The sequence below is a fragment of the Danio rerio genome, chromosome 15 (genome assembly GCF_052040795.2).
Source record: "Danio rerio strain M-AB ecotype USA chromosome 15, GRCz13ab, whole genome shotgun sequence".
Lineage (NCBI taxonomy): Eukaryota > Metazoa > Chordata > Actinopteri > Cypriniformes > Danionidae > Danio > Danio rerio.
Genome location: NC_141035.1, coordinates 30,370,514 through 30,442,602, shown reverse-complemented (window position 1 = coordinate 30,442,602; position 72,089 = coordinate 30,370,514). Strand labels below are relative to the sequence as shown.

The 72,089-nt window shown below is 35.7% G+C and overlaps 1 protein-coding gene and 2 long non-coding RNA genes across 10 annotated transcripts in view; 2 read left to right on the top strand and 1 right to left on the bottom strand.

Annotated features, from left to right (window-relative positions):
* Positions 1–12,188, bottom strand: part of LOC141377857 (uncharacterized) — a 14,406-nt gene extending 2,218 nt beyond the window's left edge. The window contains exons 1-2 of the long non-coding RNA XR_015509583.1: positions 12,012–12,188; positions 1,990–2,115 (exon numbers count right to left, since the gene is read on the bottom strand). This is a non-coding gene — a long non-coding RNA (uncharacterized LOC141377857). The remainder of the gene's footprint in view (positions 1–1,989; positions 2,116–12,011) is intronic.
* lhx1a (LIM homeobox 1a) overlaps positions 1–20,362 on the top strand; it is a 74,985-nt gene extending 54,623 nt beyond the window's left edge. Inside the window, exons 1-6 of one of the 3 annotated variants that reach the window (XM_087282409.1) lie at positions 12,308–12,824; positions 12,930–13,169; positions 14,471–14,694; positions 15,286–15,563; positions 17,347–17,512; positions 18,543–20,362. In XM_087282409.1, the coding sequence (XP_087138535.1) occupies positions 13,000–13,169; positions 14,471–14,694; positions 15,286–15,563; positions 17,347–17,512; positions 18,543–18,922 (1,218 nt within the window). In that variant the 5' untranslated portion in view covers positions 12,308–12,824; positions 12,930–12,999 and the 3' untranslated portion in view covers positions 18,923–20,362. 3 annotated transcript variants of the gene reach the window in all.
* A 15,906-nt stretch (positions 20,363–36,268) lies between these two features.
* LOC141377856 (uncharacterized) lies at positions 36,269–64,163 on the top strand. Of its 6 annotated transcripts, XR_015509582.1 has the most exons (5): positions 45,991–46,036; positions 50,699–50,819; positions 51,878–52,162; positions 62,410–62,748; positions 62,893–64,163. It is a non-coding gene; the product is annotated as an uncharacterized LOC141377856 (long non-coding RNA). The 6 variants fall into 6 exon arrangements; XR_015509579.1 differs by lacking the exons at positions 45,991–46,036; positions 62,410–62,748; positions 62,893–64,163 and adding exons at positions 36,269–36,332; positions 54,801–56,581; XR_015509580.1 differs by lacking the exons at positions 45,991–46,036; positions 62,893–64,163 and adding an exon at positions 45,645–45,778 and having other exon boundaries at positions 62,410–62,875.
* Positions 64,164–72,089: the final 7,926 nt, after the last annotated feature.

Here is a 72,089-nt window from a genome sequence, read left to right as displayed (position 1 = left end):
CATGTATAGCTACCCAATCAGGCCATTAACACCCATACAATCAACAACAATCCCAATTGCAATAAAACTTTTATCCAAAAATAGCAATTAATTACTTTCCATACAGTAACATTTGTTTAAAAGTTCTCCATTTATTTACTGCTGAGGATACTAACCTGACCTATATTTTTAGATTAAATTATTATTATTATTATTATTATTATTATTATTATTATTATTATTATTAAATAATTTTTTTACATTTTTTTGATAGAGCAAGTAAAAATCTTTTCCAACTGGGATATTTGAATAAAGTCCTTTTGCATTTAGCCTTCTATAATCAAAAATTTCATTCTTAATGATATTAAGATTGTCTTAAAAAGTCAAGTTAACTTAGTGAAACCTGCAGAAACCCTGATTGATGTAACTCACATTTGTGCACATTTTGCAATCAATGACAGCTCTTGGTTTACAACATATTCAAGAACAAAGTGGCCCTTTTCTCATGAGAGATTAGTTCTCTTGGTCTTCCTCTGCTTTGTCCTCCACCACTCTTGTTTTTTATACCACTCTTTTTTTTCTTACCAACCTGTATTCTTTGATCCATATTTCCTAACAAAATCAGCTCCAAGCTATCCATTTTTTGCAACAAAAAACAATCGCAAAGTCACGAAAACAGGAATTCAGGCTTTCAATTGAAATTGCTATTAGCTTGGAATTACAGCATTTTCACACTATAAACAATTATATGATAAATTAGTCATGACCGCATATGTTTTAGGTCATTGTAACTTATTAAACTAAGTTAATTATGTTCTAAATGATGTTCTAGGTTATGCAGTCAGTTTAACATAATATAAGTTCAATGCACTTATTAGGTTAATTTGATTCAACTTAAAAATTTAAGGCAACCAGAATTTTTTACAGTGCAATGCTTGTTAGTTATTGAAAAAAAAAAACCTGTTTAAACATTTGATAATTAATGAATTCTAATACATTAAGGAATGTACTAATGAACATACATTCATTAATGCACTTTAAAAACAGAAAGTTATTGATCACTCAAAGAATACTCACCCTTGTCCCATCCAATTAGTAGGTGACTTTTCTTCTTGGTGGTTCATATAATGAACCAAGTCATAAAAGGATATATATATATATATATATATATATATATATATATATATATATATATATATATATATATATATATATATATATATATGAAAACCTCTGATGACACATTGAGATCTTAAGGACCAAAATTAGTTTCACAGACCAATCATTTTATAAGACTTCAGTGTACTGTGAGATACGGGTATCGATTTAGTTTTTTCCTGTATATATTTATTTTAGATCTATTTTTCTGACTTTTTCCTTTTTTTAATCACTTCATGTGTGATTCTACAGAACTACAGTGGCTGCAACATGTCTGTGTTTCCACAAGCCATGTTGCAAAGTCCACAAGTCCACAAGAACATAGGGTATACTATTCATCATTTTAGAAACATGCTTTAGAGCGCCCCCTTTGAGGCCCTTCTGACAAGGCCACATGAGTTAAGCTCCAAGCAGACTTCTACAACTGCCAAAGTGGCATTATATCACAAAAGTATATTGTGCCAATTAGGATTAAATTCGATTTTTAGAAATTTTAGGGCCACTTAACCTACAGAATAATAATCGCACACAGAAAATTAACAATATAATGTTTAAAAGTACTAAGCTACATTTGATTGAAACAAACCATTTTACAGTTTCACAACACAGATGCTGTTTTATGCATGAAAATCATTGTAAACCATAGCAGGACTATTGTTCCTGTATTTGCCCAGTAAACTGGATTGATTAAGTGAACCTCTGCCTTTTGTCTGTATCTATCTTCAACAGAAATATAGTTAACTAGAAATGTAGTGTGTAGGTGAGATTTATGTTCAGGCTAATGCATACACTTGCTGGTTGGTCTAATCGGCATTTTGTGAGGCTGGTCAGGAAGTCAGAGAGACACTGAACCTGTGATGCTCTGATAAAGGATTCCTTTATGCCTGATTAGATCTAGGGCGCGTTTGTCTTCCAGTAACAAATATTACATGAGGCCTGGCTTCCAGCAGCATTTGTGTATTAATTCCCACCCACAACCTGAGGAGAAAACATATACATATTAAAGACCTGGGACATTTTACACCACATGATCAGTCAATAAGACACCATGTATTCTGAGGATCTGAAGTATACATCTCTACAAGGCAATAGGAAAATGCTGAGCTAGGCTGAATTTTTTCGTCATATTTAAAAGTGCAATAAATTTATCTTGTTTTATCATGTTAGTTTAAAAGTGTGATTCTAAAAAATAATAATAATTCAATCATTTAATTAATTAAAATGGTCGTTTTATTAAATCTCATAAAAATGTTGAAAAAACTTTCTGTTAAAGACTTTAAAATTAAACACTAAATATGGGATTTGTGGTTATGAGGATGCAAATTTGTAGGTATTACCTAGGATTTTAAATGTAAATGTGGTTTATGAAGACATCTGAGTCCTCATAGTTCAAAACCATGCTTATTGGGCCTTTTCACATTCAAAACTGGCCACAGGATTCCTGTAAGCGTTAGGGTAAGTATTACATAATATAATAATCAGTGTAAGGTTTAAAGCATTTTAGAGAATAAAATACATTATGCTAATAGAGAGTTTTCAGACAAGTGTGTGCGTGTATGCGTGCCTGCTTGTGTGACTGATGCTCCACATCTATGAAGAATTATTTCTTATTCATGTGTATTAAAATTGGATAAAATGTAGAAACGGTTTCATCTATGAGGAGGCTTCCTCTGCAGTCTGTTCAGACACACTGTGATTAGGATGCCTTAAGGTGTGTGCTCTTTTAGATGGTATTTTCAAACCAAGGTCTGTTCCAGTGGTCCCTGCCATCTGGACCCGGCAGACCCGCAAACAGGTCAAGGTGGGTGCCATTCCCATGGCCCTGACTGCCTGTCACTTTGCCAGTGTGCTAATTTACAGCCAGCAACCCCCTCTATCCTGTCCTGCCTTGCCAGCCAGCAACTCAAGGGTGTGAAGATGCCAACAGCATGCTCCGCTGAAGACAAATCAGTCTCAGTCCCTCATAAAACACCCAGAGGTCATGACCTCTTCACCTTTTCAACCCATCGCTCCCCATCCTGCAGCCCTACCTCCCGCCATGCTTACCTGATGGCCCACTCAGGCACAAACACACGAATGGAAAAACAACTCAAACAAGGTAACAGTCTCATCTGAGCTCACCGTGCAGAGAAAACTATTTGCATGCCCACCCTCTGTTTCAACTCTCGAGACACAGCAGGGGGAATATGAAAGTCTGTAGTCTGTGAGTAAAGCAGCTGAGATATCTCAACACACGTGCAGTGAGGAACTGCTGGAGAACAGTGGAGCAGCACCTCATTCAACTAATGGCCCTGCAACAATAGGGGGTCCGGCAGCGAAAATAGGTTTGTCTGGCATTTGGCATTCTAACCAGTTTCTTCACCTTTTGTTGCCTGAAAATGGGCATATTTTTCTTTTTGGTGCAATATGCAATGTTTTTACCCACTTGTATGAGAAGTTTTCCCCCATGCAGGTATTTTTTTGGAACATCAAATGTGTACTGAACAATTTTTGAATCTTGAATCAACAGGGAATGGTTTAAATGTCCCCGTTCCCTTAATCAGTTAATCTGTCCACTTAATACTTTTTAGAACTGTTTGAATGTTTAATTCAGTGGGCTCCATTAAAAATAAAATGTATTATAGCATTATTGGTTTTGTGGAGATCCTTTAAAACTAAACCAGAGAATCTTTCAGTTTCATGGGTTCTTTTTGGTGGAAAAATATAGTTTTTAGATTTATAAAAGCTGTTAACATTAAACAATAAAAACAATCTGGGAACCAAAGTATTTTATTATATAGCATCACTACAAAACCCCTCATTTGAATCTTATGTGTTTATAAGTGTGCAAGCCATTTCTTGGTAATTGCAAAACTTACAAGCAGTTTCCAACAAAATCTCTTGGCAGTTCATGAGTAGGATCTGCTTATACCTCAATGATGTTTAGGTATGAGGTTAGAGGCAGGCCAAACATTTTTCAAATAAGATTATAATATGAATTACCAATTCACCAAAACCTAAAACAGTGTCATAAAACAGTTACTTTTCAGTTACCTGGAATCAGGTTGTCAATTTCTGAATAAGAATTGTTCATTCATTCATTTTCTTTTTGGCTTAGTCCCTTTATTAATCTGGGGTCGCCACTGCAGAATGAACGGCCAACTTATCCAGCATATGTTTTACGCAGTCGATGCCCTTCCAGCAGCAACCCATTATTGGGAAACACCTATTCTCATTCACACACATACACTACTGACAATTTAGCTTACCCAATTCACCTATAGCACATGTCTTTGGACTGTGAGGGAAACCGGAGCATCCGGAGCAAACCCACGCGAACACGGGAAGAACATGCAAACTCCACACAGAAACGCCAACTGATTCAGCCGGGGCTCGAATCAGCGACCGTCACGGCGCCAACGTGCAGCCCCTAATAAGAATTGTATTTGAATAATTTTTCATATGTTTTTTAATGATTTTTTTTTTGTCTGTGCTAGTTTGTTGTATACCAGTGGTTCTCAGCCTTTATGTAGTCCCTAAGAGTTTTTGGTCACTCTTTAGCATGCTCTTTAGAAAACAAATGCACTATCAATATGACTTTTGCCGCAATATAGTTGATATAGCAGATAGGTTAAGGTATGGTTAGGATAAGGATTAGATATAATGTAGTTTGTAAAGTAGTCAGAATGAGACATTAATAGGTGTTTTATGTAATAATAAACAGACAATATGTAAGCTGATAAGCAGTTAAAATGAGAATTGGTTTTCCTACTAGAAGTGTTACCCATCTTTTCCTATTTTGAATTATTAAAAAAGTATTAAAGATAAGGATTTTTATATTATTTTGTAAGCATACATTTTAAATAAAACTTTTATTTAGAACTTGGCATAACTAATAAAATGTATATGAAATACACCTATAGATTTATAAAAGTTTATTGATTTACATCACTTTAGAGGCACAAGTATGAAAATTACACTTTTTTTTAAATTGAGCTACCTTTAGAGGAAAGGTTGAGATTATTGTTGAGAGAGTGAATCTGCAGTAGAATATAAAATATATATATATATATTTTTTTTACTTGTTTTCCCCTGGTTGTGAAGCACTGCTTCATAAAGTATCAATGTTGGGATATCTAACAATCCAGAAAGCTGGATTTGGAGCTCCTTGTTGGGGTGAATATTTGTAGACTCACACACAGCGCATGTGTAGATGGACACAGAAATGATGGCGGATGTATCACGAGCTGAATGTTTGTGACTGATATAGCCACAGCCAATGAAGATAATCCACTCCCTGAAATAAACTGTCCCATTAAAATAAAATGTTGCCCATATAACGAATTGAAAACGCTTGTTTGCATCCTGCATAATTTGGAGGGGATCCCAAACAGGATAAGAGGTTCGTGCAAAATAAGATTATTGGCAGTGCATTTTATAATTTATTTCCCACCAAGCGTCCCGAACAAAACTCAAAACATACACATTATTTATATTCAGGTCCTAGTCATAAATTACTTTATATTTCTTCATAAAACCAGCCTTGCTGTGGCGGGAATGACTAAAAGTGAGGAGATTTGGGGTATGGCAAGGAATCCCTTTATAAATCTCCTTAACTACTATAACTATCAGTTGCCGTATGGGTTTAAAAATGGCACTGTAGGCACATGTATCTGCACTAGTCGAGAACATCACGTATTTATATGCTCGTGCTCAGTCGCGCGCACGGCTTTCACCAGCCTTAAATCCCGACAGCGCCTGCTGACGTGAGGCATGCTGGGGTGAGTGCGTTTTGCCTATGCATTAGCCATTCATTTCGTCTGTCTGACACCTCTCCAACATAAAACCGTACGGCGGAGGTAAAATATCTCTCTCCTGGCGAAAATAAAGCTTTGTCTCCCTCCTGATCTATAGGATATAAAATAAAGCCATGGCTTTGATGGTGGCTTTACCTTATGCAGGGCTTGCTTTTTGTGCACACAAAGGCAATGAAGATGAATGAGGAGGGATTGCCGAGGCCTTGTCTCCCGTGGTCCTTTAGGATCACCCCCCTTTTCGTGTGTTCACTCTAGACTCATGGAGAAGTTAGTCAGGCAGCTTTATTATTGATCCGAAGCAGTCGATTGCCATGAGAAGGGATGTGTCCGGTCTGTTCATATTTCTAAACTTGGGATTACATCGATTAACCTCGTTTACATTTTTTGTCATTGTGGAGGGCATGGTATTCATGATTATTGTGGTTTCAGGTTATTTTATATCCAAGTTCAGTTTTTTTATATACAAGTTCAGTTGCCATAAAGCGTTAGGGTTTTGACCGTTTCCCCAAAAACATCGTCATGGTTAGCACGTTAATCTGTGATTGGCGCTTCAGACAACGCGCTGATCCACACGTCTGTAATATGGATCTTTACATATTCTATCATTGTTGAATCCTATTATACCATATAAACTTGTTGGACGTTATTGTAAGTACTTCTGTGTGCATCTGTTGGGTGAAGAAAGGTATGAATTATCCACACCGGGTGTACTCACAATATATTTATTTTGGGTCAATTACTCTTTAACATTAACTTGAGTAGCGTATTCTATTTCTTATCAAAGCCTTTTAATTGATTTCTGGTATACTGGGAAATAATTATGGTTTATATTGAGCATATTTGCAGTCATTGTTAAGCCCATTTGGGTCTCCAAATGCGACAGTGCTCAGATGCTCCAATGATACAGGTTATAATAAAACGAGCGATTTAAGGGGCGGTAAGGTAGTTAGAGTGATCTTGAGTTTGTTTGAGGTTAGGAGCCAACTTATTTCATCATGCCACAATTGAGTAATCATCTTAATCCATCATTACAAAAAAAAATCAGTTTTTCCAAAGTGTATTAGCTGTGTATAGTGACTGTTTCATGACAAACTATATTTAACATATTACATTGGCTTTTTAAACGTAAAATACCAAACAAATTAAATTCGAATGTTTTAATCCAGCCCTTAGCTGTTGATATCAGCAGCAGACAGGAGGACTGTTCTCGTGCATGCTCTCGGAGCTTCAGTGCAGAAATCTGCTGCTGTTTAGTCGCTATCTGCTGGTTTTCAGCCCAGCAGCCCGTCCCCCGAGCATTGCCCACTGCGCGATAATATCTCAAAGGGAGTGGTTATCACCACACATTATATTATAATCATTAGTGATCCTGGCCCTTTCACCCGCACTGCAGAATAAGCGCTGGGAACCATTAATCTAAACTAGAGCGACCACTCTCAAAGACTGCTCGTTTCCATTCCTGCCCAGCGGGGAATAATATAATAATTTCTTGTTACTGCTCTGTGGTTGGCTGTCTCTAATGAGATAATGACGTAGGTTTTCTAATGGGTTTTGTTTGTTTAGCTTAACTGTATCAAGAATGGTTATTTTTACACAACATAATATAGATTTACTATTTTAGATTAATAGTAATTTTAATAGGCATAACACCATAGTCTGTAGGCTATATTAGCCTACTTTACTATATATATATATATATATATATATATATATATATATATATATATATATATATATATATATATATATATATATATATATATATATATATAATCACAACGGTTCTGTTATTGAATGGCTAGGACTTAGCGGTCTGGTTAGAATTGAAATAAAACAGACTTTTAATCCTAGGTCTTGAATGCAAGGCCTAAGCGGTCCTCGTGTCTGTGTTTGATTATCGGGTTTAGGGAGAAATAACAGCTGTTCCAGTGATGGGACTGCGAGATCTATAACCTCAATCGAATTTTCCCTTGCCTGTCTACGGCAGAGTTGGAAAGTCAGGAAAATGTTTATGTAGAGTTGTCGGTCAATAGTGAAGTTATTGGATCATGTTTGCTTTTTATGCTCACAGGAGCATCTCATTTTACGTGGTCACTGTTTATCTGATAGACTGATAATTATTCACTTTATTTACCCCTCAACAGTTCTAAAATCGCCGAGTTCGTGTGGAATTTAGAGTTAATATTTTTGGGTTGGAGACTGCTGTAAGGAATATAATTGCAGAGGTCTTGCTTCAGTCGTCCCTGACCACTAATCGGTTTGGACATGCTGTGGGTCCGGGTTTGGTTGCTGCACAGCTCCTCACTGCACTGCAGAGCCAAAAAGATTGACACAACGCGGTCCTGGAGCGCCACACGCCTATTTTACACACTGCGAAAATAAAGACATTCTCTTGAAAGAAAAGCAAGACACATGCTTCATTGCAGTCATATTTAAATTACCCCCCACCTTTACCACACACTCGTTGGGGTATGGATATGGCCCTGACTGCTTAGAATTGGGCAATGTAGTGTCATCTCAAGCCTTTTGATCTGTTATTTCACCGATTGGAATTCATCTAAACGGCTTTGCCCTATTTAAATTAAGAGAAAAAGTAGGGAAGGATTTGTTAAAATCAAATAATGCAACAACATTACATTATATATTTTTTCGGAGGGAAAGTAATGCCTGAAAAATGAACAGTTTAATTAGAGATACTGGATATCTTTATTATATCTTTAAGATGTTCATTTATCATACGTAGCATATATATATATATATATATATATATATATATATATATATATATATATATATATATATATATATATATATACACACATACATGCAAAACTTAACAAATAATATGTAATAAGATCATTATAATATACTTAAAAACATACCTGTAATTTCCCTATATCTAATGCCGTAATGTAAATGCCGGCACTTCATTTTGTTTTTTGGCAAACCAATGCAATACCCAACGAAAAACTATACTACTAAAAGGCATTCCAAATATCATGAATATAACGCGTAAACAAACAGGCAGCGGTGCAGAGCGATATGGAGAGTGGCCCGAGGCACAAAGCCCCCCTTTACTTGGGCTCCTGCTCGTCCCGGTGCACCAGCTGATCAAAGCCAGAGTAAGGGGTAATATTTCTCACTTTATTACCGGAGTCACAGCATGTCTGTACGGCCAGTCGATCACACACTGCTCTGCCCACACTAGCTCAGTTAATGTATCGTATAGGATGACTATAACGCGTAAAAATACACCAAAAGTGAAAATACGTACTCTTTTAATTATATAATAATACATTTACTTTAAGATGACACGTTTATGTTGAATTTAACCACGTTTTGTTCTGCCTACGAAAGTTTAGTTTTAAAACGATTTACTACTACTTAAAACTTCTGCACATCAACAGTTAAACGAATGGAAAAAAAAATTAAATCTAAAATTGAACAAATTATTAAATCTGCTTAATGATTTTTTCTATGTTATGTTTAAAAACAATTTTACTTTATGCATATTTTAGATATGTTTATATTTACGTTACATGCAGGTTATGGAATTATGGATGTGCTGAATTTATTCATTTTACGTGAACAACAGATGCAGGCTAAATACTGAAATACGCCAAATCTTTCGAATATGTTGCTATGTCTAGTTTACAAATTTATAACTTGTTTACATACCACCAGGGTATAAATTACAGCTTGATTCACCCTTGCATTTTTCGATTAGCTTTTTCGAAAAAGATTCCTCGCAAAGAGCATGCGTAATGCAGCGCGTGCAGTTTGACAGGCATTGCTCTTCCAGTGGTGAGAATTTTTCGATCGATAGCTCCCTCTAGCACTGCCCCATATCCAAACTCTTTTTTTTTTTTTTTTTTTGGTCAGTAGACTTTATAGCGATGCCACTAATTTATTCACATCTTAGATGAGTCAGCATGTTCGATTAACTATCTGCCAAAGAACATTTTTATTTAATCTTAACATTTTTTCCCGCATAAATGAAACCTCGGACAGACATGAAATATGGTGCTTCGGTTATTTCCGAAGCTCTGTCCTAAGTGGAGGCAGATGCAATCAAATATTACTGTTTCTGCGAAGGAGTGAAAACGAATTAATTAGTATTAATTTCAGGCTATTACACGAATAAAATACACGAATAATTTTAAGAATTTAAGAAGTACAACTTTTTGCTAATTTTTTGTAACTATTAACATATTATAAGCAATGTGTGAATATTAGCCTATCCTTAATCAAAATAAGAATAATATATTTTATTTTTAAAAGGTAAAATTAAATAGGCTACGTTTTCCACCATCTGTGATAGTGCACACTGAATTAAGGAACGGAAAGAAATAGATTGGTGTACAAAATTAACTATAAAAATACACGAAAATTTTAACCATTTAGCAAACGATTATTTCTGACTGTTTTCGGAAATATCTAGTCCAGTGGATTTCCAAACGAGAAGAAAAGAGAAGTTCAAAAGAGAAGAGGGAGGGGTAGTGGCCGCAAATATGCGACTGCAAAAGATTGAGTGTGTTCATCTTTTATCTGTTATTCTTCGTGAAATAACACATGTCATCCAAGGGTCCCACAGTCAAAAGAGGAGCACTCCCTAGACGCTCATCGGCAGCTGTTTCTGTGTGTTGTGTAAGGCCTTTTGCTGCCATGGCGTGGACCAGCCCCGATCATGCCGTTTTACATGAGAAGTGGCCCATATGCACAAAGTTCCATGGTATTGATTCCAGACTGGAACGTTTGCACAATTTAAGCTGACAGAATGTAAATATCTGAGATTGTGAGGTTGAGGGGTGTGTGTGTGTGTGTGTGTGTGTGTGTGTGTGTGTGTGTGTGTGTGTGTGTGTGTGTGTGTGTGTGTGTGTGTGTGAAAGAGAGAGAGAGAGAGAGAGAGAGAGAGAGAGAGAGAGAATTGGAATGACTGAGTCTGTATATGTCAGTGTCACATGAAGAAAATAATACCAGACTTTTCAAATAAAATTAGAATTTGATGTGTCTTTTAATGGTGTTAAATTGTTACAATGATACAGATAATTGCTGTAAAAAAATCGGAAAAGGTTAATGTGCACACAGTAAAACAAAAACAAAACATTCCATATTAATAAATAATTATTATACAGAAATAAATGAACAAAGTTAGAACATATATTGCACATTTCAATAAAATAAAACAGTCAAAAACACATAAATGCTATTAAGAAAATCAAAGAAAACAATTCACCTGGAATCTACACAATCTGAAATAGTTCTAAACCTTTTAGCACTGCTCCCGATTAATAATTTGTTATCAGATGTAAATATTAGCTACATATAGTTTAAGGACGCGACGTATATTGCTTAAAATCAGAAGAACGGACTTAACAGATCTACTAATAACACCACAAGGTGTTTGGGCCATTAGAGGCTGCTGAGGTGATCTAACATCCTGTAAAGTTTAGAGCCCTCCTGTCTTTCACTTTCTCTCTTTTAACAAAGGACCAAAGGAAGATGTAGTTCTTAAGTGTCTTATCGTTGATTGAATGACGTTGTTAAAAGGTTAAACCAATTGTCTGCTTAAAATTCTCTAAACGGAATAGCTTTAAAGGTTAGTTTTAGAGCCGTGTGAAACTACATTATTATACGTAAGTGTCTTGGAAAAGAGGTTATAAATTTCGTGTCAGCGAACTTTTTTTTCGCCATAGACACAAATGTATTATTCAAAATGCGTCTGACATAGCTCATGAAGTTTATACGATGCATTCTATCAGTTTCTTGATGGTTGCATCCCGAATACACTTAAAAACTATGATAAATTTTGCGACATAAAATTAATAGGATGAATATTCCAAAACAAATATCCGTAAGCATTCTTAATTTGTTAATTATATATATATATATATATATATATATATATATATATATATATATATATATATATATATATATATATATATATATATATATATATATATAAGCAATTAGTTCTAAAAAAAAAAAAACTGTTTGCACTACATGACTAATCTCATATATTCTAAAGCACCTGACACGTACCAATAAACAATGCGTAAATTATCAGACATGTACCTTATCAAATCCTTCTCTCGTTCCTCGGATCCACGAGAATTGAAGATTATTGGAAAATGACGAGGAAAAATAAATAAAACGCTCTGTTTTCTGGCTCTCCACATTAACTGAGATATGACAGTTTCTGGGATTTTTGACAATTGGTGTCTTCTGTTCCCTATAAATAGCGCAGAGTGTGCCGGTAAAGCGGTGAGGGGATAGCTAATGGTTACTTGAACGGAAAGCCGCTGATTGGCTTCGCCCCGGAGTGACGTCAGGAGGCTGTGAATAAGGCTGGCTCGTGTGCTTTCAGGAACATGCAGAACACCGGAGGCTGTTCGGGGATCGTCATCATCAGTCCTGCAACGAGATGTCACGCGTATTCTGTTCACACTAGCATCTTTCACCTCTGTCTTACCGAGGAAACGGCACACGTTACAGAGGGAGACGCACTTTTCGAAGCGTTTGTTCATTGCATCTTTCAGAGGGACGTAAACAGTGGATACGTGGACATGGTAAAGTGCACTCTAGGCTCGCATGTCTCGGTTGCATTAGATGCTGGCTTGTGAAAGACTTTAATGCACATCCTCACCAATGCTTCACCTTGTTGACAACGACGACGTGCTTTTCACGCAATGATGTGCTTACCTTTGTAGCCAACGAACAGTTGGTGTTTTGAAAGATTTCTCTATGCTGGCTTCATTTATGCACCTCAAAATTTGGGACGGAAGAGGACGAGAAATGATGACTGACTACTGAAGCACTACCTCATGAGAAAATCTTCTATCGTCTTCATTTTGGACCCCTACAGGTCCACCCACAAACGCAGAACTGGTGAATATATTTAAAACTTCTTCATCTTTTCGTTTCAACCCTGTTCGCAAAGACTGACTTGGAACATCCTTCAGCGATACAACTTTTCCTCCTCTCTTTTAAAAGAGAAAAACCAGGAGCAGAGCCTCAGGTTGTGGACACCACGGCAGTAACTGTGGGAGCACATCCAAAGACGATGGTCCACTGTGCGGGCTGCGAGAGGCCTATATTGGACAGGTTTCTCCTTAATGTTCTGGACAGAGCATGGCACATCAAGTGCGTACAGTGCTGCGAGTGCAAATGTAACCTAACAGAGAAATGCTTCTCTCGAGAAGGAAAACTATATTGCAAAAACGACTTCTTTAGGTAAGTTCCTTGCGTGAGTTAATTCGACCAAATATTTTACTTGTGGGGTTTTTGTGATAAATGGATAATTAATCGTTTATAAAGTAGCTATTATGTAGGCCCACTTCAGAAAATCTAGTACAGATGTCTACCATAATAATACAAATATTCTACGAACAAGATGAATATATTACCCGTTGTTGTGTATCTATGGTATATCTATGAAACATTTCTATATAAAATATATAATGTATCGTTAATATATGACAGAAATAAATCCAGAAGACACCCAAAATTATTTCATTTTAAAATTACACATTTACATTTTAAAGAGGTTCCACAATTGAGCTTAAAACAACATCACTTTAAAATGTGAAATCACATTTTTTAAAGTCACTCAAAAATAACTAAATTGGAAGAAATTTCTCCAGCGATTCAACAGCTTTACACAGAGCTTTGCATGATTTTATTAGATTTAGGACTTACATTCACACTAACAAGAAGTGTGATCCTAAGTACTGTCAACAAAACCGACTTGTTTGATTCTTTGATTAGGACGCCCATTAATTAAATGCTTGTTAATTTGAATTGTTATGCAAAATGACGAGCAGATACACTAATAGTCTGTGTACTCGTCCGCAGCAATGGCTTTAAGGAAATCACACTTTGTTTACAACGAATGGCAGCCAGGGAAGCCGCAGGGATCAATGCTTTGCCAGGGTAGTTGAAAGTGTAACGTGGCCCAGTGGCAGGCTGTCTGCACAACGCCGAGTGTGTTTGCAGTGGTTTGAGTTAAGATGTGATAAGTGGATTTGAATAATAAACGACTCTGTGATGGAGACCCTCAGACAATGTAATCACAGACTCAGAATCAACAATCTGCACAGAGAACCACAATACACATTATTGGTCATTATTAAGTGGTGAGAATTTACTGCAATGGTGTTTGGATTGTAAGAATGAAGATGCTACGGGAGATTATTAATTGTGCTTTAATGCACATTACTAACCTGCTCAATAAACGTATATGTTTTCTTTAGGCCTACAGTGGAAAAAGTACATGCTAATGCATATATAAATATTATTTTGTTTGCGTATTCTAAAATGCTGCAACCAATAACAATTAACCAGGTAAATATTATTCCCAAAAAATAACTTTGATGGTAATACTTAACATTTAGAAACATTCGAATTTTATATGAATTCAAATAAGTGATGTTATTCAATAAGTCTCGCCTGAGCTTATGCAGATAATTTCGTATTTTTCTTTCGTTTTACTCCTGTATATTGACTTTTTTTTTTTTGGTCTGTCCATTTTGCAGGCGCTTTGGAACAAAATGTGCGGGTTGTGCTCAGGGGATCTCGCCGAATGACTTGGTCCGGAGGGCACGGAGCAAAGTGTTTCATCTGAACTGCTTCACATGCATGATGTGTAACAAGCAGCTTTCCACAGGAGAGGAATTGTACATCATAGACGAAAATAAATTTGTCTGTAAAGACGATTATTTAAGCAACACGAACGGAAAAGACTCAAATCTCCTATCAGGTAAGTAAATTATGCTAGAATTGAAAATATGTATTGCACGCTGCAAGCGGGTTTATTTCCCCCCACAGATTTTTTGCTTTTTGATTAAATGTTTATTAGCAATTCATATTTTGTTGTAAAACATTTTTTAAACAATAAAGACAAATATTGTTCAGAATAGGGCTGTAGATTGAAATGTTTTGTTTTCTTAAACAGTACACTAAAATAGATCTTCAGATGGGGCACGACAATCTAAACAAGCTTGTTTAGAATTTTCTCTACCAATTTCCATGTCAAATGAATTGCATTAAATTAGTAGCCTATCGCGATGTTGGTCAGTTTATTTACTAATAATAATTTTACTGTCGTAAACTAGTGCATCGTGACAGTTCTTTCAACTGTAAATACCATTATTTCTTTGTTCCTTCTTTGTAGATTCATTTCTTTTTTTTATTCTTTCGAAATTTGTTTTTGTGCTTTATTCATAGTGTTTATTCATTTATTTATTCTACATTCCAGTGTTTAGTGTTCAGCGCATCTCAGGTCACCATGTCTAATTCAGATTTTTTTTTCGACTTCCTTTTTTTCCGACGGCCCTTTTTCCCTATTCAGTTACAGCTTGCAGTGATCCTAGTTTATCGCCAGATTCTCAAGACCAGCTACAGGACGATGTCAAGGATGCGGAAATCGCAAATTTATCGGACAAAGAAACGGGTAACAATGAAAATGATGACCAGAACCTTGGAGGCAAACGGAGAGGACCGCGTACCACTATTAAAGCAAAGCAACTGGAGACACTGAAAGCGGCATTCGCGGCGACCCCCAAACCAACCAGACACATCAGGGAGCAACTGGCGCAAGAGACGGGACTCAACATGCGAGTTATTCAGGTAAAATTGCACATTATTGCATAAATTTGATGTGTGTGTTATTAATTACATTATTGCTTTGGTCATAACAATTGCAAGGATCAAAACGCTAAAACAGGAATGTCGATATTGATATTTGAAGAATAATATAGCTTATAGCATGCGATTCTTAAGCATCTTGTGGGATAAATTTCTCTCTTTGGATGAAATTGTGAAAAGCACACGCGCGCCTTCTTTGTGCTTCTCATTGCCAATCCTTGAGGCAAGACCATTTGAATTAAAATGAGGACACTTTTTTTGCTGGCACCTGTAAATATTTGGAAGTAACATTTATATGCTTAGCCTTTTTATACTTGACTCGAGAGATGGAGAGGCACGCCAGCTGGCATCAGACTGGTGAGAACGATGGGAGTCTTGGCAATGCAGCGCCATCACGTTTTGCGACCACATTTAGACATGCTGTGACGGTTCTCAGTCAAGTGGAAACGCAGAAATCTGTCCCTGTGTCTGTCAAAGTACCTCATACTAGGTGGTTTTCTGTGAGAAATTGAGAATCGATCTTTGCGTTTTTGTCGAGTGAACGACGGAACAATGAGAGTCCAAGCGATGCGCGCAGTGCATTGGTGAACGCGCGCCCTCATTTACGCACGCTATATGGGATTTGTCAGCATCGTTTTAAAGACCCTCATCTTGGTCATTTTTTCGGCGTTAGAGATCCGATAAGAACACAGATAAAGCATCATCATCGTTAAAGGCCCCGTAATAGATGTGGGGATAATGCTTTAAAATCAGACTGAACATCATAAGATCAAGTGCAGGGAAAGGGTTGAGATTAATAGAGTGGCGAGGTTGGATATTTAAGACCGTCAGAGTAAACTATAATTAGCAAGAGGAATTCAAGGGTGGATATATAGATTACGAAATAATAACTGCACTAGAGCCGGTTAATATATCGGTAACCACCCTCCTATTAAGTATTAATTAGAGATTTGAAGTCCCCGCTGCTGCCCCCTCAGTCGGAGTAAATGGAGGGTTAAAAGATCATTAAAGTGAGGTTAGATCCGACTCTCTAACAGTGACGATAATTACGAGTAATCGTGTCACTACAATACGAATGTATTTATTAACTTCACATGCTTACCTTAGTAGACTGTAAAGACAGCTCTAGACCAATAAAAAATGGTAAACCTGACATGTAAACATTAGGGCATAGTATCAGACGCTTAGGTGTGCACGTCAGGTAGAGTCTATTTATTTTACAGTCTCTGCACAATAAATTAGCCTACATGATTATTTGCTGCCTTACATTGGAAATCAAAATTATGCACAATGTAAAGCCTACAGGTAGGCCTATTTGTATTTTGGACCACCTTGAGTGACTAATAACAAATAGCCTAAAATCGAGCTAACTCTCTAAACACTCGTAAAAAACCCAAGTAAAATGGCATTGTTATAATGTATTTAAATAATGCCGGAAATAAAATATTATCAATCACACGAAATGTACGCCAATATGTTGTACTAACGATGTTTTTTTGTGATTTATTTATTTAGCTATTTATTTAGGTACTTGATGATAATTTGATTTTCCTCTCATAATTGTTATGTATTTATATATCTAGACACGTTGTCTTAATAAACCAAAACCACTAATTATTAACGTAAATCTAGAGCTTGTTGTTGTTTTTACAATTGGAATTAATTATTGCAATGTTTATCACTTTGTCACTGTTCTATGAAGTGTTACCGATTTTACTGCAAATTATTAATATGATTTTCACTGCTATTTGTCAATGTTCATTAGGTATGGTTTCAGAACCGGCGGTCCAAAGAGCGGCGTATGAAACAGCTGAGCGCGCTCGGCGCCAGGAGACACGCGTTCTTCCGGAGTCCGAGAAGAATGCGAACGCTCGTGGACAGACTCGAGCCTGGAGAATTAATTCCAAACGGCCCGTTTTCATACTATGGAGGTGAGATATACTAATGGCCTATTATTGCACATTTATCCATCTCAAATCTTTGTCTGAAATATGTGTCTTACTTGCGCAGCTACGCCTGAGAAGTGAAAATGATGGATTTACGCGACAAGTATATGTTTAAGAAAATGTTATTCGTCTATTAGATTGTTTTTCGTTTAAAACCTTGTACATTTTGTGATTTAGATTTGTGAATTCTGATTTTGAAAAAAAAGAAACTGGCTTGTTGACCGTGTTTTATATCTAAATGCTCTGATATTGATACCATACCAGCTGTTTAATATTTGTTGTGTTGCTCTTTGAATAACTTTTTGAAAGCTTCTTTAACGTTTTTGTCGATATACTTATTTTTTAAACTATAATTGCGTGAATGTTTTGATCTTGTTGCTATACATGGCGTTTCAATACAATTTTGGTTCAATACTATGTTTCACATGTTTATTAAATATATTTTTCAAAAATAGATTATTCTTGCCAGTTAGCATACAAAATATATAGTGCATAAATATGTAAAGCATTGGTTATGAATGTACTTGAAGATTAATTTAAAAACAAAACCCTTTTAAATTAAGATAAAAAGATAAGTATATATATCCAGCTTAAATACCAGAATCATAATTTTTCTGCTTTATCTGTTAGGTTAACAAGAGCCGATCAAAATATAAACTCTTGCTGAGAAACATGAACATAACTATCCTCAGTTTACCATATAATTTGCATGAGCATAAAACAAGGCAGCTATTTACATAAATATATACACCTGCTATCATATCAATAACAGTGTTCTTCATACGTTTTCAGCTGTTCTGAAAGACCAAAACCTTCCTTGATGTAATTAGCAAACCTTTGTTCTCCCCACCCTACATTTGTGATTTCAGTGTAACATGTACTGTGACTAATGTGGCACATTGAGATTTGTTCCAAAGAGTGACAGACTACATGTTCTATGAATTTTTAAACAAGGAATTTTCTCCTTCTCCTTGCATCCAAAGCTAAATTCTTTTATTGTTCTGTGTATCCGCAGATTATCAAAGCGAGTACTACGGCCCAGGAGGGAATTACGACTTCTTTCCCCAAGGCCCTCCATCCTCACAGGCCCAGACTCCTGTAGACCTCCCTTTTGTTCCCTCATCAGGACCCACCGGTACCCCACTTGGGGGCATGGACCATCCCATCCCCGGTCACCATCCGTCCAGTGAAGTACAACGCTTTTCAGACATCATGTCTCACCACCCGGGAGACTCGCCTAGTCCTGAACCCGGCATCCCTGGACCCCTGCACAGTATGTCCTCAGATGTTTTCGGGCCCAGTCCGTCCTTTACGTCCCTCTCGCTGAATGGCAGCGGATACAGCAACCACCTCTCCCATCCTCCGTCAGAAATGAACGAGGGCACAGTCTGGTAGCTGCTGTGAATGGACATTCCGTTGGAGGAGGGAGGGTGGGAACGGGGACACACTGACCGGCCGCACATTCTGGTTCTCATTTTTGTCTCTTTTTTCACCCCCCATGTCATAAATGTGTTTGGAGAGAGCAGTAGAGGGCAGCATGGGCATTGACATTCACCTTCTTGAACTTGTTGTGTTGATGGTCCGTTTTTTTTTCGTTCCTTCTTTGTCCCAAATCCGAACTCAAGAAGAGATACTGTTGACCCGGTCGCTGTATGAACTCCGCTACGAGGCGTCCCTCCACAAATCGGTTTAATCGGCGCTCTAAAAACAGCGATTGCGACACATTAACAGCGTCAGCTACCGTCAAAGACTTGTCAGCTTTACAGAGAAACACCCGAGGCGGCTGATCTAACGCTAACCTGCAATGTTGACTCCAGGAGAGATCTAAGCCGTCAGACTAATTTATTTATTTGAAAACTCCTCAGACCTCCTTGCCTTTCAAGGCTCTGCCATACTGACACTTAAACAACCTTTTCGACACTAAATACGTTTCTGAAGGCCAGGGAGAAAAGCTTTTCTTTTTCTCGTTCTGGACATATCCTGTTTTTTTTTTTTTTTTTCAATTAGTTTTTTTCTTTCCCAAGAATTCCACCAAATCTGAAGAAGTTAGCCTTCAAAAGGCGAAACATTCAATGCGTATGGATTGTGCACCCTTTATTTAATGGAAGAGAACTTGAAATGTTGATAAATGAAGTCTACCTTCTAAAATTATTTTAACCAAGGGTCTGAAAGGGACATAGAACAGTCAACTGTTTACGTAATATATTTAATTCAGGAGTTAAAAAGTATCAACCATGATTTAGAACCTCTTGATTCAGAAAAAAATGTTCCAAGCAACCAACCAAACTTTTGTATCGATTTTATTTATATTGTACGATGAAAATGAGTTTGCTGGGGTTGTGGTTCACTGTGCTAGTTTGTACAAAATGTTGTTTACAAAAAAAAACTTGGAAAAAAAAGAAAAAAAAATACAAGTAGACAGTTGCCAAATAAAAACATAGCACAAATACTGTAAAAGTGCTTTGCACCATTATCTGCAGAACGTGTTGAAACAAAGTGTAAGTGTTTAAAAAACTATAAGAAGTATTGACTTCTTAATTTTTTAGTCTGCTGAAGAAAAAACATTCATAAATTGTTAATATAACATACTTAGACCTACAAGTTTTATTTTTGTGTCTTTAAAGGAAAATCCAAACTATTGAAATTGATGGTCAAATGTGCAGCAAACGCAGCTGCTGCTTTCTTTAAATATCAAATTCTCATGGTATGTCTTTTATTGTTCTAATAAACCTAAGCTTACGTGACCTCCAGTGCATATTAGACCATTCACTGTATAAACACGACATGTTGAACAAATTTGTGAGTTTTTAATAAAACTAGAAACTATGACATTCATATGATAGGTGCTTTTCCTTGGATTATAGCTGAGCATCTAAATACAGTCTGGAGATGCTCGTCTTAGTGTTTGGAGGTTGAAATATGGGTTGTGAAGGATATTCCCCGGTGGAAATGAAGATATTAGCATCTCACAGATGAACTTGACATTGTGGAGGACGTAACGTGACCCTCGCAAGGTCGTTTTGTCTGCTGTGTGTGAAATACGCTTGTAAAGATGTGCTTTCATGATACAGCATTTCACTCTCCACACAGCATCATTTACTCAGAGATCAGATCAGCTCTATCAAATATTTGAAAATCATGTCCTGTGTTTATGGCCGATTATAGCCTTTTCCGCATTGAGATGTACTGTGAATGAGAATGTATGAGGCTGAGCTTTACAAGGTGCAGATAGTCAGAATTATTAGCCCCCCTTTGGATTTTTTTGTTTGTTTTAAAATATTTCCCAAATGATGTTAACATAGCAAGGAAATTTTATGTCTGATAATATATTATTTTTTTTCGGAAGAAAGTCTGTTTTATTTCAGGCAAAATAAAAGCAGTTTGTTTTAAAAAATTATTATCTCCTTTAAGCTATATATTTTACCTGCCTAGTTAACCTAATTAACATAGTTAAGCCTTTAAATGTCACTAAGCTGTGTAGAAGTGTCGTGAAAAATATCTAGTCAAATATTCATTACTGTCATCATGGCCAAAATAAAATAAAACAGTTATTAGAAAGGAGTTATTAAAACTATTATGTTTAGAAATGTGTTGAAAAAATCTTCTTTCCATTAAACAGAGATTAGGGAAAAAATAAACAGGGGGGCTAATAATTCAGGGGGGTTAATAATTCTGACTTCAACTGTACCTATTAATGAGAGTATTGAAATCATCACTTTTATGTAACAAACATGTATTTAATCACCTATTTTCTTTTTACAATTTATATTTAAATTATAATAATTGTATTATAGTTTATAAATATTGTTTAATTAAATACAATTAAGTCTGAATCTTTTAAAAAATAAGTTAAATCACAACTGTTTGGTCAAGATAAAATCGATTGATTTTTAGAACAGTAATTATAAAATAATTATAATCAGTATTATTTAACACTATTATTAATATATTTTAAAAATATTTACTTTTAAAAAATCTTAAGGAATTCATCAAATTAAAAAAATGTGTTGCCTTTGTGTTATATAAAACTGATGAGGATAATTCAATGTTTATATTTATATTATATATTTTTTTAACATTTTAAGAATTGTTCGGTAAAAAATAAATCTATTAGAATTTAAGTCAACATTAACTTATCCTTGTGTTTCAGACAAGTAATGATTTTTTTTATTATTTTAATTATACCTACATTTTAAAAGACATTTTAAAACGTGTTTACTTTTAAAAATGTTTTTAAATAATGTAAGACAAAATAATGTGTGACCACTCTGTTATCGAACATTTGTTTGTTTGTTTATTTATTTATTTATTTATTTATTTTTTATTTATGTTTTTGAAATAACTTAGGTCAACATAATTCCCTGGCCTTGTATTTTATAAAGTAAATCTTCAGGACTATATATATATATATATATATATATATATATATATATATATATATATATATAAACATATTAGTTAAAATAATTAGCAGTTAAAAACCGTAAGAATAAAATTTGTATTCGATTTTTACATAAATTTTGTCCTTGTTACTTTAGTAATAATTATTTGTGTAATATTTAATATTTACTTTTTAAAGTGTTCAAAACTAATTTAAATCAAAACAGTAATAATAAAAAGAAATAAAACAATAATTTCAGAATTTCAGTCAAAATTAGTTTGGAACAAACAAAATATTAGCTTTTTTTAATCTTTAAGCTGGAATACCTGAAAGGTCTGCCATTTTTAAACCCATTCACTATCTACTAAACACCTTCAATAACTAAGGGAATCATAACTCTTCCATAAACAGCTCTTTCACAGCACATCTAAAAATCTCCCGTTCTCCAAAACGTGACAAATTTCCAAAGATGCCATCGGACATGCAGAGCAGCACCTTGACATCAGAAACAATAGATGTACAGAGAAACAACAAACTCATCTCGATTCATATCTGCATTCATAGACGGGGGGCGAGAAACAAAGAGTAAGCTGAGATTGAGTAGGGGGATCTTTCACAGAAACACATGCGAGGAAGACGACGGCCATCAAACTGAGCCTCTATCTGGAGGAAAAGCCTTTATCTCATTGCGGTGTGTGCTTTTAGTGTGAAGGAGCCCAGCGGTGGCACATAATCCAGTATATGAATTAATCATGGTGCTGAGAGTTAACCAGGCCTGCGGGTTTATCCACAGCGCTGACTCCTGCTCCGTCACCCGCCGGGACAAAGCTCTTTAAATTCAAATCTCTTATTGATTGAACATCGACTATCAGTTCAGCCTGACCTTGTCCACACATTAAATATAAATGTTAGCAGAGTTTTTTAATTGCTGCTTTTTTATATTTTAAGAGCAGGATTTGAATACAGACATGCCTCTGAGTATTGTGTCAATGTTTTGATGCACTCTAAAAATACTGGGTTGTTTTAATTCAACTTCGGGTGAAATATAGAGAAACCCAACCATTTGGGTTTAAAAGTGACATTTACATTTAATCAAAAAAATTATGTCAGATTTGTCCATATTTGACCCAATGTTGGGTTAAAACCATAGGGTTAAAACAACCCAAATTTTTTTAGTGTGTGTGTGATGATGGTGGTCAGGGTTTGTGGAATTTATTGATTGATGGGTTTGCTGTTGACTTTAAAGCTTACTAACATGTATATTACATACACTCTAAAAATGCAGGGTTGTTTTAATTCAAATGTAGGCCAAATTTGGACAAACCCAACAGTTTTAATTGATACATTTAACCCAACTGTTGTGTTGTCTTTTGTCTATTTTTTATCCAAGTTTGGATTAAAACAACCCACACTGCAAAAAATGCAGGATTCCACACAATTCATTTATGTTGTCTCAACACAAATCAATTAAGATAATGTAACAAATTTAAGTGGATTGAACATAACACATTTAAGTTTTCCAAAGAAATCTCAAGAATTGTGTTGTTTTAGCTCCTTTTAAATAAGTAGTTTCAACAAGCAGCATAAATATTTTTTAGTGCAGCATTGTTTTGTAAAATGATCCTCTAAAGTCTTCTAAAAAAGTGATAGTGATAAGAAAAAAGTATATATTTCTTCTCTTATAATCTTATTATTAATCAATGTTAAAATAATGATTTTTATTCTATTGATGACATCTGAATAAAATATAAAGGCAGTATAAAAATACACTCTTAAAAATTAAGGTTCTAAAATGTTTTACCATATTTATTTATTTATTTATTTATTTTTGCAGTGTTGCCATTGAAAAACCATTTATGGTTTCCAAAAAACCCAATTATTCTAAGGATGAAGAACCTTTTTCTACTATAAATAATCTTTTGTGGAATGTAAAGGTTCTTTGGATGTTAAAAGTTTTCTTTGGGACCATCAATGCCAATAAACAATAAAGTACCTTTATTTTAAGAGAGTTATTAACCATATAACAATACACATTTCCCATAAAATGTGATTCGTAGGCGTTTTGCCCGTTTATGTTTTTGGTATATGTTACAGGACCTTGATGTCTGTAGCTTAACTTTTATTAATTAACACTATTAGTAAGTAGTTTGAATATATATATATATATATATATATATATATATATATATATATATATATATATATATATATATATATATATATATATATATATATATATATATATATATATATATATATATATATATATATACATACATATATATAGTTGATATATATATATATATATATATATATATATATATATATATATATATATATATATATATATATAGTTATATACAGTTGAAGTCAGAATTATTAGCCCCCCTTTGATTTTTTTTTTTTATATATATATATTTTTCTAATTAGGTTTAACAGAGAAAGGAAATTTTCACAGTATGTCTTACAATATTTTTTTTTTCTTCTGGAGAAAGTCTTATTTATTTTATTTCAGCTACAAAAAAAAACTGTTTTTAATTTTTTTAAAAACATTTTAAGGACAAAATTATAGCTCATTCAAGCGTTTATTTTTTTTCAATAGTCAAAAGAACAAACCAAACCTAATACAATAACTTGCCTAATTACAATACCGTGCCTAGTTAACCTATAACCTAGTTAAGCCTTTAAATGTCACTAAGCTGTATAGAAGTGTCTTGAAAAATATCTAGTCAAATATTATTTATTTTCATGACAAAGAGAAAATAAATAAGTTATTAGAAATGAGTTATTAAAACCAATATGTTTAGAAATGTGTTGAATAACTCTTCGATACACAGAAATTGGGGGAAAAATAAACAAGGGGGCTAATAATTCTGACTTCAACTGTATATATGTATGTATGTTAGTATGTGTGTATATATATATATATATACATATATATATATATATATATATATATATATATATATATATACATATATACATATACATATATATATATATATATATATATATATATATATATATATATATATATATATATATATATATATATATATATATATATATATATATATATATATATGTCAGTATATTTCCTGATGTTTTAACAGTTATTAATTAAATTTCATTTCTAAATTTCTACTTCTTTACTTCTATAGTGCTTTTACAATGTAAATTTTGTCAAAGCAGGTTCAGATAGGGGATTATAATGAATTAAAAGTGTCAGTTCAGTTTTCAGAGTTTAAGTGTAAGTTCAATTTAGTTCAGTTCATTCAGTATTAGAATGTAGTGAACTTTAAAAAACACAAAACATAATTCTGTAATAAATTTACACTGCATTGGGGTAATTGATAATGTCATGCGCCCCCCATGCCCCCCATTTTTTCTTGGTATTTCACCTACATATGCTCAATAAAAAACATGCCTTAGCTTTACTTAAGCTATTTATTCACTCACTCTGTCAATTGACTAATTAATATTAATTTCTCAAAACAATCCAGGGTTCAGATCAGTTAAAAATGATGTAAAGTAAATGTTTTGTGATCATTTGTTTTGAGTAAGACTATTAGAATAGATAAATAGATATCACTTATTCTGAAATCAAACATAAACACTTAATGACAACATTAATAAACGGTTTTATTTCAACTGTTTATTTTTGGTTATCTAACAAAATGTTGCAAAATCTGAAAGATAATAATCAGATTGTAGATAAAATCAGAAATCTTTTTTTTTTTTTTTGCCCTTATGCAACATGATTTTCCATATCGAATCAATGAAGAAAAGATAAACACTAATGAGATTACAAAGATTTTGTAATTTTATTTTGTTGTTGTGTGGCAAATCATATTTGCAAGACTGTTGTTCCAGGCCTGATAAGTTATACTGCAGAGATAATTAATTATAGTTTCTATTTAACCCTAAATATATTTTTATGGGGAAAGTTTGTATACTAAAAAAGCAGAGTATAGTAATCAGTCACTTTTACAGTGTGCTCAATCAGGCCTCACAATCAAAATCTCATTAAGTCTAGCAGCAAATTGAGTTTCATAACAAATCCAGTGTGACAACATATTGTTCCTAATACAAAGAAAAATACAAACAAGGGTCCACTTGAAAATTCCCAGTTTCTCTGGATTCACAATTTATAATTGTGTTTAAGTAATACTCATGACATTTATTCCAAACTAAAAAAAAAAAATATATATATACTCTTCTAACACAAAATTATATTTTAATTTCCAGAGGAGTTAATAACTTCATTTTCAACTTCATTTTGACTGTCATCTGTATATCCAGAGGATCTGAGAATGTTCAAGTGGGGTTTTTTTCTTAGCTGTATTACAAACACAAAACTTGATGTAGAGTCTGTGAGAGACCAATTTGGTCTACACATTTACAAATAATCGTAAAACAAATGGCATGTAATACACTGAATTTAACACAAACTTAAAGTATAAAGTGTGAAATTATAATTTAAAATAGTATGTTTTTAAAGCATTTTGAACTGTATTTGCTACTTCAAAACTGATGAGTTCATATCTCAAAATTGCTCAGCTAAATGTTGAACAGTAAATCTATATTTTTATAAATGTTAATGATTAAATTACACACCAAATGCTTGAAAGACACATACCGAAATTTCTTTCAACAAAATGATATGAAAAAAACTTCTTGAAGGGCTCTTGAAATGGGCAGAAGTCACCCAAAACAAATGTGGCCTTTTCCCTGGAAAACCAGCAGCATGAATATTTTTCACATTTTTAAACATTCATTCCAATTAAAGCGGCCTTGTGCGAGTGCAGCCATGCGGCGCTGTTATTCAATTCCATTAAAATGAATGAAGCAGTGGCATGCAACCATGCAGTTAACAGGAATTAAAACTACAGGCAAGATGACAGATTACAGAGGAAATTGAGTGGTGTACGCTGAACGTGCGCGTCTTTGTTGTTGTATTTCACCTGCATGTGGTAAGAAATGTGCATGCATGCATTTCAATGCAATCCATACAATACCTATAGCACCTTACGGACCGCAATGTGATTAAACATGAAGGTTTGATTGAAATTTTGGTAAAAATGTCATCGCTTGATGTTTCGCAATTAAATGTTGAATAGATGAATCCAAAAATGTACGCAACTCAAAAGCCATCCGCACGTTTCACCTCGTCTCCGACTGAACTTCCAGTAGACGAAGTAGCCATGCAATTAATTAAAAACAAAAGCTGGAAACAATTAATCAGCTTGGAATCCCCTCTTCTTTTATAGACCTTATTATGAGGACGACTGGATAAGGGAGATCTATGAAATGTAATTTATGAACACCGAGGCTGCAGAAGCCAGAAAGATGAATGTTTTAAGTTTTACTCGGACGATTTCCTAAGGAAAAAAAAAAACTCCCAAAGCAATGGGAGATGAGAAGGGGGAAAAAAGATTTGGCATCCAGTGCTGAGCTATTCATGCCCTGAGCTGTTGTGTCCGCGTGTGTTACCCAAGGTCACCACACAATGGCACTGTCCACACCTCAGTTCAAAGAACAATACAGAGTTAAACCACTGGCCATAAACAAAGCAAATGATTCCATAAAAAACTGAATAAAGCATGCACTTGTGGTTATAATCAGTCTAAAAGTGATAGTTCCCCCACAAATTAATTTTCATTTAAATTTGCCCTGAATTTCTTATGTTGAACATGAAATACTAAAAAGTAGTCTAAAAATGAATCATTGTTGTTACTTAATTTAATCGGCACACATTTAAAATATATATATTTTTTTTTTTTTGAGTTATTTTAACTTATTTTGGACAAATGGGATCCAACAGCAAAATAAATTTTAAACCAATGATTTCAAATCACTTTCATTTGAATTACCTTGTCTGGAAGACAGTTTACTCTCCTCTTGTGAAGCCCATTCATCTCAGTCACTAAATTTGGACAACCAGACATTTCGATTTATTGTAGATTAAACTTATCAACTGCTTTACTAATGCTTACTGTTGACTGAGATAGAGCTAGCATTAGAATAAGATAGTCATTTGGCTTGGCACATGTAAAGAGTAAATAATGACATCATTTTCAGTAATGGGTAAACTATCTCTTTAATGTCAATTACAAAGCTGCCAACACTTTGCGCGGTGGTAAACCTCAAAACGTTTAATGAAAGGATTAAACTTAAACAAGTCTTTCTCTCTAGTTTAAACATTACATTTATTACAAACTTTCCCCCTTTTTTTACCCACACAAAGCATGCTGGGAACTACACATCCACATCCCCAGTTATAATCAGCACAATTCCTTTACATTGTCCCAACACAAAACAATTAAGTTAATTACTTTTTTTTATAAATGTATTTAAATTTAGGCTTGAACATAAAACAAATATATTGTCCAAAAAAACTTATGCAATAATTGTAATTTCAATTTTTTTTGTAAGTTACATTTCATCCTACACTGTAAAGAATTCCACACAATTCCTTCATGTTTCACCTAAAACACAAATCTAACACAATGCAAAAAAAAAACACAAAAAAAAAAACACAAAGTTAACTTGATCGTTTTTGCAAACGTAAGTGTATTGAACATAAAACAATTGTGTCAAAAAAAGAACAGTGTTGTTTCAACTCATTTTAAATAAGTAGCTTGAGCAGGCAGCAAAAGTCATTTTTTGAGCATGCTGTATGCTACGGATGTCAATGGCTAGTTTCCCATATTCTTCAAAATTTCTTTAGTTGTATATTAAAATCTCCTCATAAATGTTTGAAACAAGTTTTCAAATGATGATGGAACTGTGTTGAACTGACTCTTTTTTTTAATTCATACACTGTAGAACCCAAAGCCTAAGGTAACTCAAACTGTTTGAGGAAATCGTTTGCAACATTTATGTTTAAAAACTAACCCTAATGAATACCGTGACCTTCATCCATTAGAGTAAATGAAGCAATTTGAGCACAGTAACTCTATAAATAAAGAGAATTCAAACCAACTGATTACTGTAAAACACATTAGGTTAAGGCAACTCAAAGTGTTTGAGAAAACCTTTTGCTACAAACCATTTAAGTTAAAAATATATTTATATGATTAATGTGAACTTACTGCATTTAAGTTGAAGTAATGAGGTATTTAATTAACTCATCACCTTCAACACTAGTTCAACACACCTTCAAGAGTTCAAAACTCTTTTCAAATGAGTAGATTTAACTTTCAGTCAATTTTGAGTTAACTCGTTTCATTCACTCAAAACATATATATATTTTTTTCAAACTACATATTTAAAATGAGCTGAAACAACCCAATTCTTGAGATTTAAACTGAGTAAAACTGATTTCTTTATGTTCATTCCGCATACATTTGTTAAAAGTGTTAAGTTAACTTAATCAATTTGTGTTGGGACAACATGAATGAATTGTGTAGAACCCTGCATTTTTTTACAGTGTTTGATAAAGTTGACTGTTGGGTTTTACAGTGTACTGTAGTAAACCAGTATTTTTTTATTTTATTTTTTTGAATTGCAGTGTTTGTTTATTTCAATTACAGACATTAGGTGTGAGATTAGCCACTTGAGGTTATGATCGTATAGACTCGTGTGCTGTTGTTTGTGCTGTGATTAGCTGCAAGTGGCCGAAAAGAGCTCTGAGAGAAGCACTTGGATGCTTCTATTGGTCTGTGGGGGAAAACGGCATGTTCTTGATTTGTGTGTGTGTGGAGCAGAGGAAAGGGCTGCGTTTAAAAGGATAATGTCAGGCAGCCTTTCATTTTACTGGCTTTTCACCTCAGTGTAACAGACAAACAAGGTTTTTCCTGTCTGCGTGATGTGGTGCTTTCACACAGACGTTTAGTTGTCACCTTGAGCAACATGTTTAAGTGTTTGGATCCAGACCTTGATATGAGAGCAACTCTGGAATAGTGGTTTAATGTTGTTGTTGTTTTTATTCTGTTGCATTATTGTCCTCAATCAGATGTTCTTCATGGCTTCACTTTGTCAGTGTGCCAACTGGATGAAAAATGAAACGGCAGACAAAGCAAATGGATAAATGGCAGTGAAGACTGATGCAAACGCATCTCACAAACACATTTGAACTGTAACTACGCCGTGTGAGATAACAGTAATGGGCTTTCAAGGCAATGAGTGTGGGGACTTGTTGTCTAATGATTTTTATACAAGGCGTTTAGGTGCAGAGCAACAAAACATTATTTTACATTGAACAAAGCATTCATCAAAGTGCAGTTTGTTATCAACTCTGTCGTGGAAAGATGCATATTCATTTATTTGAACAAATGCATTCAATTGATTCAAAGAGACAGTATAGATATGAGTGAAAAATATTAAGTTCAAATAAATACTATTAAATAAGTAAAAATGTATTATTGTTTCCTCAGAAATATTAAGCACACTGTAAAAAAAATCCATAGTTTTACAGTTTTTCTCCAGCAGCTGGGGTGCCAGAAAATAAAGGAAAAAATAAGGGCTGTTAAATTACAGAAATTTACTGTAAAATAACGGACATTAAATTACAGAAATTTTCTTAAATTAAAATTTCTGGCAAATTTCTGTAATTCAACCTAATTTAACAGCTTTTTTTTCCCCTTAAAATTAGGGCTACAAATTAAACGAGCATTTAATTTACTCGCCCTTGCCCTCACCCTCTTCGCTATAGTATTCAACTGCGACATAGCGCATAGGATATAAATGTCATCAGTACGTAATAACCAGTTATGATCTATTACTGAATCGATATCGAATGGTCCGTGCCTGCATCATGGTGCATCAAAGAAGCAATTAATTTTGACACCCCTATAATAAACTAATTAACAGCATACATACAACATACAATTGAAATAAACAGTGTTTTACCGCTTTCCGAGTCTAACAGTATTCAGGTACAGTGATTGATACATTTTTTTTTATAAAAATCAGTAAATTAATTAATTTCAAAGTTACAAATGGTACACTTTCTTATGTCAGTTACAGGCGTCAAAAACACATGCAAATGATAAATTATAATACAGACTCAACATTACATATCCTGTGATGTGACTTTTGCGGATGACCACTTTGCGATATCAATGCTGAAACTATATATTGTGCAGCTCGACATTGTACAATTAAACAATATCATATTCATTCATTCATTCATTCATTCATTCATTCATTTTCTTTTCGGCCTAGTCCCTTTATTAATCTGGGGTCGCCACAGCGGAATGTCTTTGGACTTGGTGGGGGAATCTGGAGCACCCGGAAAAAGCCCACGCGAACACAGCAATATCATATTAAAGTTTTTTTTATATTTTAAGTACTTACACCAAACTATGTACTTATGTCTACGACAGCATGGACAGCACATGATCTCTTTCACCTCTGGTTCAGTAAGATAAATCATGATTGATTAGCATCTGGATTCTGGCAGATTTGACCACAGTCTCTCTCTCTCTCTCTTTCTCTCTCTGTCTCTCTCTCATGTTCACATTACTGAAACATCGTTTTAGTATGTTGTGGCAGTAGAGGCTGTGTCCTAAAGCAGCCAGTTCTGGTTGATGATTTACAGCAAAATTGCTTGTAAATTGAAGAAGAAACTGTTTTGCAGACCTGGCAGCTTTCAAGCCCTGCTCCCATTTGTCACCCAGCATTTCCTTTTGTGTATAGCACAGGAATTAATTAGCTGGTGCTGCCGGAAAAGTTTACGGCCATTATTTATGGGAGATGAAATGCCTTGGACAGAAGCCTCTCTTTGGCCCTCTATATTTCCTCCCCCCTCCCTGCGTTGTGGTTGTTTTTAAACTTTTGTCTCAGAACATCAATTTAGATTTTGTCAGCTGTAGGTTTTCTCTGACAGGTTCATGCTGGTGTGTCCATAAAAGTGACTCAGTGATTACTGCTGCACGGTGACTTAAAATACTGACATACACCGCTGTGTAATGCAGTGCGTCGTAAACACACAGGCGGCAAAATGTGAGAGGATTTAACTCTGTTCTACATGCTGTTTCATTTCCCTACTATATTTCTTATATTAATACTTTGATTTAGCAATAGATTGAAAGTAATAGTAAAAAAGCACATTAATGGATAAATGGTTTCCATAGGAATATTAAGCAGCTGTGTTATAAATGTTTTATAAGGATTTCTGAAACTTCACATGAGTGTTGATAAAAAAAATTTAGCTTTACATCTCAATAATAAATTGCATTTTAAATGTATTCAAATATAAATTTGTTATTTTTGTAATAATATTTTAGAATTCTACAGTATTTTGCCCAACCAAAGCAGCCTTGGTGAATATAAGAGACTTATGGTAGCACATGCTTTGACAGTTAAACCCCTTCAGACCCAAATTATGTTCTAAGTTTCTGAAAAATGTAAAAGCATGTTTCTTAAGGCTCTTATAAATAAGACCAAATTATAATAATAAAAATTCAACACTCTTTAAGTGTACATTAAGTTTATATTAACTTTAATCAGTAAGTGCAATCTCTCGCTTTTTTACATATAATCTGAGAAATATTTCCAAACATATTAATAAATCTGAATGAAAACATTGTAAATGTGGCTTACATCTGTGTCTGGGGGAAAGTGATGCCATTCTGTGTGGAGTTTACATGTTATCCCAGTCCAAAGACATGTGGTATATAGGTGAATTGAATAAGCTAAATTGTTTGTAGTGTATAAGTGTGTGTGAATGAGTTTGTATGGGTGTTGCCCAATTGCAGTTGCAGCTGGAAGAGCGTCCGCTGTGTAAAACAAATGCTAGGATAGTTGGCGGTTCATTCAACTGTGGCAACCTCTAGAATAGACAATAAGCTGGAGGAAAATGAATGAATGAATGAACATGCATTAGGGATAGTTCACCTAATAATTTAAGTTTGCTCACTCTTTACTAATGCTCAAACAGTTCCAAATAGTTCAACAGTGGAATAGTGAAAACTGGTAACCAATATGTAATAGTTATAAGTCACTAATATCTTCTTTCTTGTTCAACAGAAGAAAGACATTTAACCAGTACTGGAACAAGTGAAGAGAGAGTAATAATCTCAAACTATCCCTTTAAATGTTCATGTTGAAAAGAAGAGAGGCGTTGATTCAGCAAGGATGCATTAAATTGATTGCAAGCATCAGTTAAGATATACAGATACAATATACGCCATTTTAAAATATAACTCAACTCCAAATTTGTTTTTACCGCTGAAATTGTATAGGCCAGGGGTGCCCAAACTTATTCTTATAAAGAGGTAAAGTACACATTTGAAGGTAAGTATACCAAATTGTATTACTTTAATTTTTCCATGAGTAATTTCTTAAAATTTAAAAATAACTACAGAACATTGCTTTAAATTATCAAAGATAATCACCCCAACCACATCAATCTCTTCATCTTCTCAAATGGGATGGTAGGCCAAATTAAAGGTTAGTATGGGCCAACTTTGTCCTGCGGGCCCTTGTTTGGGCATCTCTGGTATAGGCGCAATATTTACAAATAGCATGATCTTACATTAGTTAAGCCAGTTGTGGATTCAGTGGAATGAATGACAGCCAGTCAATGTGCACAGAGTCAATGAGCGCAGCATATGTATACCCACATTTCCACATCTTTATGTCATTTATCACAAGAATAGTTTACAATTAAATCTCTACCCTAACCGTAGCGTTCACGCAGGCCCTTTGCCTCATGCCGAGGAGCGTAATGTCAGGATTTCTATTGTGGCGGCGGATGTGATAATCTGCTCTTTTTTCTCCAAAGCGTCCCCCTTGTGGTGCGGCGCGGAGCCCACAGCATTCCCGATAATCACTCATGCCTCTTTGTAATCAATGCCCACAGAAATAGGATTCCTTTGGCCGATGGCAATTAATAAATTCGTGTCCTTTTTTACCACTAGTGAGCTGAGCTTGAAATTACCAGTGACTGGCTTCTCCTCATTTGCATATTTATTGCAGCGCAGGAAAAAAAAATTCTGGGGAATGATTGATGTGGAGCCTGCCTACTGAATCCCAAACAGCATATTATTATGGGGAGGGGGGGGAATGCCAGCATACAGTTGATTAAAGTTGAAGACGGTGGGATCGCTTGCTGCTACTTTTTTTTCCCCCTCCTTTTTGTTTCCTCTCCCGTTTTTTCATATCTTCGGAGATGGCGGGCGTAAGAATTAAAAGCATATTTTAATGGATGTTGACAAGAAGTGAACTAACAAAAGCCTGAGCGAAGGATTTGCTTGAAAAGATTCAATCAAACATGTTTGCTGGGATTAATTGTGGGTGGAGGCGGGAGACGGGCTTGAATGAGGGCGATTGTTTCGGGGGTCACCTGCGCCCATTCCCTCTGTCATTTTGAGTGATAATTTGGAAATGTCCTATGATTGTAGCTAAAGAGCTAAACCCTGTTCATCGCACAATCTTCATCCTATTGATAGAGTTCTGTTTGTGTGGAGGAGAACGGGGACTACGGTTAATACAGACTCTTACTATTTTAATTGGGCAAAACCCTCTAAATTAATTCATATATCCAGGGCTATGGTAAAAGGTTTCTTTGGATATGATAATTTGTTTCCTGCTCTATCATTCTCAATGTTTTGTAGTGAATGAAAGTCTTATATCTGCTTTCTAATAGTGTAATTATTGTGTTTCTACTCCAAACTATAAATCATGCACAGCAAAGTGGCTGCTATTACGACTCGAAAATGGCCTACAGATGACAATATGACTAAGATAATATGCTATGATAAGCAATGTGCTTTTTTCCAAAGTTCATATTCCTGTAGCAAATGGATGACTGACAGACATTAAGTAATTTTTACTGAGGTAAATGTAACGTCAGATGACTGACGTCTTTCGTAATCTCTGTGTAACATGAACGGGACGCTGACAATGGAATACGGATCCAAACGCAGGTTTATTAACACGAATGGTCAGGCAAGCACTGGTCAACACAGAGGCAAACAGATGTATGTAGGCAGATGGTCAGTACAGGCAGGCAGCGGGCAACGTAAACAAAAAAAACAAAGCAAGGTTCAAAAACACAAAACATATGGAATGCGTTGTAAGTTCACAAACAGTACAACAAGACTCAGCACTGAAGTGTGTGTGTGCGCTGTATAAATAGTCCTTGTAATCTGTTCATGAATAGCTTCAGCTGTGTCTGTCTACAATCATGGGGATCTAGGGATGGTGTGTGAGTGGTGCATGACTAGATCTTGTAGTCCATTTAATGGCAGATTTGTAGTTCTATGCATAACTGTGTGTTTACCAGCGAACTACACAGGCTGGATCGCTGGTGATCGTGACACTCTGATGGGAGATTATATACTTGCAATAAGTTGTACCAGCACTATGTATTCTCCTATAAAGAATCTATTTCAAACAAATGTTGTTTGATGATCAAATTGTTTTGATGTTTTTTTATTTATTTATATATATTTATATATAAATTTATTTATACCCTTATAAGGGTTTATATGACTATGATGCATTCAATCGCGTCAACCATAGGAAATTCAACTGTCATTCAACAGTCTGAAACTGGCAGTTCCAGAGCACTGATAAACATCTTAAGTATTCACAAAACTCGTTTCTTTTAAAAATGTGTTCATATCTGCATGTAGCCTAAAAAAAGTAAAATCAGACTCATTATTTGTATAGTTTGACCTACAGTAATCTCTAAAATATGGAGCTAATAATATGCCAAAACAATCAGAATTTGATTTGTGTTGATTTGAATAATTGACAATTGTAATTGAATAAATCTGAATTTTTTATATGCCATTAAACATTTTATTCAAATGAACACAATTCAGATTGAAATGTTTTGAAATATTATTAGCTGCATATTAAAATAGCCACTAAATCCCTCAAAACACTGAACCCCATCCACACACACACAAACACACACACTGGTGACAAGTTTTATCTTTTCACAGTTGAAACACTGATTGTGCATGTACATGGGTAATTATACTTTTCAGCAAGTAAAATGGATATCATTAAACTTATATTTTCATGTTCATTCATGTTTCTCAAACAACAATATGCTATTCCATCATTGACTCTAAAGTTTCTATTTCTAGCGAACAAATAAGCTACAGACACTGAATGACTTTCCTGTGGTAAATGTAACTTCAGTTGACAAGTTGTTTCACAATTCTTTTTTAAATTGTAATTGTGCAAAACCATAAGATATTTGATATTTCAGCAAGTTGTGCTATACAGTACAGTTCATCTTTCATTCAAGTATGAAAAACTTGAACAACAATATATTCATGATTGCAGCAATATACTCTTCTCCAAAGATTCTATTCACACAAACAGGTTATAAAGAGTGAATTACTTTCCTCAGGTATATTTAACGTCAAGTGACAAGCTGTTTTATTGACATCTTTCAGAGTTTGAAACACATTGGACGAGTGTGTGGGTGCGAGTGTGGATAAGTGGTTATTCATTTCGGTAAGTAGGCTACACTGTAACTCTGAACTTGACTTCTTATTCATGTCTGAACTTGAACAACAAAACATTTACACATCTAGCAATCTCTTACTATTTCTAACAGAAGAACTAGTTATAGAGTGAATGACTTTTCTGAGGTAAATGTAGTGTTGCATGTGAAGCTGTTTCAATTTTTGACATTAGATTGCAAGGCTATTTGATTAAACATTACAGAAAGTACTGTATTTTTGAATGATGGTGTATTTTTGAACTACTTGAACAACAAAGTGTTGACAATTCTAGCCATGTTTTTCTTTCTTGTAATTGAATTGATTACAGTGGATGACTTTCCTGAGGTAAATGTAATATTAGCTGGTTAGTTAGTTAACTTTATTTGTCCCCGTAGGGAAATTTCGTTTGCAGCATACACTCACAAAGACATCTGACATTTCACAGTTGGCATATATATAAATAAATCATTTAAAAACATGGTACCCCTACTCTATTTAAATATCCAGTCTGGCCATCAACTGCTACTGAGAGAAGGAATTTAAAAACTTAATTGCTTGAGGTATAAATGATCATTTTTTCTTATTTCTTACACATTGGGTAACACAATATCAATAACCTATTGGTTACAATTGGAAGTTGTTCGATAAAGGATGTCTCTCATCATTGACAATCGTGATAGCCTTATTTAGTACTATTTCTTTGTATATACTATCAATGCTCTTTAGTTTTATTCCTAACAACTTACTGGTTGTGGTTAACACCGAGTATGTGATTACATGAGTAATTATACGTTTAAACTACAAAATCTAATTTCATCAATGTGTTTCAATTTCTGGCAAACAAATGAAGGAGGGAAAATCAGGGTATTTTCAGTCCATTTCATATCCGTTTTCAAGAAAATGGACGTTTTTTGTCTTTTGAGAGCAAAAAAAAAAAAAAAAAAAAACGAGATTTTGGCTTGATTTTAGTTCTGAAACTCCCATTTTTCTCTGATTGGTCAACCAAATCAGAGCTTGTGACATCGCCCTCAAAATAATAGTCGTCTGCAGACTAGCACCCAGGCTTTTAAGTATTATTATATATTTATATATATATAAACTAAGTTTACATATTCTATCATATGATCAGTTAGCAGGCGTACATTCATTGTGTATGCATAAATTAAATAAAACTGTAAATTAGCTGTATATTATTAGACATAGTTTGCTGCTGTTCACCTGATTTCTGAGCAAGGCCTATATAATAATAATAACTATAACAACAATTATAACCATAATAATAATTCCTTACATGTATATTGCGCTTTTCTGGGCACTCAAAGCGCTTTACACAATGGGGGGATCTCCTCATCCACCACCAGTGTGCAGCATCCACATGGATGACGCGACGGCAGCCATTTTGAGCCAGACCGCACACCACACACCAGCTGATTGGTGGAGAGGAGACAGTGATGAAGCCAATTGAATATGGGGATGGTTAGGAGGCCATGATGGACAGAGGCCAGTGGGCAGATTTGGCCAGGATGCCGGGGTTAAACCCCTTCTCTTTTCAAAGGACGTCCTGGGATTTTTAACGACCACAGAGAGTCGGGACCTCGGTTTAACGTCTCATCCGAAAGACGGCGCTCACTGAGCAGTATAGCGTCCCCGTCACTATACTGGGGCATTAGGACCCACACAGACCGCAGGTTGGGCGCCCCCTGCTGGCCTCAATAACACCACTTCCGGCAGCATCCTAGCTTTCCCATGTGGTCTCCCATCCAGGTACCGACCGGGCGCAGCCCTGCTTAGCTTCAGTGGGCGACTATGTGAGAGTTGCAGAGAGCTAGCTGCCGGCAATAATAATAATAATAAGAAGAAGAATAAAAATAAGAATAAGAGTAAGAATAATAGCCAAATAATAATAATAATAATAGCAAAGATAGCCATTTCCAGGCAGCACCTGGTTTACATGATTGTTTCTGAGCAAGGCCTATATAATAATAATAATAATAAAAATAATAATAACCGAATAATAAAAGCCTAATAACAAAGCATAATAATAATAGCCTAATAATAATAATAATAATAATAATAATAATGTTTACCTGATGCTGCGCCATTTCTGAGCAGCACCTGGTTTGCACAATAGTTTCAGAGCTTCTGTAGGCCTAAATTATAATAACTAAAAGCCTGGGTGCTGCTCTGCGCAAGACTATTATTTTGAGGGCGACCGCACAAGCTCAGATTTGGTGGACCAATCAGAGAAAAATGGGCGTTTCAGCACTGCCTACATGTGTTTATTGAATTTTAAATTTGTTTATTTGTTTTCCTACCCTAATTTAAAAAATCTAAATCGAGCCAAAATATTTTAGAATTTTTTTTCTTTGTTTTTGTAAGTAAATGGAAACCAGAAAAATGGCCCTTTCTTAGTTTTCCTGTTTTGTTTGAAAATAGATATGGAATGGACGAAAGATACCCTGACTGAGGATCATTTCTTCAGCGTCTTTCACCATTTGAAACAGTGATTTCGATTGCAGATGATTGTTTTACATGTGCTCTGCACTGCAAAAATGTAAATGCCAATTTTTTTTCTGACTCATCAATGAATAACACACATCACATTTATGCAGTGACTTGATAAAGTCATCGTACATGCTCAGAGAGTCAGGTCTGCAGGCCACGTGCTCCGGAGGAGTTCTCCTCACCCATAAAACTTCCTCAGAAGTGCGCAGCAAAGTCGGATTTGTGCCGGTGAGTGCGTGCGCAGCAAATTGGCAGCTACATCAAATTATTCCTGCATTAAGCACCGCTCGCCCGTAATCCACTGCAGGGCCCTGCCGCCCCTCCCCCAACTTGTAACTTTTGTCAACGTAAACTGCAGATTTCATGCTCTGCCATTAATCTGTCGGATTACGGGTGCAGTTCAGGAGGACTTATATTTTAATGAATTCCTTTCCTGGCTTAACTAGAGAAGAGGAGGGGGGTGTAGTGGGGAGGGTGGAGTTGGAAAAGGAAAGTGGGCCCCCGTTGGACACAGGTTGGTTCATCCTTCAACAAACCCCCACAGTGGCATCTGTGTGTCGGCCCCCTCTCAGCATCTGGAGTGCTGTCACGCAGAGAGACGGCGAAGCACTCCATGGGGCTGACAATCCTCCGCGCCACAATAAATTGAATGTCTCGAGGAGCGGCATTTGTAAAACAAGACAAATAATGAATTATTGTTACGACGCACTCTTCAGCTCCTTCCCTTCCCTGTGCATATCTGTGCTGCATTTCTGTTTGTTGCCTCCATGCTCTCTCCATCCATCTACGTATCTCTGTATCTCTCCCTGTTTCTCCATACGGGTCTCTCTATCTGCAGGCTGTCACAGTTGGCTGTAGTCTGTGTCTCTGTCTGCTGATATCTCTGCTGAAAGCCTGCTCTGCCCTATCCCGCCACCTCCTCCTCCCCCCTGACTGCTGTCCCGCTCTGTCACTGTACAGAGACTATGAATTAGGCACAAGCTGGTGGCATGAGTCTTTGTGGGAATATGATGTTACCATTTTTTTTTCTCCAGTTTAGCCAATCATTGAGTTATAATATGAAATATTTGGCTGATGCTTGTATGATTTTTACACATTTTAAATATACATGCTCCACCTCCATTATGTGAGTTTTTGACACAGAAAAATAATAATGGCAGAGCAACACGATCTATTACACTGCAAAAATGCTTTTCTTACTTAGATCTTTTGTCTTGTTTCTAGTCCAAATATCTAAAAATTCTCATATCAAGAAGCATTTTCTTGGCAAGCAAAACATAATGTCTTGTTTTCAAAAATAATATGCCAATATTAAGTCAGTTTTTCCTTAAAACAAGCAAAATAATCTGCCATTGAGGTAAGCAAAATAATCTTCATTTTCCTTTTGACATAAGATTACTTTGTCTTCCCCATTGGCAGGTTATTTTGCTTCTTTTAAGGAAAACAGCCTTTCTTTTTGCATATTATTCCTAAAACAAGACATTATGTTTTTCTTGTCTAGAAAATTCTTCTTGATTTAAGAATTGTTAGATTTTTGGACTAGAAAAAAAGACAAGACTAGTTTTTTGTCTTAACGTAATGTATCTTTACTGTTATTGCATGTGTAATAATGTGTTTTTTGATTTGAGGTTGGCTTTTTAAAATTAGCCCTTGTGGCTAACTCTGACTTATTTACAACTTTACTGCAGATGAATGAGCATTGTCACGGTTAAATAAATACATTTCAAATTTATCTGCTAAATTTATGTAAAGTGCAGTCACATAAAGTGCAGTCACCAAATCATGCATCTGCAAATTCATATAATGAAAGAATGCTTTACCATTAGAGAATTAAAGCATCATAGGTAGACTTTGTTACTCATTATAAATAATAAAAAGTATATGTATGAACTTTTTGTAATATTCATTCATTCATTCATTTTCTTGTCGGCTTAGTCCCTTTATTAATCTGGGGTCTCCACAGCAGAATGAACCACCAACTTATCCAGCAAGTTTTTTACGCAGCGGATGCCCTTCCAGCCACAACCCATCTCTGGGAAACATCCACACATTCACACACACACTCATATACTATGGACAATTTAGCCTACCCAATTCACCTGTACCGCATGTCTTTGGACCGTGGGGGAAACCGGAGCACACCCACGCGAAGGCAGGGAGAACATGCAAACTCCACACAGAAACGCCAATTAAGCCGAGGTTCGAACCAGCAACCCAGCGACCTTCTTGCTGTGAAGCGACAACACTACCTACTGCGCCACTGCCTCGCCCTTTTTGTAATATAATATAATAAATATAATATAATATAATATAATATAATATAATATAATATAATATAATATAATATAATATAATATAATATAATATAATATAAAATAGGTGACGCAGTTGCGCAGTAGGTAGTGCTGTCGCCTCACAGCAAGAATGTCGCTGGTTCGAGCCTCGACTCAGTTGGCGTTTCTGTGTGGAGTTTGCATGTTCTCCCTGCGTTTGCGTGTGTTTCCTCCGGGTACTCCGGTTTCCCCCACAGTCCAAAGACATGTGGTACAGGTGAATTGGGTAGGCTAAACTGTCTGTAGTGTATGAGTGTGTGTGGATGTTTCCCAGGGATGGGTTGCGGCTGGAAGGGCATCCACTGCATAAAAACTTGCTGGATAAGTTGGTGGTTCATTCCGCTGTGGCGACCCCAGAATAATAAAGGGACTAAAACTTTTTTTGTGTATTTTAACTGCAAAACAAGAATTAAAGCAAATAATGCCATGCTTTGTTACTGTGATTGTAATTTTTAGGACTCTTCTGTGTGGAGTTTCCACCGGATGCTCCGGTTTCCCCCACAGTTTATAGACTTGCACTATAGGTGAAGTGGATTAACTAAATTGTCCATAGTGTACTTGTGTGAATGAGTGTGTATGGATGTTTTCCAGTACTGGGTTGAGGCTGGAAGGGCATCCGCTGTGTAAAACATATGCTGGACAAGTTGGTAGTTTATTCCGCTGTGGCAACCTCTGATAAATAAAAGGACTAAGCCAAAGGATAATTAATGAATGAATGGATTTTTAGGACACACACATACACTAACAAAATGGTACCTAAACAATCCTGGAGGGACTAATTCACTATTGAACTATATTCTAAAGCGTGAATTGAACAAAAAAAATCCAATACAAAATATATTGTAAACCTTATTATTACTAATTCATTATGTATTTAAAAACATTTTAAGTATGACATCACATCCTGTCTGCTATTTATTATCAAGAACTACTGCAGAAAAATAACTAAAGGAATTTGCACAGTTCCTTTTCCCTTGGGACAATTTAGGATTTGATGTCTCTTTAGGCTTTAACTGTGATCCAACATCAAAAACACCTAGTCTCCTCCTGGATAAAAAAAATCTACAATGGGCTCCAGTGTTAGACAAAATATACCCGTTTTCTCCCCCACAAAACGACACTGTGGATCTCCAGTGGCCAAGCATTTGACACCCTGCTGCTTGACGCCCAAATCAACACGGCAAGATATGCGGCTGGAGGCCAGTGCAAATTTGCATGCAACATCTCTAACTACTTAATTCTGCTTTGATCTCAGTTTCCTGAAGAGGGGATTGTGTGCTCTACTGCGTGGAAACACTTTTGTGCGAGTCAGTGTGCTGTACATCATCCACCCTATGAAGAATCCCAGGCTTTGCCTCTTTCTAGTCACTCTCTTTCCTCCCTCTGTTGCTCTCTTTCACTCGCTTTTCTGCCTCTCACTCTCTCACTCTTTGACTCCAGCGGGCTTTAATGCCTTTTCTTCAAGGACAAGCATCTACTGCACATCATCTGAATAAGACTTTGAGTCAGCATGCCCTCCTGGGGCTTAAGTCCAGCCAAATGCCCCCGAGGCCCTGTTTTAACACCAGGCTACTTTTGTCGATAAATATTAATATTGGAACCAAGTACATCCAGTCCTGCAGCCACATCCATTGAGCTCTTTTCTCACTGTGACTGAGGGAAAAGGCAGTGGCATGGCAATGTCATTTTGCGGCTGTGACAGCAACATTCTCTGCATGTAGATATGAATACTGTGTATTTAAAGTAGTGGAGCGCATTAAACCGCCACGCATTAGGATACAACCAATGTATGAAAAAAATTACACAGCCACTGGGAAATCTGACAAACTTGACTGAATCAATTCTTACAAATTGTTTATATATAGATACATTTATATACAGTGGAAAGCAGAATTATTAGCCCCCCTTTGAACTTTATTTTCTTTTAAAAAATATTGCCCAATATATGTTTAACAGAGCAAGGACATTTTCTCAGTATATCTGATAAAAAAAATTTTCTTCTGGAGAAAGTCTTATTTGTTTTATTTCGGCAAGAATAAAAGCAGTTGTTAATTTAAAAAAAATATATATAATTTTAAGGTCACAATTATTAGCCCCATTAAGCTATATATTTTTCAACAGAACAAATCATTATTATACAATACCTTGCCTAGTTACCCTAAGCTAACCCTTATAACCTAATTAACCTAGTTAAGCATTTAAATGTCACTTTAAGCTGTATAGAAGTGTCTAGAAAAATATCTAGTCAAATATTATTTACCATCATCATGGCAAAGATAAAATAAATCAGTTTTTAGAAATGAGTTATTAAAACTATTATGTTTAGAAATGTGTTGAAAAATCCTCTTTCTGTTAAACAGAAATTGGGGAAAAAAATAAACAGGGGGGCTAATAATTCCGGGGGGTAATAATTCTTAATTCACCTGTATATAGCAGAGATATTTTCATTCATTCATTCATTCATTTTCTTTTCCGCTCACTCCCCTTAATAATCCAGGGTAGCCACAGCGTAATGAACCGCCAACTTATTCAGCAGATGTTTCACGCAGTAGATGCCCTTCAAGCTGCAACCCATCTCTGAGAAACATCCACACACACTCATACACTACAGACAATTTAGCCTACCCAATTCGTACCACATGTCTTTGGACTGTGGCAGAAACCGGAGCACCTGGAGGAAACCCATGCGAACGTGGGGAGAACATGCAAACTCCACACAGAAACGCCAACTGACCCAGCCGAGTCTCGAACCAGAGACCTTATTGCTGTGAGGCGACAACACTACCTACTGCGCAACCGTGCCACCCAAATACATTTTGTATCTATGGAATCAGCACAGCTAAAGCAGTTTCAGGCAGATTTTGACTGCATTATAGTTCATATCACTACATTATTTTCAGTTATTGCAATTATAGCCTACAACATCCAAAAAATCATATCACATTTAATGCCTAGGGTGTCCATTATTTCCTAACAATTCAATAGCCTGTCATGAGTTATTGCTTGTTTTCATAATATTTTACGTATAATGACTTACTTAAGATATATTCAACCATCAGTGGGATAGATATTCCTCACATAGATCAAACACTGGGTATAATGAGCCCATTTAGAATGCAGTGTACATTAAATGATCCAGAAGAAGGCCAAAGGGATGACTCTTTCAGCCATAGCAACAGAGGCTGATTTCTAGACCACTGCTTCTTTGCAGTGTCACTGACTCTGACAATTCCCACAAAAAAGTTTTCCATGAAAGATAAATGTAGGATAAAAATGACGAAAGGACAAAAACTACATTCAGATAATCTTAAAGGTGCACTTCCTAGAGTTTTAACTAAGCCAAAAGAAAGTGATTAGTGAGTGAATCCAATTAGCCGATTTCCAGGTCCAACAAGAATACTTTAAACTTAGTTTAGCATAGACCATTGAATAAATTTAGACCATTAACATCCATTCATTCACTTTCTTTTTGGCTTAGTCCCTTTATTAATCAGGGGTCGCCACAGCATAATGAACCGTCAACTTATCCATAAGTTTCACGCAGTGGATGCCCTTCCAGCCATAACCCAACTTTTTGAAACACGCATACACTACAGCCAATTTACCCAATTCACCTATACCACATGTCTTTGGACTGTGTTGGAAACCAGAGCACCCGGAGGAAACTCACGTAAACATCTGAAGAACATGCAAACTCCACACAAAATGCCAACTGACCCAGTCGGGGCTCGAACCAGCAAAGTTTTTGCTGTGAGGTGATCGTGCTACCCTCTGCGCCACTGTGACGCCAGACCATTAGCATCTTACTTAAACTCAAACTGACACTAAAACTCTTTTAATTTTGAGTTTAGATTCTTCTCTATATATCATGTACCAATGCTGATGGAAAACTAGGCTATATCCAAAAAAGTGAAGTGGTCTTTTAATAGACAAATGGTTTAACACTGGAGCTGGAATTGATTGCCAGTTAAGTGCTGGACAGGGTGAAAATCTGATTTTCTATACAGTGCATCTTGAAGTTTAAGAGAATTTAGAATGAAAGCTCTGGTGGCTGGGAGAGCTTAACGTGCTGCAATTGAATAAATGAAATGCAATTACCCAAAATACCAGCAAATAAAGAAACGATCTTTATCAATTTGACAGCACACGTGTTGCAAATTGAACACAACACAAACAACTGAAGAAGTGTGCTGCAAATACATCACAACACTTGCCAATATCCACGTAACACAACGGAAATGTTTCTAGGGGACATAAAAACATGACGGACCCTGCTGAAATATAGATGTGTTAGTAGCTGCGTCCCAAATCGAACACTATTCTTCGCCATTTTGTAGTATAAATAGTGTAAGTAGTGTGTTCACACTGAAAACTCTAAAAACATTAAGTGCACTTTAATTACCCGGATGATGCACTCATTCAGCCGGTTAAATGAAGTGTGGAATGATGGACACTTCACGCACTCAACGACCGCAGGTTTGCTTACGTAGCGGAAGGGGCGGAGCTATCGGACGCACATGTTGGATAACTTTATTTATTTTGGATGGTAAAAGCGAAGTTCTACTATGAGAGTGATTATAGCGCCTCCCGATGGTGAATGTGGCAATACTCACGGCAGGTATTATATGATAATTCGGTTGTTTATTTCACTGATTTGGCAACCGTCAAACGTCATCAGGGAAACGGTTTGAATTTCCTCTTAGTAAAAAAACATTAGTGTGCCATTTGGGACAACACTACATACATATACTATCCTGTTGAGTGTGTAAGTGCATAAGTACATAGTGCATTAGTGCATAGTGTATAGTGTGCCATTTGGGAAGCAGCTAGTATTTCATGACTGTTGCGCAGTGAAGTGATTGGTGGTCTTTAAAAGGTGAGTTGTTTTTTGTTTATTTTAATATCCTGATTACATGACACACATCCATATCTCAGCACGGTCCGTCATGTTTTTGGGTCCCCTTGAAACATTTCAGTTGTGTTACGTGGATATTTGCAAGTGACCAATTTGCAGCACATTTTTTCAGTTGTTTGTGTTGTGACCAATTGCTGAGCATTCCTTCAGTTGTTTGTGTTGTTAGAATTTGCAACACGTGTGCTGTCAAATTAATGAAGATCGTTTCTTTATTTGCTGGTGTTTTTGGTAATTGCATGTGCTTTCTTAAATTGCAGCTCGTTAAGCTCTCTCGGCCACATTAGTAGGCCCAAACTGCAGTGACCAAAACTTTGATCAGCATATTTAATTTGTTTGGAACCGATGGGAACTTGCTTGTCTTTAGACAAAACCAAAAGTGTGTAAAGAAGTCAGTGAAAGGTGTATGCAGAAGTTCCTTGAAACTGAAAACACTGAAGAAATGAAATGGTCAGTCTAGAGTCCTGATTTAAACTTGATAAAGATTCTCTGGAAAATCTTTCCTACTGATCTACTGCTGTAACATTTAGAACTTTTTGTTAAATATTTCTTCATACTTCAATCCCTGATGTTGTTTTTTTATATTGATCACTGTGCTTTCCACAAATTTAGTAGATTTTGTTAAAGTCTAACAAACTTTGTGTAAGAAAATCTGAAAAAAAAAAAATAAATAAATAAATCAAGCGTATATAAATTGTTGTACTACTATACTGGAGAAATAAAACCTGCTCTAAGGCTGCGAAAACAAATATAAAAGATTTTAAATGTTTAGTACATTTAAAATTTCTTCTTAGACAACTACTTGGAATGGTTCCCTAAACATATGAAGAAGAAAAAAACACACTCAGGCAATATAGGACAAAGAAAAGCATCAGCGATAACACAAAACACACAAAGCAAGCACAAATGACACATTACATAGCGAATTAGCCTCTAGTCTGTTAGCATTTCTCTCTAACAAAGCCCACCTGAGACAGAGCTGCCTCACTGTTCAGCAAGCTGTGGCTTCTGTCCCGAGCCCTGTTTCAGTCTGCTCTCCGAGCCAGATTCATTACCACTTGCAGCAGGGGTATTAAGATATGGCTGTATTAACAAAGTTGTCCGGTATCTTAATTGAATCTATCCCTGCTGCACAGCATCTGGATTATGTTTACCTGAAATATATGCAGCTCGGCACTGGAACATGGGCCCACTGATAAAACACTGGGTTATTCGTTCCAATCCTAATCCCAACTATAATTCGTTCCCGGTGGATGTATCAGCTTGGTTTAAGCTGCCGATTCGTTTCAGGATGGAAGTATTTGCAGGTGGGTTAATATATTACAAGATGAGTATGGATGTTGATCATTTTCTTCCCACAAACAGAGCTGAAGCTAAGAGAGGTGTGTCCCAATTCATGTACTCATGTATGATTTTATTCTGTTTTGTTTTAAGTATAAATAATAGAAGTATTGAGTTGACACTGAAAAAATCCAAAAGAAAAAAGTGCATTTTAAAGGGGTCATATGATGTGTATGTAGCTGCTTTTGAATATAGAAGATCTGCAAAGTTACAGGTTGCCTATAAAAATATTTTTCCAGACTTAAAAAGAAGACCTGATAAAAATAAATAAAGAAAAATAAATAGATAAATAAACAAACAAATAAATAAATACATACATAAATAAAAAAAACCTTCCTTAATCAAATTCTCCCTTACATATCTATGTCAGTATTTGGAAATAATTGGTTAATGCTGCAAAAATTCTATGCATTATCATCATGTTAGTGCTGTTTGAGCAATGTCATGGAAAGGGTGCACATTTGGCTTTCCAAAAACTGATGATTTATTCAGAATATTGAGTGCAGTAGAGCCCTACTACTTAAAATGGTGAAAATGGTGAACTTCAGCAAAGTTAGGAAGTATTTTAAAAGCGCAAAATCACAAAAAACCTAAAATATAATCATTGAGTTTATTTTATGTATTAGTTGTAACATCGACATAAACAATATTGAAATAATAAATTGTCTAATTAAATTTACAGCATAATTATTACATATTTATGAAGAAATACTTATATTTCATACATTATTATCAACATAGGCACATTCTGAAAACGTAGCCCTATATATGTTTCTGGAGAGCGCAAATTCTGTAGCCAGAAGTACTTATGGCTGCTTTTCTTCTTTAAAATGAACGCTACGGGGCGTTATGATGCCATTTCTTTTCGTGCTTACCTGCTAATCACTTACCCCTGTATGAATGGCTTTCCCACTGTTACCAGTTTGTCCAGTTAGCTCGCCATGTATGTCAGTGGACTAGAGACACAGAGAAGAGTTGACAACATTGGCAGGGTTCGAGTCTGGTGACAGTTCTAGAAAGCGGGTAAGACAAAAACAGAAGCCAAAAAGTAAAATAAACAAGTAAATAACAGAGTGAGAATGAGGTAAAAATCAGACGAGGGCTTTTCTATTTCTGCATTGCTTTTTATATTTGTCGGTTGGGTTTAGGGAAGTGGGTGGGCGGGTTAATTGGTGCTTACCTCTGAAGGATTTACAGCAGGACAACAGCAGACGCCAATGGCTCTCGCAAGAGAAATTAGATATCACACAACGTAAACACAACGGCCTCTGACAAAAAGAAAAAAAATGAACATCATGGGACATATTTGGGGGTTTCTAGTAATGTATATAGAGGTACTTTTTTAAAATGAGCCTGAGAGGATTATTATAGTCAAGCAATCGATTTGCAATTTTGAGAAACTCCAATGCTATCTCACAGCCACTTTAATTTAGTGGCTGATTCATAAATAATTTGTACAATCTCATTCGTACAATTTAGTACGATTTGCTCATCCCCAAAGGATTGTTGGGTTTAGGGGTGGGGTTGGATGCTATGCCTACTTTTAAAAATTGACTGAAAAAGCCACTAACAAAATGTTAAATAGTGACGTTTCCTTGTAAGATCGAACTGGAATCTTTCTAATTTGCCCCTTTCGTGTACAACATTTCTCATCTACTTACAGTTCTGAAATGACAGTGGTTCTGAATTCCGGTCCTTGGCCACCCCTTGTACTGTAAGTCTTCCTTAACACATCTGATTCAGATCATCAGCTCATTAACAGAGATCCATAATAAACATTTAAATAAGAGAGACACAAAATAAATATATATTAAATTACATTTAATCAGTTTAATTCATTTTTAAATCAGTTTATTGCCAAATACCAGTGGTTTGCATACAGTGCATGCATACTATTCTCATGAAAACTTAAGTCAAACAAAAAAATTATTGGACGTTACATTTAAATTACCTGTCACAGCTTTAAAAATAAAGTGTAGGGGGCGGAGCTTTCAAATTCTGATGATTAATGACACAATAACCATATAAATTTCATACACTTGATGACTGCATAGTGTATAAGAGCACACTGCGTCATCTGGAACACAACTTAAAAGCTGTAAAAAATTCTAGGTTCAGCACAATTCCTTCCTGCCGTCCCAACACAAATCTATTAAGCTAACACAATCATTTTTACAAATTTAAGTAGGTTGAACATAAAACAATTTAAGTTGCCCCAAAAAAGATAATATTATAATAATATTGCAGTTGCCATTTCTGTGTGGAGTTAATGTAATCGTGTGCGATTTCTCAGATTGCTCCCGTTTCCCCCAAAGACATGGGCTGTAGGTGAATTGGGTAAGCTAAATTGGCCATAGGCGATGCAGTGGCGCAATAGGTAGTGCTCACAGCAAGAAGGTCACTGGTTCGAGCCTCAGCTGGGTCAGTTGGCGTTTCTGTGTGGAGTTTGCATGTTTTCCCTGCGTTCGCGTGGGTTTCATCCGGTTTTTACCAGTCTAAAGACATGGTACAGGTGAATTGGGTAGGCTAAATTGTGTTGAGTGTGAATAAGTGTGTGTGGATATTTCCCAGAGATGGGTTGCAGCTGGAAGGGCATCCACTGCGTGAAACATATGCTGGATAAGTTAGTGGTTCATTCTGTCGTGGCGACCCCAGATTAATAAAGGGACTAAGCCAAAAAGAAAATGAATGAATGAATGAAATTGGCCATAGTGTATGTGTGTGATTGTGTAACAGTGTTTCCCAGTGATCCGAAGGAATCCGTTGTGTAAAACGTGCTAAATAAGTTGGTGGTTCATTCCGCAGTGATTAATAAAGGGACTAAGCCGAAAAGAAAATGAAATGAATAAAGAATATAATATATGAATACTATAATATTAAAACTAAAATATTCTGCACTTGGACTCACTGAAGAGAGTAATGCTGCTTAAATCTGGATATAAGCACCTTGCTCAAGGGCAAAACCCCCAGGATCTGCACCCCTCACCCCTTAAAGAGGACCTTTGAGCCAGAGCTGGACTGGGGTGGATGTTCAGGTGCTCTTCAAGAAGGGAAGGGGGTCTGTATGAAAGATGGCTTTGTAGTGTCTGGGTGCACAAGCTCAGGACACTGCAATTTTGTCCTTCACGGGGTGACATTCTCTCGCTCAAGATATCCGAGTACTTATTTCCTTTCGGCTGATGGCTGATGGGTTAGTCGTGTATAAGGGAGGGAACTAAATATGCTTTTTTTTTTTTTTTTTGTGTGTGTGTGTGTGTGTGTGTGTGTGTGTGTGTGTGTGTGTAGGTCTACATGCTGTGCCACCACTCTTGAGAACATTTCAGTCAGCAAGTCCTCATGTGTGTCATAAATCAAGCGTCAGCAGCCAAGGACACACTGCTTGTGACACAAACACACACACATGCAGGTATACACACCAGTTTCTTTACTTTTTACACTGTGATATGATGTTAAATATAAAGCTAGCACATTTAACTATAAGACTTACACTTTTATATTATATATTTTGTAAATATTTTATAGAAATTACATTTAATTATAATATAATAACAATATCAATTATGTAAGTACATTTATTTATTTATTTATTTGTTTGTTTATTTATTTATTCATTCATTCATTTTCTTTTCGGCTTAGTCCCTTTAATTTATTTATTAATTTTAAAATATTTATTTATTCATAACAATGTATTTAAGCTATTTTATAAAATGAATAGCATTTCATAACATCATTAGAATTTTTTTTTTATTCATATATATATATCTTATATTTGCAAACTGAAATGTTGGATTTATTTTGGTTTTGTAAACAAATAATATATTTATGTAAAAATATTTACATTTTAATATAATAATAATAATAATAATAATAATAATAATAATAAATTCATAAATTAAATAAAACAATATGCACTTTCTAAACACATGGACCAATACATGATGTAATTGTTACACTCCATTTTGTCGCTCTGCTTCTACACTGAGTTCTTACAGACACAGAAAGGTCTGCATGTTTGAATAGGTGTGTTTGAGTGTGTATGGACATGTTCACTCAGTGCTCGCCTCCACGCACCGCTCTCTCTCTCCCTTTGCCCCGGTTCTCCCAGAACAGATGCCAGGAGTGTGGCACGCATGTGTGTGCTGGGGGAGTGGGTTAATTGGGGTAGTAGTGGGGGTTAATTTCAATTAAAATTTCAACTAATGGAGGTCAGGCAAGTGTCTGCAAACACCTGATTAAAACAAATGGTCCTGCCAGTCAAAACTTTATCTTGGTCACCCCCCGGCGGAGCGTCCCAGCAAGGTGGATGCAGGAGGAAGAGATGACTAATGTCGATCCGACGGAGGGGGCACTTGTTAGCGTAGCATCTGCTGCTAGCAACTCCGAAAAGAGAGAAAGAGAGCGATAATGTGTGAGTGTGAGATGAGTTTGCAGGGGGGACATGCTCTCATCCCTATCTGATCGTAGGCTTGCTGTGCCGACTGCTGCTGCCATGCTTCTCCATGCTTCTCCATGCGTGCCACAGCAGCTCAAACATCTGGCGGGGCCCTGGAGGTGCGCACCCGGCCCGGCACCCCACCGATGCTAAATATGGCGCGGGGTTAACGGAGAGATCCCTAATCACTTAGCTACTGTCTGGCAGCTCCGCCACCACTGCTTCTTACTCAACTACAGACATCTGTGGCGCCGCCAGCCATTCGCTTCATCTCTTTTACTGCGTCTTCGTTCTGTACACTTGTGAGTTGGGCTGAGGTAAGGTTTCATGTGTTGTGTTCAAAGTTTGAAGTGTTTGGGAAGGGAAATTAGCATGGTTAATGGGTCAAAAAGATGAGATGTCCCATTTTGGTTTCTTTATCAAGATTAATTTAGGTAAGTATTTTTTATACAGTACTTAAAAAACAAAGATATTGCAAGAGTCTAAAAGGTCAAAATATGGTTCAAATAAAATTGTCATAGTCCAGTGGTTCAGACCTTAATATTGTAAAACACAGGCCCGTAGCCAGTCTAGTGTAGGGGTAGTTTGTTTTTCTAAAAAAGTGGACCTTAATGCAGTTATTTGCCTCATTTTCTATTTAAATTATGAGATTGAAATTCTGCATTTATTGACAAATTTAAGCACTAATTTTATTCAAATTCATTTTAATATGGCCCGCTTTAAGAGGCTTCACATTTTTTTCTGTCATTTTTTGTTTCAAGAAAATAAGATTTAGGAAAAAAAGTTGTAAACTGTTTTCAAAATAAAAAATAAAAAAATACAGTAGCGAAAGATGTTTTCTTGTCACAGTTTGATGTTGGACTCATGAAAAATAATAGATTGCATTGGCCAAAACTAATTAGCTGAAGTTGGTCAGCTAATGGTCAGCATGTAATGGTCAACAGATGATTTGGCTTGATTTTTAAAAGCATTTTCAATAGGAGATTTTCAGAATTTATGATGATGTAGCAGTCAAAATAGGACAAATAAGCATGGGACAATTTCTGGACCTTTGTTATTGAGGGGTGGGTCTTTCAAACCACCCGAACCCCCCCTTACTACAGGCCTGAAACACTTAAGTGTTTTTTAAGCTAAAATAAGAAATAAAATGATTTGTTGGCATGTCCAAACAAGTTTTTATCTTAACTGTATGTCTTGAAGAAAAATTAAGGATATCATGGTGAGTATGATGTCCTTGCTTTGAATTTGTGCTTACACAGTAGTAAGTAGTGAACACATACACATAGGCTACATTTACACTGCAGCCAGATGTGGCCTGAATCTGATTTTTTTTGCCCACGTGTGACTCAGGTAATGACAGTGTGAACAGCCCAAACCGCATAGAATCTCGTCTTTTCAGTTCAGATTTGTGCCACTTTCATATGTAATTATAAATCAGACACAGATCTGATGTTTTGCAATGCGACTGCAGTATGAACGATTTTGTTGGATTTTATGTGACTATTACATAATATTTAAGCGACATGCGTCATCATTCTGTGCTGCAAACATCATCTACTCCTCGGCCGCATAGTAAAACGGCATACAGGGCAAATGCTTTACCACAGAAAGTTGGTTGTTCATGTTGAAAATTTTTTTGAAGGCAAAAATGGTGCTTGTTAACCAATCTGGTTAAACCAACTCCGCCTTCACAGTTCAGTCTGTGGCTGCTCATTATTAACCCTTGATGAGTTCACTACACCAGTTGTCATAAATCACACATGATCAGTGTTTTCAATCACCAGTGACTTATTTTAGGTTTCAAATGCCTAAATACACATTAGTAGTAGCAGAACAACCCTTTACAGTTCATGAAATACACCATGGTTGTCTGTAAAAAGGGCAAAATCAGATTTGAGCACCAAACCTTGCAGTGTGAACAAAGCCATACACATATACACAAACACATACACAATCACACACCTGGAGTAGTCAGCTGCCTTTCTTTGCCATTCCAAGGAGCAACTAGGGTGCCTTGCTCTTGTGTCTCACCTCAGTCCTGGTATTGTAGATTAAGGAGAATACTGTATATTCACTCCCTAACTACAATCCTTCTGTCATGACCACTCTCTCGATTTAGTGTGGTAATGAATATGTTTATGGGTTTGAGCTTGGCGGTATAAATCTGATATGCTGCTGCTGCTTATTATGGCAGTGCAAGTACAGAGTACACACTCAGAGTTTCATGGCAAATATTGTACTTGGCAGTACTGAGTTAAATCCTCAGCCTTTGGGTCACAAGAAAAAAATAAGTATTAAAAAATAAAAATATAAAAAATACTGAAAAACAACCAGTGGATTTTTACACTAGTTTAATAAAGGTAATTTTAAAGTCAATTAAAAAAACATGTGGTTAAATATTTATTAAAGATACTGTAAGAGGCGGCAAAATTTTATTTACTTTTTTTTTGAAAGTAGAAGTTAAATAATTGATTACCATTACAGATCAAGTTCTCGATGACCATTTGACAGCTTATTTCGTAAAATCAAGTAGAAGTTTTGTCTTTTAGCATAATGTGTATTGGTATGGTTAAGTGTGTATTGCAAACAGAAATTATTCATAAATTTTGCTGTAAGCAGTTATTTTAGGCCCAGGTATGTCAGTGACAAGACAAGTAAGCATGGCACTAAGCATATTAATATTAATATATAAGAATTCACTTTATTTTTTAGGAATGAACAGTGTTTTCTTTTAAAAAATAATTAAATTAGTTTCACTTCTGAATCTTTTGCTAAACCTCTGTATACAAAAGTTTTATCAAAAGTAAATTAACCTACAGAAAAAAAAAACATGTGCACAGATAATTAGATATGTAATCTGTAAAAGAAAACTTCTGTATACATCTAGACAGCTCTATTGCATTTGCAAGTCTTATTTCTTTTTTTTTGTGTGTGTGTGTGTAAATGTATTTTCAGAGGATCTGCAGTCTGACGTGACTGAGGTGGCAAATGCAATTAGCGAAAACACCACCAAAACAGATCTGCGGCATGATTTCAAGCTGACGCATTAGCTGCGAGTAGCTGCCATGTGTGTGTACATGTGTGCAGGTGTACCTCCGGGTCCCTGCGCTCATGTGTGGCGGCTGAGCTGCGGTCCCAGCAGAGAGTGGCGAGCCGGGCTCCGTGAGAAACCACAGCTTTATTGTGCTTGGCCCCAGGCAACCCTGTTTACCGAGCCTGCCACACGTCAGCTTTACAATGGCGCAGATGTGTGTAGCAGCGGATTTGGAGCTTGTATTTAGCTGCCAGGAGTGACGGTGATGAAGTAGCAGTGATAAACTGATAGATTGGCTGCCACTGAAATTTTGGGAATGGGTCAGATAAACATGGCAGAGGAAAAGCTCTCTGTGTTCCGGTGATAATAAACTTGTCGTTCTGCGGGTGCATTAGATTCCAGACCTGAAGAAATTACAGGTGAAAGAAAGAGGTAGAAGCTGAGGGACGTGAGGAAAAAACAGTAGCCTTTGAAAAAAGCAAGAGCTGAGATAGAGAAAGAGAGAAAATGAAAGAGTGTCTCGGATTGGAATTACAGCAGCCTGCCAACACTAGGTTTTAAGGGTAGCCCCGCAGACTTATGTGATTTCCCATCATTGGCTCACAAATCATTAGCCGTTGTCACTGTATAGTGTAGATATGTTTGAGAAACTCCCTTACCTTCAAAATATATGGCATGAAAGAGGAAACCTGTGTTCCAGAGAAACAGCTAATTCACCATTCCCTAAGCAAAAAAGAAACGCTAAGATCTATTTCTGTTGGATATCAGCCACATTGTATTCTCATTATTTTGTCATGATTGGATATTCATCACCGAATGCGTAGTAAATCGCTAATGCTTTAGACGAGAGCAAGAATCCTCCCTAATCTCTATGTGGCTGCATTTCCGATGGCATGCTCGGTAAGAATAAACAGAAGTGTTTGTTCACACCTTCCTCTCCTCAGAGAGCTCCCTAAACAAAAGTGAGAAGAGAACCACAGATATCGACTTCACCCCTCCGCCCACTTCCCGCCTCTACTCAGCGGCGCCGCAGGCTAAACACCCAAAGATAGTAGAACTAATCCAGGGAGGAAGAGGTCGTGGAGCTGGTTATGCATTTGAGGAGAGAGAAAAAGAGCTGATGTGTTTGAAATCAGCTCTGTATTTGAAAGAAAAGTAGGTGTTGACATTCTTATCTATCCATCAGACTGTTAATCTATGAAATCAGGGCTCTGATAGGGAAGGGAAGTGGCTCTTCCAGATCTTGCCTGGTTTATATTGGATTATTGTGTCGTCATAATATCAAATTCCAAGCTTTCAATTGTACTTTGTTCTGATGCTTTTGGCCAGTATACATTAACTGCACTAGGTACACTTTGCTGATATTGTTTAAACCCATTTTTGGCTTCAGAACTGCCATAATTCTAAGAGGCAGAGATTAAACAACAAACTGTGCACATTTCTTACAGTTGCGAAGCATTGATAATGTGAATCTGAGATGATTTTTGACATGGTGTGTCATCCTGCTAGGAGTACCCATGACAAGATGGTTCACTGTGGTCATAAAGAGATGAACATGGTCAGCAACAATATTAAAGTAGGCTGTAAGCTTTAAACAATGCTCAATTTGTACAAAAAGCACAAAGTGTACCAAAGAAAAAAATCCTTCATACCACTATACCGAAGCCAGCCTAAACCATTAATAAATGCAGGATGGAACCATGTTTTGATGTCTTCTAACCAAATTCTTTCTCTACTGAACTCAATCTTTCATAGTCCAGTATTAGTCTCAATGTTGAGTGTGCAAATTGCTTGCTTATAAAACATTGGCACTGCACCCTTTTACCCCCCCCCTGCTCCTGAAGGTCTATATCCCCTCCAGGAATCTGCAGTTGGTAAGTGAGCACAGCTTTGTGGTACCATCACAGAGAGATTCCTTTCCAAAATCTTTTTCATTCAATCTTCCTCTCTGGTTGAACCCAGCAGGCACACACTGTTATAAGACGTTAATATTAGGTTGGACTTAGGTCATGATGTTGGGTAATTCAATGTTGTGTTGAAAAGTGACCAAAATCCAACGTCATATTGACATCAAATACCGACATTTATTCAACCAAAACCCAGAGTCCGATAGATGTCATAGTGGTAACGTCCACAAAACGTCAAGCTGTAACGTCATTAGACTTAGATATTTAGATATATTAATGTATTAGATATCTAATATATTAGATATTTAATTGTTTTTAGCTTGTGTTGGAAAGTGACCAAAATCCAATGTCTCTCCGATGTTGTGCACTGACGTCAGTCTGATGTTGTATTCTGACATCAACCCGATTGTCATTTACACCCAAAAGTCTACATCCCTACAACATTGGGGTATAACATCAATCTAACACCTGTTGGGAATGATCTTCCCCATCATTAGTTTTGAAATAATAGATTTTTTATTTTTATTTTTTGTTAAGGTGAAGTAAAAATTATTATATTTGGGTAAACTCAGACCAGACAAAAGAAAATAATGTTTTTTTAATAAATTAATTTTTTTTCTTAACCAGTTAAAATCCGCGGACCCAGTACCGAGTTATTCTACTGTACAAAAGTTATTTACACTTAAATACACAGTATTTTGGATACCCGAGCTGGGTATTGAACATTGGTTTATTTTCATATGGTTCATATTTGACAAGTTATAGCTCAAACGAAAGCTCTTGCTGGTGCTCATACGGTTCTAGCATTCTTTTTATTGAATTATAGTCACATATCAAACAGTTGTTGAATGAATCTTGGTGTTTCCATGGTGCAGAAGTGAAAAAAATAAATTTATGATCAATGAGCAGCCCCAGAGAGCACATACAGCTGTCATCTCTTCCCTTATGCTGTGTGCTTCAGGGCCATTTCTCCTCTGTTTTTGAGGTAATGTGCATAAGTAATCCTTTTGTATGTCTGATGTGGTCCAAACACAGTGAATTATGTTTGATCAAGCAAAAGAATAGTGAAACATCCCTGATCGATCCCTGTGGCTTGTATAGCACCTCTCATCAGTTGGAATAGATTATGGTAGAGACATTTTTTTTCTTTTTCTTTTTGTTCCTCTTTTTTTAGGCATTTATTATAACAAAAACAAATTATACAGTTATTTTAAGCCCTTTAAATAGTGTTTTATAAAAATTCAAAGGGTTTTCTTTAAAATGATACCAATTTTTTTGCATTTACACCTCTGCATGTGGATTTGGGAAGCTTTTAAGTTTGGGTAGGCAAAATGGAAATCCCAAAAAAGCACAGGAGTTTAAGAGGTTAAGTAAATTTTACATTCACAAATTTTTATATAGTAAATTTGTCTTTGTAGTCTTCGTTAAAGATATGGAGAATTATATAAAGTTGATTTCATGATCGACTAATAAGAAAGCTTCAAAAACGGTTAAAATATGGTCTGCTTTTCAGATCTTGTAAAAGTAATCTTAACCCTTGTTTTTTTCATTACACTTTCTCACTTCTCTTTATTTCCTTATATCTTATGGTGTTATTTTTTTTTCATTGTATCATATTGTACTGTACTTTTTGTCAGGCACTTGTCAATTGGTAGTGTAATTTATGTTTTATGTACAGTCTTGTATGCTAATGAATTGAGCAATAAAACAAACAAAAAAAGGAACGATCTTCCCATTCCCACACGGACTACAGATTCACTAGTATCATAGAAACAAGAAATAAAAACCCATCTCCTGTGGAATCACATGAACTCCTGTAAACAAAACCAGGATTAAAAAGGATTAAAATTCAAGCCTCACATAGGTAAGTGGGCTTGACAAACCACCTGCAGAAACCATTTCAGATGCGTATCACCATTAAAAAACTGCATGAACCAACTGGAACTTTCATGTCTTGTGTGAAACTGCATAATTTTGCTCAGCAGGTCAATCAAATTCAACAGCCTTAAAATCTTCAATGAGGGATCCCGTTATATTTGAATGATTCATTAAAAGACTGATCTAAAAGGTACTTAATCAATAATGGAGATTTGAACTGTATGCTGCAAGAATAACTGCTCGTTTATTGCGTATAACATTACATTTATTTTTGCAGTAGGTTTTTGATTTACTCAAAATAAAAACAACACTCATAAGAGTAATTTGTCATTGAACTGGACTGCACTGGTCATGCACAGTTAGCGGGGACTACTCAGCAGAAATTCAATTCTAAGAAACCCACATTTTAAAATGAAGATTATGATTAATGGGAAACTCAATATTTTTACTTTGCAAATCACACCAGAAGTCTAAGACTGGCCACAGAAGCTTGACATTAATTTGACAAATACAAACAATATTACAGTGCAGTGTATTGTACATAAAATGCCATTCATTATGTACAACAGATTATTCTCATCTAGGTAGGGGAATGACAGAATGAGAAAACAGTTTATTACAGCTCACGCAGTTCAGTCAGTCGCACATGCGGTAGAGAGAAAATGAAGTTGTTCATTTATTAGGAGCACCAGATAAACACGAGCTGCTAACACTTTATGTACGTATAATTAAAGGGTAAGCATTGCCACTCAAGGTGAGAAAGAACATTTAAATTCTTTTCCCATGAGCAAGAATTGCTCTTTTAATTTCCCCATCTGAAAGGTCACAGGCAGTGTTCTTGTTTTCCTCCTTAATTGATTCTTAGAATGCACCGCAGTGAATGATGGAGAGTTCAGCAGCTGTGAATCAGCCCCCTTTACCACAAAGGTAAAAGTTGAACCAATCACTAATTGCTGTTATGTAGTCGTGCTGCCTTATAAATAATGTCATGTTGCAGGGACATTGCTTATGTTTGCAAACACGCTTTTATCTTATCTAAGGCTTGGTTTCATAAATGTCTCTAAATCCGGTCCTTAGAAACACTGTTTACAGATACTTAAAGGTTGCATCCGAGGGCTGCTCATTTGTTGTTGCCACTATGTTTGTTATTATTTACCATTAATTTCTTGCTCTATCATCAAGCACAGATATGACCTGATGACACTGATTAAATAACAACTTATCTTTTGAAGCTGAATATTCAAAGAGGGTGCTCTATTGTAGTCTCTTTTAAATATTGCCCAAATGATGTGTGACAGAGCAAGGAAATATTCACAGTATGTCTGATAATATTTTTTCTTCTGGAGAAAGTCTTATTTTTTTTATTTCGGCTAGAATAAAAGCAGTTCTTAATTAAAAAAAAAAAAAAAACATTTTAAGGTCAAAATTATTAGCCCCTTTAAGCTATTTTTTCCCAATAGTCTACAGAACAAACCATCATTATACAATAACTTTCCTAATTACACTAACTTGCCTAGTTAACTTAGTTAAGACTTTAAATTGCCATTTAAGCTGAATAATAGTATTTTGCAAAATATCTAGAAAAATGTTATTTACTGTCATCTTGGCAAAAAAAAAAGAATCAGTTTCAGAAATTATTCAATAAATCAATTATGTTTAGAAATGTGTTGAAAAATATTCTCTTTATTAAATAGAACTAAACAGGGGGTAATAATTTAGGGGGGTTAATAATTCTGACTTCAGCTGTATATATATATATATATATATATATATATATATATATATATATATATATATATATATATATATATATATATATATATATATATATGTATGTTTAGAGCAGATGTTTCCTGCTCCTACCCTAATTATACACACCTAAGGTCTTAATATGTATGTAGTCATTAAACTTATGGATATGTGTTACATTTAAACAATATTACAAATTTTTCAGAATCAATATGTGTTTTGAAAGAATAGTTTGAGCAAATAAGTTAATCATAAACTGGTCACTGGTGTTGTTTGCAGCTAAATTAAATCAGGGAAGCAAATAATTAAATGACTCATAACTCATAACATTCATAACAAGTTGTTTGCTTAACTCCCTTTCTGAATGAATCAGTGAGTATGTTTACATGGACATCAATAAAAACATTTTAATACAAATAAGACAATATTCTGATTAAAAGTCGACCATGTAAACAGGAATTTTTGATTAACCTTAATGTGATTGAAGTCATAATGAAACTAAACAGAAATCTAGCTAAGACATGAGGAGTATGCCAATATTAGTCAGATTATTAAAGTGCAGTACAGACATGTAAAAACCACAATCTTTTTTTTCCCCATACAGCTTGCAGGTGTTAATTTTATTAAAACAACATTCTTCTAGCAGTTCATACTCGCAAACAATAGCCCCTTTCACACATATCCGGAAAATTACCAGAACGACTTTACCGGTAAATTGAAAAAAAGCATTGTTCATACAGGTAAGGATGTTCTGGATTTTAAATGTTTACACATTACACATTACACAAATTCTGTGGATGGATAAGTATTGTGAACAACTGAAAACATGGAGGCACACTTTCGCTGTCAAAATGTACATAATATGTCTGTACTGGTGCTCATCGCAGCACTTCTGCACTTCACATGCACGCACCAATTAACTGAAGGGGAACTTGAAGGTAAACAAACTGCAGTTTATCATAAGCATTTTATAAATAATTTTTTACACAGTTGGCATTAAGAAGGATCATAGAAACATTATCTGACTAACAGCAGCTAAATGTGTCTGGAAAAATATTCAAAGGCTTTTTTTCATATACAGCGGGGATGTAAATGCATGTAAATGTTCTAATTGGCTGGAGTAGACGTCTCACGTCAGCACATTGTAGACGTGAATTTTCCTTCTGCATTTGTTCACACAGCGCAGAATTCAGGCAAATAACCTGTAATGTTAAACTTCTCTTTCCGGTAAAATCTCGGAACTGTTTTTTTTTTTTTTTTTTCCAAAAAGGTCCTGTTCACACATACAGCTCTTTCTGGAAAATTGTCAGTAAATTTCCTGTCTGTATGGAAATAGGTCTGTATATGTGAAAAGGGCTATCTTGTTTGTTACAGGGGCATGCATGAAACATTCCTGAATGAAAGTGAAAATGCCTAACTGCAGTTAAAGTTGACAAATAAAACTGAAACACCCAAAATTACATGAAACTAATTATCGGGTGTCCATGTAAACATATAGTCAGTGTCGTGCATACATCAGATAAGTTAATAAATTAATGAGTCTCACTGGTATAGCCATGCAATATGCAGAAAATATCACTGGTCCTTAACACTAGATAAAATCAAAAACAAAGACAAGCAGAATGATAAACCAAAAAAGCATGCTTGCCAATCAAATTCAAACACTAGAACGAGAATTTATAAAATGCCCTTCTTTGCTTTTTGTGACAAAAACTCCATTCTATGCTAGTATATAAAGTCGAATATTGTCACATGGTGGACAAACAGCCTCTTTATCCATCTGTTTACAGTCTGTTTGCAGTCATTGCTATTACTCTGTTTTTCACTACCACCGATATGTATTCACACAGATAAAACCCAAAGCGTCCTTGAAGTTTCCCAATACAACCGTACTGACCCAGTTTGCAGCATTGCTATATGCATTTAAGTGTAAATATAAAGCACTAAAAAAAAAAGTCAATAGCTGTGTGAATGCTGTCCATTATTCTCTTTTCAGCTCAAACAGAAACCTCTAGATGGCATATACAGTGTGAACTCCCCCAACACCTCCAGACTGAATGCATCTGCACTTGCTGACCAGAGCAGCATGAAGGATAACGGGCGGCGAGAAAGGGATTAATACCGTTCATCAGCCGCTCCACCTGCCCCTCTCTTCCACTGACCCATTCCTCAGGCCTCCATCTCTTATCAGATCACCATTCCTCAATGCCGTCAGTGCTCTGTCACTGCCTCGCTCCACTGTCATTTTTTATACCCCAAAAGATGTCTCTCTATATACTGTACATTGCTCTGATTCCTCCATTCCCAGAGTGGACATGTATGTTGGTAACTAGCCGTGAAGTCAGTGTGGACTCACAAAATCCAGCATATAGACTGCTTTGCTGTTCTTGAATTCTGCTACTGATTGTACCTTCCAGATTAATGGTCTTTCAGTGTGATGAAAATAAAAATGTGCAAATGCATTTTTCTTTTTGCACAGGTGAATAAAAAACCTAAATCAAAAGGTCATGTATGTAGTGAGGACAGGAGCGAGTGATTTAAACCATGTTCTAAATAAAAGCAACAGCACATGATAGAAGGAATAATTTCCATATTAAAAGGAGTTTTTGTTCTAACCAACACCTCAAATTGATATATTAGAAATGGCTTCTATTTCTTGCAGCTAAACAACAGAAAACTATGACAATGATCACCTCAGGTAAACCTCATGTGCTTTATTCAGTGTTAAATGCTACCAATGTGAGTTTGGATGGCATTTTACATGACAATTATTGCCATACTACTAAAAGCAGCAGCAGATAGTTCACCTTAGATCTTGAAAACAAAATAAACTGTTTCAACTTGAACTTTGAAACCAAAACAAAGACAGACGTTCCGTCAGGGAAGGCCCATTTTCGAAGGAGAATATCTGACTTCAGCATTGTTTTTCATATAAACAAGTTTGTTTACTTGGCATGTTTCTTAAATGTCTGCAAACATATTATGGTAATTCCTTTGCTTTAGAAGAGTCAAAAACTTACATACAGCACCTTCAAGTATTGAAAATGGTTTTAGATTCAATTTACAGTATCTATTGAATAGCCTTATTAAATTGCAAGTAATCTATTTTTCTAGGTATGACCACGTTTCAAGAGAACTAGAAGTGTTTTTTTTCTGGTGCCTTTAATTTGTCATGTTCCTTGTTTGAAGAGTAATTTAAAAGAACGAAAGTAAGGTTTGTTGATGTAAAGGGTTAAATAATTATAGTCCTTTTTCTTAGAATGTAAAATTACCCATTATGCTTTGCGTGTATGCGCAAGGAGAATGCTTTGAACTTCGGAAGCTGATTTGTATAAAGAGTCACATTCGGACAGCTTTGAAATGATATTTTAAACTATTTTACTTGCTTTTAAGATCTTTGAACTTATCCGCTTGTTAAGTGTGACGTCACGCGGAGTGGCTTCCGGGTCCAAGCGCTCTATTCAACTGAATGGGGAGATTCATGAAATGGTAATAATAAACGTTTACAAAGCGATTTAATACTTTCGAAAGTCACGATCGCAGTATGTATGTCCATGCCTAATATCCGATGGCCAGAAAGTGATTAATTGTTTTATAAATTGTTAAAACTTTGGTATTTGTTATGCAGCAAGCCCAGAGATTGTTGTGTACACTATGACTTTATGTAAAATTAACTTTAATGTGTGATAGGAATAAAACGCGATCATAAACGAATGATTTCTCCACTCAAATGAATGGCGGCTTGGACCCGGAAACAGTATACATACGTCACAAACACGTCACCACTTAACAAGCGGATACTGGACTAATACTGGATTGGCACCACCTCCTGGACTAATCATTTAAAAAACAATTTATGTAATGGAATGGAAAACATTTCCTGTGAGGCATTTTTTCTTCATTGTCAGATGCACCCGAACAAATGTAATTCACCAAGATGTTTTACACACATTGATTTCTAAATGTCACAAAGTGAAAATAAAGTGGCATTTTGAAACACATACCGTGGTAAATACTACACAACACAAACTAACTAAATGAAACATAACTGCTCCAAATTAGAATCAACATGCAAATAAGCCAGAATAGTATTAGTAACTGACTTTAGTTTTGGAAGTTGCATGGCTTACACACCTGCTAGTTTCATGCCATTAATATGGTTTGCTCTTTATAGTATTGAATTGAACCACATCTAACAGAAGTTTCAAAAATAAAGTTTAAAATTTCAGAAATTCTAAGTTCCCATACCATAAGGCACTAGTCACTGTGGCGCCCTCCATGCAGCAACCAAGAAAAAGGTTTATAGAGCAGTTATCACAGACGTTTAATTCCTAAACAAAGGGTGCTAACGTGAGTGTGCACACAGACACACAAAGCTACAGGTATAAAAGCATCATCTATTAATAATAATAAACACCTCATGTTCATTTATTTTTTTAAATGATGCGCCACTTTAAAAACTACCAATGGGACTAGCGTGTTTCTTCACGTGCCATGCGCTGCTGAAGTCACAGTGAAACACCACTTGGTGGTGCTCAAGCGCAAAATGCCCTAGGTGACGAAGCACAGAAGAATTGCACAACAAATTTGATTCAATGGTGAGTTTCTTGTAGCTTCATTTTCTTTCATGGCTTGTACGTTTTTTCCAGCAAACTTTTAACCACTGAGCTTTGTGTGCTGTAATGGAGGAGGTCAAACAGAATGAAGTGGAAAAGCTTTCGTGATAAATACACAAGTAAAAGGCATGTGGGTGACTTCTGTGCAACAAACAAGTGTCAGAAGTGTTTAGAGGTAAAGTTGGTTTTATATTCGAATACTCAGACTTTTTCCTTAATAATATAATTTCATAAAAGTATTATTTGCAGACTTTAAATAGCAAAATCATATAAGCAGCAAATGACTATCAAAGTACAACATTGTTCACAATCAAATAAACAGTGTTAATGTTGTTTTCAAGCCACACTTGTATGCTAATTCCGATCAAATATTCAAAGTAACATGGTAAACAATGTAGACTTCTAAATTAACGAATGTGCGAATATAAAACCAACTTTACCTCCATCTTATTTACCAAGATATGTATGTTTTTCATTAAGCAATTTTTTCAATGTTTTGCAAAGATCAAGCCATGTTTGCACAGTTCTTCTAAAGGCTGAGACTAGAGACTAGCTGAAGATTAAAATGGCCGGGCTAGTAAATCACTTCTTAAGTTAGACTAGTTGAAGTCTGGCCAAAAAATAACCATTAACATGGCTGAAAAATGGTAATAAATAAAATAAAATAAAATTTTCATAGGAAATATAGACCAAAAAGTGCTCAGATTAATGGTCAATGATTACAGTTTTTTTTTTTCTTTGTGAACAATTCTTAAAATATGAAGAATTACTCCTCCACGGGGATGTTCCATAACAAACATGATCTACTGAATTCCAATTAGCCCTGTAATATATTCATAAATCATAGCTGTTGGCATGGCTTTTAATTCACTTTGATTAATAGTGACATGTGCTGGAGATAGGCAGCACTGTTTTGAGGTCTCCTTTTGTCTTGGGTGGTTCAGATGATTTCCAGGGAAATCATACAAGAGGATATGAGGGTATCACGCTAATGGATATGGCTCTCTGAGTATACTTATAGACAAACAAATACATGCTTGCACCTGGATACACACGTGCTGCTCTGCTAAACACCTGGACCTCCTCACAAGATGGTTGCTTGCTCATGTGTACACATTCCTCCCTCAAGTTGATGCTCCAGAAAGCTAATAAAATTGTATTTCATGCCATTCAGCCAAACAACAGATACATATTTGCTGCTTTAATGGAGGCTTTTGAGTGGGCGGCTCCACAAAACAGGAAATTCTCTCAAGTGGACTTTTGTTCAAATAAGCACCTCTCATCAGTCTTTCAGGTCTGTTGAAAACAGTGTCAGATGTGGCATCATCACACTCATTCCACTCTAACATCTAAAGGATCCGTCATGAGCCGTGAGCATTTATAGAGAGAAAATGCACTGCGAATGTTTTTCACATGTGCGAGGAAACATTATTGTGTTTCTGAATGCAGACAAGAACATGAAGCTTGCTAGTGTTGACCTAACGTAGCAAGATAGCAATCAGATATTTGCATTGACTAGAACAGTTCGATTTGAAATTAATATTTTTATCCATTTCTCAGTGAATATAGACAGTGTATTTTGGTGCATGTAAACAAACAGATTTATTAAACAGATATATGTATTAAAATAATATTTTAGTCACCAAACAAATTTAGAAATTAAAAGATTAGACAATTAAATTCAAGCAAAATATTGCAAATAAAATTACAACCTAAGTTCAACTGAATGTTTCTTTTGTTTGCTTTTCTTGATTTTCCTCTTTAAAAAATTTTTATTTAATATATTTCTATAAAATATAAATATGGGTGTACTAGTTTTTAGACCGTTATCATAATTTATCTTGTAAGATAAGCTCCAGATTTGGCTTCAGTACTGACTAGATTAATGTATATGGACAAATATAATATTGTATAGCTTCCTATTTAAAACAGGAATTTAAAAGAACAATTTGTGAGGGGTGTACTCGTGTATGCAGAGCACTGTATGTCTTAAAAAACACACATAATCTAAGTAGAGAACAGGTCCAGTCTCTGTTGTTTTTTGTGCACCATCAGATTTGTTACACATTTGCTGTTACAATAATGAACATTTTTTTTTTTTTTTTCGGGCAGAAGGATAAAATTGTAGGATTTTACTTAAATAAAGTAATAATAATAATAATAATAATAATAATAATAATAATAAAAACAACAATTGGTGAAACTCTTACAAGAAAAGTGTGCAACCTGTTTGACAAAAGGGGAAATGGGAAAGTACTTACTGTTTAAAAACGAAGATGGTTTTACATTTTAATTATTAAAAAAATGTGTGCTTGCAGGAAAGTCATGTTTACCTTAGTGTGAAAAAAACATTTTAATATTGTAAGAAATAGGCATGCTCCGATCAGGATTTTTGCAGCTGATACTGAGTACTGTTTCCTTGTCATGGTGATTGGCCAATACCGAGTACCGATTCTAATTCTTCAAGCTTTATGTAACTTTGCCATTGCATAAAGCACATTTTCCTCCTAAGTATGATATTTAAGTGGAGATCTTGTCCTTCCTAAAATAACAAACTAAGGATGCTGCATATAATCCTAAAAATGTATTTTATAACCATTTACTGTGCACAAAAGCAGCTTTACAGAGAATAACACACTGTAAGGAAATCCCAGAGTTTCTCAACATTTTACTGTAATTTTCCGCAGTAATTTACATTAGTATCACTTTACATAAATTAACTGTAAAAATTCAAAGTAATATGTTATATTTAGAATTTTAAAATGAAATAAATCAAATTAGCATGATTACGGCAAATTACTGTAAAAAGTGCCATATATTTTGCATGTTAGTTGTTGGAATTTTAACTTTTTTTATTTCATTCAACCTAGACATTAATACAAATTAAATTTTATGCTAGTATTGGCCCTTTTTAGTATTTAGAATTAACATGACATAAATGTCATAGTAAATTAGCATTTTTAAGTGCACTGCACCTTTATTTAATTTTAAAAGGTTAACGTGGAAATAGGAAATAATTTAAATGAACGTAACTTTGTGCTTAGCCAAAAGCATAATAAACTGGAACAAAAGTAATTGATTCATAAAACCAAACACCGTTAAACACCCAAAATGATTTCAAAGTCAGGGTAAATGTCAGAATGACTAGCCGAGGAAAGCCTGCTTCACAGTAAAATATAGTTAATTCTACAAGATAATACTGTGAAATCACAGTAATGGACTTTACCATCTACGGTGACGTTATATATCGCTGTAATTGAACTGTAATTTAGTGTAGCAAAATACTACCTCACAGTAATTTATTGAGAATTTACATAGAGTAATTTACTGTAAAAGTAAAGCCATTATTAGCTAGTAATTTACTGTGAATTTAAGGTCAATTTTTTTTACAGTGTAGAGAGTATGCGGGAGACTCGTGGAGCTTCCAGGAGAGGTCATACAGTTGGACACAAGATGGGGCTGATTGTTCCGCTCGCGTCACAGCAGCTCAAAACACTGAATATACAATGGTTGCAACAAAGAGATCGTCACTCGCCTGACAATAAATTGTATTAACAGAGGTCACATCATATCTTTATATATTTTAGCTGCTGTGATATGTGCACAGAGATCGCTTACTCTCCCACACAACATTTGCCTCCTCACATGTTGTAGTGCTGCTATCTGTATAACCCAGGTGCACACGTGCGTCTTGCTCTGCTTGTAAACTCTTAAACAATCACCTGTGATCAGTTCATGAGATCAGATGGATTGGAGAGTGCCGATCGAGTCATTAAATGTGATTATCGGCTGATAACGATCTCCGGCTGATCAATCGAAGTATCCCTAGTAGGAAATTGTGCTTTTTTTTTATTTAACTAAAAACACACATTTGTTGTAGCTCTTGATACTTCATGTAACTTACTTTATGATCAGTAATTCTTTTTTTTAAAGATTGTTTGCATTTTTACCTTAAGTTATGGAAAATTGTGTTTTTAAAAAGTAAAAACCAAATGCTATGTTTAAAGGAGATCATTATTCTTTAGTGGATCTTTTATGTACTGTAGCCACAGCCATATCACCCTGCAGCCCAAGACCACTTACTCACTGAAGCTAAGCAGGGCAGAGCCTGGTCAGTACCTGGATGGGAAACCACATGGGAAAACTAGGTTGCTGTAGGAAGTAGTATTAGTGAGGCCAGCAGAGGGCACTCAACCTGCAGTCTGTGTGAATCCTAATGCCCCAGTAAAGTGAAAGGGACACTATACTGCCAGTGAGCGCTTTCAGATGAGATGTAAACCGAGGTTCTGACTTCTCGTAAAGAGTAGGGGTGTAACTTCGATGTCCTGGGTAAATTCTATCCATCAGCTCTTACCCATCATGGCCTCCCAATAATCCCCATCCACTGAATTGGCTTTATCACTATATTTCCTCTCCACCAATAGCTGATGTGTGATTGGTGAGCGCACTGGCGTCATTGTCCTGTGGCTGCTGTCACATCATCAAGGTGGATGCTGCACACTGGTGATGTAGAGAGACCCCCCTAATGATTGTGAAACGCTTTTGGTGTATGACCATACATGATAAAATGGGCTATATAAATACAAATTACATTCCAAAGAATGAAGATGGATATACTAATCTTAAGAAATATGCTACAAATTAAAGGATGCATTTTGTAATCTGTAGTGAAATACCAATTCAAATGAACATTCCCAACCTTTACCAGGAAGAAGGTTCTGAGGTCTATAAAAACTTAATGTCCTTTTGAAGCCTTTCACTGAAAGGTCCTTTTAAAAAGATATAATTGGTTCTTCTATAGCTTTGCTGTGGAGACCCATATAGAACCACTGCTTTACAGCCTTGATTTGGTTCTTGTCAAATGAAATATGTCATCTATTCTTAGTAAGGTCTATGGTGCCACTGCAGCTTACATGCAGAAATCATTATAGCCAGCCTCCTGCCAATGGAAGCAGTTAAGAAAGTCTGTTATATATACTCTTTGAACAAAGCACAAATGAAGCAGAGGTCTAGGACAGAAAAGTCTTAACTTCAAGGTGGTGGGTCAGTCGAAACAAAGGGGAATGATTTCAAATGGGTGGGTGATTGATTGAAGCGGGCAGGGGGCAGTGGTGGCAGACAGTGCCCAGTGCCATGGCTGTGGAGATGGAGTGTTGTGCCCTCTCAGCCGGGCATCTGCTGAGAACAGCACTGACAGGAAATCAACTTGTCTCACACTGCCAGAGCTGCCACTGGGACGCTCCACAGACCCACAGAAGACATTCTACATGACTGAAGTTCATTTGCAAACAAATGATTAAAGTAATTGAATAAAGAGAAAGGAAAAATCTGTAAGTCAATTTTATTTAATAGCAGTAGATACATATCATAATATATTGAGCAAATTCTTAGGTTTATAAAGATACTTGGCATTGTCATATGAATAATCAATGAGCCACTGATTTAGATTTCTGGAGCCTTATGTGCAAATGAACCCATTAACTCTTCCTAGTAAGGCTTGACTAAATAAATGACTTAAGCTTCATAACTTTATCAGATTTGTACTGTAAGTGTTTGTGATCCACTAAAAAGTCATTTGCTGTTAATTGTCAAAATGCAAGCATTCTAAGGGGCTATTCACTAACAATGCATCTTTGCTTTTAAAAATGTGAGACCCTTTTATGGATTTTTTTAAAAAAGCCCCTTCTCCGCTTTGATAACAGCAAATAAAGCAGTTGTCCTGCCAACTTGCTTATGTAAACAGAAGCTCTTGCTGGAAACCGGAACACCCGGAGACAACCCACGCGAATGCGGGGAGAACATGCAAACTCAACACAGGAATGCCAACTGACCCAGCCGAGGCTCGAACCAGCGACCTTCTTGCTGTGAGGCAGCAGCATTACCTACTGCACCACCATGTTGCCATCTCACAATTAATAGCAAATTATAAAAAACAAAATTCATTAATTTATTTTTCTTCGGTCTCGGTCACACTAGAGTTTGTGCATGCAAAATTCTGTTGTACGATGCTGCAAAAAGGGGCGGGATATCACAAGATGAAAAAACATTTAAAAAGTACGCTTTGATTGGTCTCGCGCAATCATGTGATGCGATTTCGCAGGTCAAAGTTCACCATGCTTGAACTTTCCAACACATCGATCTGCAAAACTTGTCGCACGAGCTTGCGTTTCTGGTCTGACGCATTCCCGAGCATATGAATGGAACTCTTTGGGGTGAAAAGAGCAGTGTGACTGTAGCTTTAGTCCACAATTTATCAAGAGTCAAGAATATTCCAGCATATGTGTTACATAGCGCATGCCTTTCCATCTGCAACCCAAAAGTGGAAACACCCAAACACTCACATTCACACACACACACATTCATGAGACAATCTATAAATGTACATTTTCACTTATTAAAAATCTGACGGAGCCTGACTTAAGCTTGTCACTCTAAAAAAAAAAAAAACATACAAAACAAGCATAAACTCATACAATTCAATGATAAAACACATCCTTGATCACTGTCAGCTTCTTCTCTGTCAAATGATGTCAGTTCAGAGTCATAGCCTTAAACGTGTATTGCACATATGTTATGTTTTTTTATTTAATGCAAATGTGACAGGACTAACTGAAACATGAGGACAATTGGACAATATTTGTAGTATTTATTTGTAGAATTCATTTATAATTTTTATGTTTTTAATCAATTGATGTGATTGATAACAAATTAGACTGCTATTTTAGATATTTTTTATTTTATCTAATTAAGGTTCAATAGGTTTAATTCGGCTGAGGACAAGGACAATGACAAAGTTTGTACATTTGTAAATCAAAGAAAATCAATCTGAGAACCAAATGAATGACATATTTATTTACAACTTAGAGAAATCAAGCATTAGTCCATTTTAGAAAATTTGAGATAAAATACTTTTTATTTCAGGGTCAGATAATGTACATTTCTGGTAGAATGGTCCTATATACACTACAGCCAATTTAGTTCATCCAATTCACCTATAGCGCAAGTCTTTTGGGCTGTGGGGGAAATTGGAGCACCTGGAGGAAACCCACGCAAATACGGG